General features: G+C 42.2%; 1 long non-coding RNA gene and 1 pseudogene across 2 annotated transcripts; both read right to left on the reverse strand.

The window, feature by feature from the left end:
* Positions 1 to 34,757: 34,757 nt before the first annotated feature.
* LOC308590400 (protein S100-A6 pseudogene) lies at positions 34,758 to 35,183 on the reverse strand (annotated as a pseudogene). The gene has a single exon. The product of its transcript is annotated as a protein S100-A6 pseudogene (transcript).
* Positions 35,184 to 57,442: 22,259 nt separating this feature from the next.
* LOC308583728 lies at positions 57,443 to 60,504 on the reverse strand. Its single transcript, XR_014006379.1, has 3 exons — positions 60,416 to 60,504; positions 60,141 to 60,297; positions 57,443 to 57,897 (listed from the first exon to the last, which is right to left on the reverse strand). It is a non-coding gene; the product is annotated as an uncharacterized lncRNA (long non-coding RNA).
* Between the last annotated feature and the right edge of the window lie 1,175 nt (positions 60,505 to 61,679).

Consider the following 61,679-nt stretch of genomic DNA (forward strand, 5'->3'; position numbering starts at 1 on the left):
GTATTGCCTGCGAGCTCTCCCTCCCTCTTGATGTTATGAATTGATTAAGTACTTGGGGAAAGGTACTCAGCGCTGTAAAGGATTCCGTTTGTAAGTTTGCAGCCCACAGGCAAGGCAGAGTTCCTTTCAGAGAAAGAATGGATATGCCATGCAGCTCTCCAATAAAATAAATTTTGTATCTGGCAGGCCGTAAAGTGCTCAGGCATCATGAAAGCTATTTCACAGGATTAAGAATTATTTCCTGAATAGCCTGAACAAACAACAGTAGTTCCAGTCTAAAGCACTTCATATGTTTCAGAGAGAGTTCTAAAGTATAAAAATGAGGCAGGGAAAACTGAAATCCCTGAGGTGTGATACTGGCTCTTTCAGCCAAAGGCAAAGCATCAAACTATCCCCACCCCCATGCCAAGCCTTCCCCTTTGCAAACTGTGAAGGGTTAATATGCTTCCTTCACAGTTAATATAGTCTCTGGCTTTGTGTTAGGTTGAAATAGGTATTTAAGTATTAGAACTGTTAATCGCTTTTCCACACACAAAAGCGTCTGGCAAAGCAATTGACAGTGTAAAAGACATTAAAGCCACATATAAAACAATAATAAAACACAATATTCCTCAACATGCTCACCCAAGGATATTTGTTAGAAGGCAAATCCCGCTCACCTCATTAGAAGATGAGCACTGAAATAGAAGTCCTCCCACCAAACGCATAATTCACTGCCCTCCAAATTAACAGTCAAAAACCCTGGGTGAATAGAACCCTGGTGCCTAAAAGCAGACAATGATGGAGCCAAGGTGTTTACCTTTCCATAAATGGGGAGCCACCACCAAAAAGGCCCATCCTGATGTCACCATCTTCCTCACTTTGCCCAGAGGAGACACAAGGGTCTCTGAAATAGGTTTTTACACCAGGCTCTTATGGCAACTTAGTCTACTTCCCACTTCATTTGCTTCATTGGCACAGTCCCTTAACATGTTGGAAACTGAAAACTAAAAGGTAAAGGGTAAAGGGACCCCTGACCATTAGGTCCAGTCGTGGCCGACTCTGGGGTTGTGGCACTCATCTCACTTTATTGGCCGAGGGAGCCGGCGTACAGCTTCCGGGTCATGTGGCCAGCATGACTAAGCCGCTTCTGGCGAACCAGAGCAGCGCACGGAAACGCCGTTTACCTTCCTGCCAGAGCGGTACCTATTTATCTACTTGTACTTTGACGTGCTTCTGAACTGCTAGGTTGACAGGAGCAGGGACCAAGCAACGGGAGCTCACTCCATCGCGGGGATTCGAACCGCCGACCTTCTGATCAGCAAGTCCTAGGCTGTTTGGTTTAGACCACACAGCGCCACCTGTGTCAGCTGAAAACTATTCGCTGGCAAAACTAAACACCATTCTATTTGGTTTTTAAATCAAATTTGGTGCCAGTACTGTTAACATGACCACACAGGGCTACATTTCTGTTAGGTCACCAGCTTTTCTATGCCCATCTATTATGCAGCATAGTGAATTGGGGACCTGGCTCCTTCTGGTTCAAACTGCATGTTCTATCCACTGCATACCCCACACAGGCTCTGTGTTGCACCAGGCAACTCTAATGTCAAATGTTAGTGTGTCAACAAGGAGCATAGCTGTCAACTTACAGATTTGAAAATAAGGGACCAGCAGCCTCAAAAATAAGGGATCAGCAGCCAAAATAAGGGACCAACAATTACTTTGATAAAATACATATTTTGTTGCGTGCAAATGGCTTTAGATACCTATTAGGTCCATAAATTACCATATAGCACATATTCAACACAAAAAAGTAACAATTTGTTATTGACAAAGGACAGCTGGACATAGAAAGGGCCCCATTACCTTCAGTAGCTTATTTAAGGGACATCATCAATAAGGGACAGCAGCGGGACATGGCGCTGGGATAAGGGACTGTCCCGCCAAATAAGGGACGCTTGACAGCTATGACAAGGAGCAGACCCAGGAGGACTGCCAAGTTAAGCAGTGAAACCAGAAACTTCTGAGGTTATATCTCCAAACATATATTTTTTCTTTAAATCAAACTGCTAAAAGTAGAACACTGAGGCATTTCTGCAGGCCACTGAGTGCAAAAAATATTTGTGAAAGACAGCATCATCCCTCTGTGGGCTGAAGTTTAGGTATAAAACAATACGCTATATCAGCTCCGTACCCCGTGTACGTTTTGGACTGCCACTCCCATCCGCCTAAGCAGTGTGACAGCTGGGGCTGATGGGAAGTGGAGTCCAAAACATTTGCAGGTTATCCAGTTGGCGGGGCTGCTGTACAGTTCTTTCCCAGCTTTTCAGTCCCGCTCCTGCCTGTGCTCGCTCCCATATGCTTAAACAGCTCAGGACTGCAACATCTCAAGGACTGCCTCTCTTCATATGAGCCTGCCTGGACCCTGAGATCATCTTCTGAGGCCCTTCTTCGTGTGCCTCCTGCTCATGAGGTCCAGAGGGTGGCAACACGAGAACGGGCCTTTTCTGCAGTGGCTCCCCGTCTGCGGAATGCTCTCCCCAGGGAGGTTCGGCTGGCGCCTTCATTATACACCTTTAGGAGCCAGGCAATAACTTTCCTCTTTAACCAGGCTGACTGACATCCAATGCCCTTTAAAATGTTTTAGGAGAGGGTGGGGGGATTATTGCGTTCTTCTTCTTTTTATGTCCGTTACGTATTTTGTGTTTTTATTTTGTGTTTTTAATCTTGTGAACCACCCTGAGACTTGCAGGCATAGGGTGTTATACAAAGTTTAATCATCATTATCTCGCTTTTGAAGGGAAGGCAAAATGATTATCAAAATTAACCCAAGTTCCCTGTTGCTATCATAGCGGTATTATTTATGGTGTCCATTTATGCAGCAAAGAATTTTATTTTTTTTAAAGGACAGGATACTCTCTGTCCCACTTAAACAGGTTTGATTCTCTCTTCTTGTGTGATTTACTGGCCTGGTAAAACCCCGGGTTCCGCTATTGTTTCCTCCTGCAGGCACTTCAGCAAACCCGACGAATAGCTCGCTGGAGGAAAGTTGTCACATCCGTCGATTCATCAACACTTTCCCCCTGCAACTGCGCTACCTGTGCCATCTGTGTTTAGCACTTACAAAGGAACCTCTTTGCAACTGCCATACAAATCAGGGGCACGCTGAAGGTCACGCTGAAGGGAATTTCAGGACACCAAGAAGATGTTCAGCTGCAGAGTGCTAAGCAATAACAGCATCCCTACACAAGTTCTCTAAACTCCCAAGCTGCTCCTCCCCAGCCTGGAGCTGCCGAGGGTCCACTGGGAAATGTGTATTATGCCTGGGTTAATTTACTGATTAATCTCTAGTCAGTGGTTTGTGCTTTCCCCAGATGGCCAATTAAAATTTACAACTGGCAGAACAGTGCCCTGTTGGCAGACTGCTGTGGGGGCCGAAGCTAGAGGCAGTGACAGAAGGCGTGGGCCTAATTTCTGCCTTAAAAGAGAGAGAGAGAGTGAGAGAGAGAGAGTGAGGAAACAAGCAGGCGACGGGCTTTAATCAGAAGTAGTATATAAGCCAGGTTTACGCAGGGAGTGTGGTATGCATGGTGCAGTTTACAACTCTGGTGCTATTTACTCTGCAACACTCCCAGGACTGCTCCAGTATTCCAGGCATCATCGGTTTTACCAACAGCAAATATAACTGACAAAATCAGCCAGGGGGCACAACTGATTTAACAGCTTTTGAAATGTAATAGCCTCCCCCACCCCCGCCCGCCCCATCCCCGATTTGCAGTCCCCATGGATTGATAGTCTAATATCATTCACTTCCTCACAAATATATAAAACATTCACAGTTGTTTGCGTAAATCAAAGACAAAGTGCTGCGTGTGAAGCTGATAATAAGTAATGCTCTGATACATATAAAAGATAACATACTTTTATAGCAACAGCAGTTGGGGGGGGGAGAGAAATCACCCTTTTGTGTCACTCTTCTCAAATTGCACCGGCACATGGATCGGAATAAAATATGGCAATGGACTATTTCAGATAAATTTCAGTAAAGACCGACAATTTTAATCTGATTTACGTATGTGTTTTTAAAGTATTTCTAAGAAATAAAACAAACAAACAAACATGCAAACCAAAAAAAGAAGCACGTGCTGATTATTTGGCACGGAGAATCCAGAGTAAAAAATAAATAAATCTTGCATTTAATACATTTATGTAATTTTAGGGTACTTGATAGATTACGGAGAAATAATGTATCAAACCAAAATAACCATACAAGTGTATAGACTCCCACCATATTGTGCAGTGAAGCCACAACGGTGTGTGTGTGTGTGTGTGTGTGTGTGTGTGTGTGTGTGTGTGTGTATAGTTGGCTTCATGAATATTGATGGTAAACTTAATAACAACAAACCCCAGGAGCATAGTCAACCATTGCTGCACAGTATGCATAATGCCCATTAATAATAGCAGGAATTAGATGCATGGGCCGGGGTGGGGGAGAGAGACCAGGCATGCCATAGAACTGATGCTGAAATCTCCTACTCCCAGTAACACGTCGGTCTCACAACAATAATCCTAGGGCTTTACTATAGTGTTTTAAAAAACAATGCAGACAGTACAGCTGGTAAAGACAAGGCGGCTCGCCAGAAAGTGAACTCATGGGGCCGTGGAAGCACCACTGAGCTTTTGGAGCATCCGCCGGCAGGCAGGCGGGTCCATGTCTCATTGGGCCAGTGAATAAACACTCTGAAAGAGCATCTCCACCCCCAGCATTCAGCCTTTCTTGCTGCCTAGAGCAGCCCTGCACTTCTGCCTGCGCCTCAGAGCTGGGCCTCTCCTCCTCCTCCTCCTCACCTGCTCTCCAGCAGCCACTATGAGTTGCCCAAAGGAGGAGGCTGGGAGCGATAGCCATGGAGAGGCAAAAAAGATGTTCCCTTGGTCCCACTGCCTCTTGGGACAATTGCTGGCTCATCCTCCTCTCTGAGCTCAGCAGCGGCAGCACCGGCAGGAGAAATAGGGACATTCTGGGATCAGATCAGAAGCCGGGATGGCTTTCGTAATTCTGAAGCTGTCCCTGGAAAATAGGGACACTTGGAGGGTATCAGGCAATGAAATCTTGGCTGTTCATGAACTTTTTATTTATTTATATTATACAGTGGCACCTCGGGTTAAGAACTTAATTCGTTCCGGAGGTCCGTTCTTAACCTGAAACTGTTCTTAACCTGGGGTACCACTTTAGCTAATGGGGCCTCCCGCTGCCGCCGTGCGATTTCTGTTCTCATCCTGAAGCAAAATTCTTAACTCAAGGTACTACTTCCGGGTTAGCGGAGTCTGTAACCTGAAGCGTCTGTAACCCAAGGTACCACTATATACCAAATCGGTTCCCAAGAGGTTTGCAACAATAGAACCAATTGATAATTAGCATACATAATAACATCAAAATTAAAATATACAATAAAATCAATTAAAATATACAATAAAGCAAGCCATTAAAAAGCATAACACTCAAGTACATAGAATCACAAGTTCAGTTCGGGGGAATGCTTCCCTAAACAGGGGTAGCTTCAGGAGCTGGCAGAATACAGATGCAGGGAGGGTACCCCACAACATTGGTGTCAGCAGTGAAAAAGCCAACTGTGTTACTACTGCCTGTTACTGCAAGCTGATAATCATCCGGCCATGGCAAAACAAAATGGGTTTCATTAGCTGATTGTAGCTGAAGAGAAAGATTTGGTTTTTTCCCCCCTCCCAAGAAATCTGGTCTAGAGTTAGTTAGGGCTTTGTATGTAATCAGCAGAACCTTAAGACCTTAAAACGAGAGGCGGTACCTGGACTTCTGATACAATCCCCATTGTTTTGAGTGGACAAGAAATAAACCCATTTCCATTTGCCATATTTCTGACTGGCAGGTGTCCTACTTGTCTCCTCTCAGAAGAACCAGCTGGGAGGCACCCTGCCTGTTATTTTCTCCCCAGTAGCCGCCACTTCCTGTCTTGCAGATACCACCCAAGTGGGGACGAGGAAGGAATCCAAACCATAGAGTGCTTGTGAAATCCAGATGGAGGGGGGCAGCACTCCTGGCAAACTCTCACCTCCTTCTAGGCAGCCAGGGATCAAGCTGTGATCTCCCCAGAACCACCCCTTACAAGAATTAAAGCATGGATGCGTGCTTAGGCAAGAGAGGACGAGAGTGTCTGAGGAACACCAAGCACTTCCAACAGCTTCAATTAAAGTATATTAATTAAAAGAGGGAAGAGCTAAAGAAATGAGACAGTGCTTTTGAAAGCAAAATATAGCACATATAATTGAACAGAGATCATAAAGCAGGGCATTGACTAATGCAGCAGAGCATCCTTTGCAGGCTAGGCTATCGTGGGAGAGCACAGAAAGAGTTCCCTTGGGTCATCAAGGACAGAAGCTATTCTGAAAATCACCCTGTTTTTATGGGGTGACTCCAGATAGGATTATGATTGTATCAGATTTTGCATATACAAGCTGACTGCAATACTTGGACCAAAGTTGAATTACTGGAAGTGATTTTAAAAGGTATAAGCTGAGATCATCTCTTCCTAGGCTCCCAGAAGCTTCCTTCTATATTGTGGCAAAGCACAACAAGGCTAAGGGCAGGGTGGAAACAGGGGGGAGACATTTTATTCAGTTCACATTTAAATACAAACCTAACTAATTTGCCCTTTCTAAAACAGTATGTGATCTGAAACACAGCCATCCTGCAAAATTGCCATTTCTCCAACTTTTGTTGTGCAGTTCTCCAATATATTCTGGGGGAAATTGTTCATAAAATGCATACGTTACTGGGGGGAAACATACAAAAAGGCATTACATTATGGGGAAATGCTTTATACAAATGGGTATGTTAGGTAAAATTGCATTCAAAAATGGGTATATTGGGAGAAATTTGCTCTAAAATGCAGATGAATTTTCACATAGACCTTTTTGATGCAAACAGATTGCCGGAAGAAATATCAAGAACCTCAGATATGCAGATGACACAACCTTGATGGCAGAAAGTGAGGAGGAATTAAAGTACCTTTTATTGAGGGTGAAAGAGGAGAGCGCAAAATATGGTCTGAAGCTCAACATCAAAAAAATGAAGATCATGGCCACTGGTCCTATCACCTCCTGGCAAATAGAAGGGGAAGAAATGGAGGCAGTGAGAGATTTTACTTTCTTGGGCTCCATGATCACTGCAGATGGTGACAGCAGTCACGAAATTAAAAGATGCCTGCTTCTTGGGAGAAAAGCAATGAAAAACCTAAATAGCATCTTAAAAAGCAGAGATATCACCTTGCCAACAAAGGTCCGTATAGTTAAAGCTATGGTTTTCCCAGTAGTGATGTATGGAAGCGAGAGCTGTACCATAAAGAAGGCTGATCGCCGAAGAATTGATGCTTTTGAATTATGGTGCTGGAGGAGACTCTTGAGAGTCCTATGGACTACAAGATCAAACGTATCCATTCTTAAGGAAATCAGCCCTGAGTGCTCACTGGAAGGACAGATCGTGAAGCTGAGGCTCCAATACTTTGGCCACCTCATGAGAAGAGAAGACTCCCTGGAAAAGACCCTGATGTAGGGAAAGATGGGGGGCACAAGGAGAAGGGGACGACAGAGGACGAGATGGTTGGATAGTGTTCTCGAAGCTACCAGCATGAGTTTGACCAAACTGCGGGAGGCAGTGGAAGACAGGAGTGCCTGCTGTGCTCTGGTCCATGGGGTCACGAAGAGTCGGACACAACTAAACGACTAAACAACAAACAACAACAACAAGATGTGGAAATGTGCAGAACTGAGCATCAGGTTGGAAAAATGAGAAACTGAGAAAATCCAAAATGCTTGGATTTACCCATCCCTACTCAGTGAGTAGGCATTGACTCGTTGGGGGTTTATGGCTGCAGAGTATCATGTGTGAGCCATCAGTAAGTCACATGAAGCAAGTGGAGTTCTAATAAAGTGAAGTTCTAATAAAGCAACTCTTTATTAGAAAAAAAAAACAGTATTGCCCAGGAGTGTCAAGCCTAATGAGGACAGCAAATCTTCTTCACTAGGACTTGCCCCTATGAGGCAGTTGCAGAGGCTGAAGGCCTTCTCATAGCTGCCTCAGTCAGTGCCCTCCTCTCCAGGGTTTCCCCCAAGCAATCTGAGACTGCACCTGCATAACTGTCTTTGCTCCTCCCGCTTCATGCCTCTCGTGGTTCTGAGAGACCAGGCCGGAGGAAAACTTGTTGCAGCAGGAGGGAGAGACGCCTGTGCCTCTTCACCAGACTGACTCATCTTTGCTTCTTGGCCTCCCACATCCCACTCTCCTGATGCAGTTTCTAGTTCTGATTCTGGATTTCTCTCTTCCCTAGACTCCCCCTGTCCCCGCTCACTAAGTCCTGTTACCTCTTCAGCTTTCAACACCTCCTCCCAGTCTTTTACTTCTTCTCCCTCTGACCACCAATCCCCTGGCTCTAACTGGGGGTTCCCCAGTTGGTTTCTCCCACTGTCCCTCTATGCCCAACCAGTCTGTGGCACAGAGGGTCTTTGGGTAGAGGTGTGGAATTGTGTGTGTGTGTGTGTGTAGAGGAGAAATTTGTATTTGCATCAGAGTTGCACTCTTGGCTAAAAACTGGTTGTGGGAGGCCTTCTTTCTCATTTCCATCCGTAGCCTGTTGTTCAAGGATAAATCCATTGGTGTTTCCTCTTCAGTAATAAAACCATTTATGTTGTCAAGAAAGTGTGCTGGCAAGAGGCTTGAGGGAAATGGTGAGATGCATTGGAAAATGCATTCATTATTATTATTCCCTCTCTTATGTCTCACAGACAGGTTATGGGAAGACACAAATGTGCAACATAACACCCAGGACCGTCTGACTAGAAACATAATGCCATGTTCCATTTATCATAGAGTTCTTGTGTGGGAAATCTTTCTCAGGCTGTGGAGTATTCTAATTCTTACCTTTCTCCAGAACATAACACACCTGACAAAGACAAAGTAGAAGAAAATGGTATGTATGAGACTTTCAGCCGAAAGGTCAGTCTGCATAATTTGAAGCCCTGCTGCATGCCTTTGCCACAACTTTCACTGTGGTTGCAAGAGTTAAAATAGTTAATCTGATTCCACCTCCTTCCCTCCCCCCCCCCCGCCTTTATTCCAGTGGTCGGTGAAAAATAAAAGTGTGAAATGCATACATTTTGATATGCTATAACCTGGGTGTTTTTAACATTTTTGCACTTGGCTCATGGTGTCAAGACGAAATATGGATACACAAAAGCAGTGCTTGATTTCAGTGCTTTGTGGCCCATGATACACCACAGACATGGGCAAGGATGAAACTTGCTCTTCATCTGATTTACACAGCTGAGCCCCCTCTCAAATGTACTGCTTCATGAGGAGGTGATGAATTAAGATGAGGGGTGCAGGGCATTTGGGGGGGTGCATGGCTCATCAGGAAAAGTGGTACATCTTTCTTTCTTTCTTTCTTTCTTTCTTTCTTTCTTTCTTTCTTTCTTTCTTTCTTTCTTTCTTTCTTTGTTATTAAATATATACCCAAGTCTTCCTCCCCAAGGAGCCCAAGGTGGCAAACACCCAAGTGAGAAAACGGTCTAAAAATAATTTCATTACAAATGCAGACTGGGAAAGATATCTACCGTATTTTTCCGTGTATAAGACGCCCCTATGTATAAGACAACCCCTATTTTTGAGCCCAAAATTAAGAAATAAATAATTGCAACATTCCGTGTATGAGACAACCCCAATTTTAAACTTAATTTTTTTCGGGGGGGGATATAGTTATACACGGAAAAATACAAAGGCTTGTTGAAAGAAGAAGGTGTTCAGTAGGTGCTGAAAAACTAATTGAGATGGCACCTATCTGGTCAATGAGTCACTGACTTGCGGTAGACACACTGATCAGATGGTTGGAAGCTGTGGCTGGATGGCTACGTGGGAGCCGGTTGAAGTTAAATCCTTCGAAGATAGAGGTCCTTTGGCTGGGTCGGGACGATATGGGGTTGGGGGGGCGCAATTAGTGCCAGCGCCTTCTGTCAAGAGCTTGGGTGTAATCTTTGATGCCTCCCTTTCTATGGAGGCTCAGGTTAAGGTGCTGGTTTTAACCTTCAAAGCCCTATGCGGCCTAGGACCCTCATACCTACAGGACCGCCTCTTCTGGTATGCCCCACGGAGGACCTTACGGTCTGCTAATAACACCTTGAAAATCCCAGGCCCCAGGGAAATTAGACTGGCCTCGACTAGAGCCAGGGCCTTTTTGGCTGTGGCCCCGGCCTGGTGGGACACTCTTCCACAAGAGACCAGGGCCCTGCGGGGTTTGACATCTTTCCGCAGGGCCTGCAAGATGGAGCTGTTCCGCCAGGCCTTTGGGCAGGATACAGTTTGACTTACTTTCCTTTGTATAAAACAAGCCCGAAGGAGGCCCCGAACCCACTCACAGGTCTTTGTATGATCACTGGAAACAGTTGGTCCTGGCAAGTATTAACCACTCTCAGTTCCAACCTGATAATTGCCACCTGCCCAGATTTTAACTTGTCTGAATTAATTTTAAGATGTATTTTAATTAATTGAAGTCTGTTTTTATGCATATTGTATTGTTTTTATGATGTTAGCCACTCTGAGCCTGGCCTCGGCCGGGGAGGGCAGGATACAAATAAAATTGATGATGATGATGATGTGATGGGAGGCAATTCCAAGGTGTAGGTGCCACCACACTAAAGGCCCCATTCCTGTATTGTGTGGAAGGGACTTCCTGATAAGTTGGTGCCTGCAGGAGGTATCCTCTTGCATAGTGCAGTGACTGATTGGGTATCAAATGGATGAGGTGATCTTTTAGGTATCTCTAATGTAGCATTTCTGCTGCCACAAGTAGTAGTGGAGCTCTTACTAGCAAGCAGTTTGTGTGTGGTTTCGTCTCTGGACACAAGAGTTTGTCTGGCCCAGAGGCAAAATCAGAGGGCTAGGAGGCATTACCTGGGGAGCCTTGCCTTCCCCACCCCAGAATATCCAGGCCATTGGATGTGGCCTTACTAAACTCCTCCAGCTTGCAGGACATCCTTACAGTCATTCCTCATTGTGACCGCGCCATAGGAGCTAGTGGTCACAGAATAGGGCAACTACATTCTGAGGGAGGTTAGAATGAGATAAAATTGGATTAAAACATTGTAAATGTTTCTAATGCTTTGGTTTTAAACCAGGCATAGGCAAACTCAGCCCTCCAGGTGTTTTGGGACTACAACTCCCATCATCCCTAGCTAACAGGACCAGTGTCAGGGATGATGGGAGTTGTAGTCCCAAAACATCTGGAGGGCCGAGTACTGGAGTATTTTAATTGGTGGGTTATTTTGCTGATGATTGTATAAACTGATTTCTATGGTGAAGAGCGCTCGATAAATATTGGAAATAAAATAAATATCAAGGTGAATCTACATGGAATCAAGCTGTGTTTTGGACAAAGGCTGATACAGACATGGCAAACTCAGGAACCTTGATCCAGTGCTGATATTTGGGCTATCCATCCTGTTAGTGGCAATAGGAGTATGGACAGAGCTGGAGAGTCCTCATTTCAGACAGCTGAAAGCAGAAAATTGTAGGGTGGTTGTGTATCCTGTTTTACAAAGAACAAACCTCTGTCTGAAGGCATCCTGTCTTTAAAAAACTGTCCAAGTTTCTTTTAAAGATATACAACCAGAAGGAGGGGGAGCAGGTGAGGCCTTGAAGTTGCCCATCAGACTGAATAGGGATACAGATCACCCAGTGAGCTGTACTATATTTCTATTTAAATTACAGCCATTAGTTTTAAATTCACATTGTACCCATATATATTATCACATGGACATTTTATATAAAACTGTGTCCTCTTTTGCTCTCTTTCTTTGGTCATTTGTTTCCTCTTTTTTTTGGTGATATAGATGTGGCCACCCTAGAAAATTCTCTTGGCACAAATAGAAAATGTTACCCAGCATTGTATTCTTTCCATGTCTAATTTTTGGATGTGTTACCTAGTTAGCAAAATACAAGAATCCCTCCCCCCCGGTAACTTGTCTTTCTCAAGTTAGTGGCCTCCTCTCTTTTACTGAGAGCAATATGCCCTCAATTAACATTTTTAATTTCATCACAGTGGGTCACAAGCTGACCTGCTACCGTTGAACCAGAAAGAACTTTTCACCCACATGGTTAATGAGAGAGAAATCTCAGAGCATAGCAGTCATCCACATATTCTCTCTCTCTCTCTCTCTCTCTGGACAGTGGGGTGGGTGGAAATCTCTCAGACACAGTATAACGAAACCACAAAACGATATTTTAAAATTAATAAACCCTCAATAGAGCATGACATGGATGCAAATCCCTAATGTTCGCAAATAATGGAAAAACATCACTATAAAGCCTTGAACATTGCATTTAATGAAAATGCTGCCTTTTCAACATGGCGGAGTTGTGTCTTTGTCCATAAACACTATTGTGCACATTGAAATCTGGAGTTATGTATCCATATGGGAAGATTAACTTGCCCTGAACTCTCCCATTCTACAGGGGAAGTGTGGCAAAAAAGGAGCCAGCAATGTCTATGATTTGTTGACATTACTATCTGACCTCTGGTTGTTAAGTCCGTAGGTGGAAGCTTTTACCTTATAGCCTGGAGATAAGCTCACTGGTTTCCCTTTTTCTGCTAACCATGTATGCTGACCCTCCTGGCCTTCAGCTTACCCTTTTATTTATTTATAAAAATATTTATATACAGCCACTCCCAATTCAAGTGTTATGGAGAAATAGACTTGTGTGTCATCAACGTACTGATGACATCCTTCTCCCAAACGCCTAATGATCGCTCGTAGTGACTTCATATAGATGTTAAATAGCATTGAGGACAAAATAGTGCTCTCTGGAACCTGCCAGATCAAGTGCCAGAGGGTTGAAAAACACTTCTCCAATGCTGGTCCCTGACCATGGAAGTAGGAACAGAACCACTGTAATACACGGCCTCTGATACTCATCCTACCCAATTGATCCAGGGTGATATCATGGTCAGTGGTATAAAAGGCCACTGAGAGAACTAGGACTCAGCTACATTAGTCAAAATACAGTGTTATAAATGTGTTATAACACTGTGACACCAGATGGTGATGTAGAGCGGAAACCGCAACTCAATAATATTTTCAGTTGTGAGCTTTACAGTGTTTTTTTGCAGAGCATTTCCAGAGCATTTTTTTTACAGCTGTGTAGATTTAGCCAGTGCTTTTTTTCAGGGGGGGGGCGCAGGGGTGCGCATACCCCTAAACATTTTGTGAATCTAAGTTTGGCCTCATTGAGGGGCAGTATTTCAATATGAGTAGGAAAATGAGAGTACCCCTAAACATTTTTTTTAAGAAAAAAAGCAATGGATTTAGCCCTTTGTAAGAATAACAGGGTCACACTTCCACTGTCCCTGTCTTGATGAAGGCCACCCGTCGAGGTGATCAAGACTGACTGAATCCTGAAACCAAGCCTGAACCCTAATTGAATTGCCAGTAGTCTACCTTATCTGTGTAAGACTAGGCATGGTCACTGGTAAAGGTAAAGGTAAAAGGTAAAGGAACCCTGAGTGTTTAAGTCCAGTCAAAGGCAACTATGGGGTTGTGACGCTCATCTCGCTTTCAGGCCTAGGGAACTGGCATTTATCCACAGACAGCTTTTCAGGTCATGTGGCCAGCAAGACTAAATGGCTTCTGGCGCAACAGGACACCGAGACGGAAGCCAGAGCAAAAGGAAACACCGTTTACCTTCCCGTCGCAGCAGTATCTATTTATCTACTTGCACTGGCATTCTTTCAAACGGCTAGGTTGGTGGGAGCTGGGGCAGAACAATGGGAGCTCACTCCGTCGCAGGGATTCGAACCACCGACCTTCTGATTGGCAAGCCCAAGAGGCTCAGTGGTTTAGACCACAGCACCACCCACTGTGTACTTTTGCATCCATATTACAAATGGGTCCCAGTTCAGGTGACATGGCCTGCTTGACTCTGCTATCGTTACCACCTGCACCAGCCTACCCACACTTTCAAACACCTGCCTGCTAACCATGTGCTTCTTAATTCTAATTCTCATGATTAGTTTAGTACTATGGAAAAAGTATAGCCTGTGTCAATTTCCAATTGTACCTACTGCTCCCTGAGCTAATTATGGGAACCACATGACTGGCTTGTCATGGTATCAGGCTGAATTCATGGGAACCTGTTGCCATTAAAAACAAGCACATTCTTTCCTGGGAGTGGCTCGAAGACAATATGGGTTATCTATTTTTTTGTAGATACCATGTTGAATATAAAAATCTGTTAGTTAGTGTTTAGAATAATGGTGATGTGGTGGACCACCAGGCATGAGGAAACACAGGCGAGGACGAAAACAAGCATTACTTGCGTGCATACTGAAAATTTGGGGTGGTATCCAGTGCTACTCAGAGAAGACCCATTGAAGTTAATAGACATGGCTAATTTCAATTGGGTCGACTTTGGGTAGGGCTTAGTTGGCTCCAACCCTAATCTTTCAAAATGATAATTGTTAGATAATCCCACGACAGCTTTCATTTCTATGGCTATGATTTAACTTGGTTTGAGCTTTCAGGCCTGTCAAGAGATATTGCTTTTTCGAGGCACTAAAGATCATTACTTCATTTCTTCTAATTACTTGGCTGTGTAATGCAGACTAGTTACACCTCAGAAATTATTAACCACAGTTTTACACCAGAATCAAGGTAGTTATTGACTGATAAAAGAATGCATTAGATTTATGGATAAAAATGGGATTCTAATCCACACTCAGACTCCAAGTGTGGAAACAAGGGAAGTAATTACTTTGGATTAACTAATCTGGAGTAAATGGTGGTGGTTGCAAATGACTGTAATGGATAAATTGATATATAGACTGTGAGTGGAATACTGATAGAGACTGATCATGGAAAGTAAGGATGGCCTATTGTATTGGCTGTATTTCAAGGGGAGCTGTCATCAGCTTTCTAGCTTTTCTGATTCCTTTGGACTTCACTGAGCATTCATTCTGATTTGTTTATGCAGTGATTATACAACAATGAGCAAGCGTCTTAAATTCATTCTGATCTGCCTGCACTGTGGTTCTAAGTCTTCCTGTTAATCGTTCCTCCATTCCATGTTTCCAATGTATTTATCCATCCCTTCCCTAAATGCAAAAAAACCACCTGTTTCTTTTTTTTAAAGTGGATCTGTTGTGCCAGGGTGATGGAGCACTTTGTGCAAACCTAAATTTCTGGTGGGGACTTGAATGCCTCCCGCACAATACTGACAGTGTGAAGGCGATCTGTTCCAGGTATGGGTGGAGGGCTGCAACCAAGGAAAATTGATGACTCCCCATCCTGCAGGGATGAGGGGTGGAGATTTTTTAGTCCAAGCCCTGCAGCTTTTGAAATGTGTAATAAGCGTGCACTGATGTAAAAGTAAACACTTTGCTTCCCCTCTTTTCTGTTTCCAAGAGAGTTTTTATCCAGTATGTTGTCTAGTGTATTATATGAATGAATAAATGCTTATTCAAGAGTAAAAAAAACAGCAACAAAACGTTAGACTGGCTACTCTAGGGATTTGGAGGGGAGCCCCATAACACACACACACAGTGCAAACTTGTTCCCTATCACTTCCAAGATATGTCACTTCTATCAGCTGTATGAAGCTGAAAGATAGCTTTGTACATCCATCAGAATGGGGAAATATCATAGGACACAGAAACTGCAGTGAAGATTTTTTTTTTAATGACCCCAGCCTGCAAACCATATTTATTCAATTAAAAAGAAATCTGGATTCAGTGCAGAAATATTGAAGGCGCTTGCCTCTTCCACCACTGAACCCAAATGTCTTTATCAGCCATGTAAATGCAATAAAAGGACACATGCGTAACATTTTAGGCTTTATAGGCAAGAAAGAGAGAAAGATATATAAAATAGCATTCCTGACTTTAAAAAAATTTCCTTTGCTCTCTGCGCAGGTTAGAAATGTGTGCATACATGTTAAAGGGGGAAGCAAAAAAGAGGGGGGGAGTATATCTGTCTTGTCTTTTCCTAACAAAGTATATCAGTGCATATTATGCTCGGCTTCCTGTGAGAACTGGACAATTTATAAATGCTATTCACGTTTAATTAGTAGTCATTTCTTCTCCATAAGCATATTTACTTGGGTCCTTTGTTCCTACGGCAACCCAGTGAGAACTCCTGCTACAAGAACAGTCTAGACTAATCTAAAAAAAAAAAAGGGAAAAGGAAGGAAAGGAAAGGAAAGGAAAAAGGAATGTAGATTAATGAGCAACCTTGATATTAAGATTATTTTGCACAGACCAAGTACTGAGACTGAGGAGAGAAGCATTATAAAGAACCCACAGCTAGGAATCTCTTGTATCAAGAAGCCTATTTATAGCAATTATGGATTTTATTTATTCAAGTACGCCTATAGTACACAGAAGTGTGAAAGCGTACTCATTTAGTACTAAGTTCTCTTTAATTGGCCATCAGCTCAGGTAGAGGCTTCTTAAGAAGGAGAGGGGGAAAAATAATTGCAATCCATTTTCAGCCTGGTTTAAAACATTTATCAGGGGAATAGCTGAACAATATTCTCTGCATTTTTGTATTTATGGATGCTCCCGTTACAGACATAGCTGTATTTTAAAACAGGAGGAGTATCTAAATTTACTTAGAGCATTAAAACTAGTCTTGTACAAGACAACATTGGAATTAAGAACTTATATTACACACACACACACAAATACAATTAACATTATCGGAGCCTTTGCCTCGGATGTGAAGGACAGCATGTTGTTTAAAAGCAATCTGAAGTAAATCACACTTGCAAATAAAGGAAACAATTAGATTTTTATTTTTATTTTTTGTCTCACAGGTACTCATCTGCTCAGATTAATTTGGATATCTTTGGGGGAAGTGCCCTACACTGCAAAATAAAATAAGTGTTGAGCCAATAAATGAATTCAAGGAAAAGTCTCCCATGCTGGAACCAAATCATTGTTTTATAGCAAACTAATTGCAGTGGAAGATATAGCTTGCCTTTGGCTTAATATATGCTTTAAATACAACATCATGTATAGAAACAAAATATTTGCATTTCCAAAATTTGCATTTGTGATCTTTGTTACATTTTGTTCTTCTTTAAGAAATTAAACACCCTTGCATCATTTAATTTGCACCATGTTAAAGTAGAAGTATGTCTATGTTGTGGTAGAGGCATTGTAAATGTAGCTCATAATAGTCTAAACAGCTTCACTTAACAGGAAAAATGTTTAAAATGTTTCAAATATTGTGGTCTAACATTATATTTTGTTCTCTGTGCTGCAAATCTCAAGTTCAAATTTGAAGACTATAGGCTTGAGTCTTTTATATCTTTAGCATTTAAAAAGCGCTCATTTTGTTTGTTTGTTTGTTTGCACATACTGAATACACCTGCTGAGCTGGTATTCTGGCATCAATACCAAACTTCAGTTTGCTCTCTTTAATCTTTATCAATATTTTTAGGCAATTTAACTAATCCTCAACCTCTTTAAGCCTCTTGCCAGCTCCATTTGTTTTTCATATCAGATCCATTATCTGAGCACGGTGAGCCACTCTGTCCAATTAGAACTGATCTTATCTTCAGAACATACTTCACCTGATAAAAGTAACGCTAACTAATCGACCATTACAAATATAATGCCTAAATCAAAACATTTATTCAAGCCAATTAGAGACTCTCTCTTTTAAGACTTGACCTTTATTTCAGGATATCTACTAACTTATATATAAAAAAGCGACAATCAAGCTTTCTTTTCCTTTAAAAAAATTAACCTAGAGTAAGGGCTAAGAGCCAGTGAATTGTTACAGGCCTGGAATCTTAGATCCATATGTATATTCCTTTTCCTCACTGTGTGGTGAATTTGCAGCCATTCTGGGTGTGTGTAGATTCATGTGGAATTGTGCTGTGTGTAGAGTTGCAACATAGGGCAGTTCCATAACCACTATTTTGTGTAGTTATTTTATCTTGCCGTGTTCATATTCCGCCTTTGTCCCATCATGAAACCCTAGGAGGCAAACGTGTGGTTTCCAGGCAGTAACCCATCCAACCACCAATCAGATCTAGAGATGCTTAGCTTTTTCAATATGATAGGCTTGTTGGTCTCCTGGCCGTACTTTATGGAGTCTGTTATGTAGGATAGAGACGTTTTGGTGTTTCATCTTATGGGGGAACTCACTAGATGTCTCATGTGTTACTTCCAGTGTTGTGGAGTGCTTCACACATTACATTTTTAGGTGTATAAAGTATGGACGTGATAAATAGTGCTGTACATGCATTATGTAGTGTGCTTTTCAAGCGAAGAAGAGTGGCGAAAATCTCCCTGTCAAAGGCACTGATTGAAAACCCAGGTTTGCCACTCAATAATGTGTGGAAACATCCTTCAGTCTATGATTCTTTGAAGGAATGGGGGAGGGGAGGGAGAGAAACCAGATCGATTGCAGGCTGCATACTTTCACATGACTGCAGAAGCCTGCCACACACCAAAGGGGGGGGGGGAATCAGTCCTTCAGATAAGCCCACTACCCTCCTTAATATAGAAAAGATGGGGAATTTTAAAAAGAAAAGATCACAGTGATTTTAATGTATAGTAGTCGTGTTTCCCTCCTAAAACCCAAGGACATTTTCAGCAACTGCACACAGGAGAAATTAATGAATTTCAGCCAACCTACCGCGGGGCGCTTCTTTCTGGTCTATCATTTGTGACCAGAGCCTATCAGTCCTGCATGTGCTTCTGGACTTGTATGAGGTGCATTTTAATACCAAAGAACACAACAACTTAAATGCCATCCCCCTGCTTTGATGAAAAAGCAATATAGGTGAGTAAATAGGGCAAATACCAACAAGTAAGAACACACAAGTTGAGTCAAACAATAAATTCAAATAATATCACTAAATCTACCAGAGGAGGCAGTGTTTGACTGAAGCTTCCCAAGAGGATGTTATTGTGAAAAGGAGGGGGGTGCTGAGAGAAGAAAAAGAACTCTCACAAATGTAGGAATCATTATTTTTATACAGTAAATTATCAGTAATAAATATGACCATGCCTGCTTTGATATGATTCCTGGTCTTTTTACATAGTTAATTTTACACCAGGAACGGGTTACATTGCCATTTTCCTGTTCTTTTTAAATAATAACAATTAAATTACCCCATCTATTAGTACTTTCTTCTGCTTTTTCTATCCAGATCTCCATATTAATGGATAGGAATCAATAAAGAAACATATGGGAGATGATCAGATGAAATTCCATCTCAAGATCAGAGAGATTTGTATCCTTTTTTTTAAGGTAACCCCACAGATAATTATTTGTTGTAATTTATGACCCTCCGACAATTAAGATCTAATTTGCCTACCCTTCTGAAAACCATCATAGTGGTGCATTCTGTAACCTTCATCACCGTGTAAATAACAATGCAAGTGATTTGCGTCGAGTCTGTTTAAACCTGATGCACACAGACTCTCTCTCACAAACTGCAGCCTCAAAGTGCTGAAACCAAGGCTCTGCTCTTAAAACAGAAGGCATGACATGAAAAAAAAGGAAAGGGGGAAAAAAGGAATTGAGATTTGCAGATCTGATAATGAGCCAGTTAATGACATAAATGATACCTCAAGAACCTCACTAAACCATCCAGGTCCTACAATTTAATCTGTAATAAATACTCCTGCAACATTGCGAGATGGCTGCTCATAATGGCAAATGAAATATGCTGGTATGATAGGTACAATAAATCTGGATTTTCCTATGGTTCCCTCAGGCTAGAACAATATGTAACCAGAGTGCGCACTGTCAGGATGAGCAGATCTCAAAGCCATCATAAAATCTAAATGGGGACTAATTAGGAGGCCCTTCCCTTCTAGAGTTACTATTTCTATTGACATTTTCCATGCATGAGCCCCTCCATAACATCATAAGTCACCAAGATAAGAACTCCCTAGATTATAGGGGAAAAGCTTTAATGGAGAAGTTGAACTCAAAGGCGATGCATAAATTTCCCTTTTGATACTACAGGAAGTCTGTGATCAGGACTTTCTTTACAAACTTTCATTCCCTGCACTGAATACTTCTTCATCTTTGGAGAGCTCTGGCCGACCGCATCTCCTCTTCCCCCCAGGTCTGCATTTTAGATACTAACTGCTGTGGGGAACTTTGGCAAGGTTCAGCTATTGTCTCTGAGGGGGAGCTGTTCATAATTTTTACTTCTTCTTCTTGTTTTATTTTGTTTTTGTAGAGGAAAAATTCCTGAGCCATGTGAGTAAATTTGGAGTTGGCCACGGCAGGATGAAAATTTAAAGCAACAGCAGCCCATTTGGCAATTATTTCATATGCACTGTAGCCCTTAGAATAACGTCAGATGCCAAATTATTTGTTTTTCATGAAGCTAGTCAAACAAATATGCTGAACTCCTCATATTTTTACACCAGAGCAAAAATCACAAGGCCCCAAAGGTTTTCCATTTTGGAGCAATTGATGTTCTGGCAGCCATCATCACCCATGTTAAGAGTTTTTCAGAGTTAAACCCTTTCAGTTTATCATGCCACAGATTTCATGAACAAATCTGTGGTGATGTTGGAACGGGATATTTGAGCATTTTGGTCATTTCTTGACAAACCATTGTCCCGAATTTAAAGACCTGTGGGCTGCCTCTTTTTCCACAGTCCCCGCAACAACTCCGAAAAGCTTGTGATATCAAATGGGCAATTTGCACTCCACCCCTGATTCATACCTCCTAATCTTAAAAATGGGACTGCCATAATACTTCACTAGAGGTAATATTTACCCAGCATTTGCTGGAACGCTGAGATCACTTGATTTTCCCCAGGCACAAAAATGGGTCCCTCTTCCCTTCCACACAGATAGGAGGCTTCAGTGCTTCATGCTACAGAAGTAGGGATGTCAGAGAATTCCAACAAAAAATGGAAACAGAAGTGGGAATTGTTGGTGTTATTTATCCCATGTCCAGAATCAAAATTAATCCGGCAAATACCTATCAGTATTCACTGTGGGTGGTTTTCCTGCCCCTGCCCTCAGTCCTCAAGCGATATCTTTTTGATGACTCCCTCTGCCCTGTAAATTGCATTTCCTTTGTATTGAAATGAATAGTGTGGAAATCATTACATCATTAAGTATGTTGGATTAAAATAAAAAAATTCCTTCCAGGAAGAAGGAAGAAGTGTGCATGCACACGAAAGCTCATACCAAGAACTAACTTAGTTGGTCTTTAAGGTGCTACTGGAAGGAATTTTTTTATTTTGACTATGGCAGACCAACACGGCTACCTATCTATATGTTGGATTAGTAAACTAATATAAATTATGTAAATCATTACGTTAAATAGGGGACAGTGAGACAGATAGCATTGTATTTGGCAGCATCTGAACTGCAGCAGAAGAGAAACAGTGCTGATTGAGGTGAAAACAGGATGGAATGGAAATCACTGCCTTCTTCCATCCCTCTATAGCCATGATGTATAGTTTCTGCTACACCGTCAGCTTCCATTAAAAGGGATAATAAAAATAAAAATAAACTGGCTGCATTACAGATAAGTCTATGCTAACAACCAAGAGATGGAAGAGCAACTTCATGATTCATTCATTCCCTTCCCAGCCCACTTTCTCCTTCACACGAATGCAGCATTTCCTAATACAGCCCTTTCCTCGGAGCTATCCTAATTCATTTTAGGCTGTTTAGATTTGAGAGACACAAAGTGATGGGGAAATGGGAGCAATTAATCAAACGGAACAATAATTGACAAAGCAAAAACTGTTATGATGTATGATAAATTGTAAATTGAATGCACAATAAATAATGAGAAGTGAACGGAGTCACCTCCCCACTTTATAAACGAGAAGAACGTGCAATTTGTGTTTGGGGTGGGGGAAAGAGCAGGCAATGTAAGATTTGGCAGCCACCACCGAACATGGAGTTTTAGTATTTGCTTTCTGGTGTTGCTTCTAGTGATCCAGAGGAGAGGGCAGCAACCTGAAGGCATGGTCTGTCTGAACAGCGTTTTCAGAGATGCCTTTCTGACAGCTCTTCAAAAGGCATATAAAACAAATAGAAAATTAAGAAACTAGAGCGTGTGACATCTCAAGAAGAATGGATTCCGGGGAGAATGGCTTCTTGGGGCAACGTTGCTGAGCTCATGTCTTGCTAGTGGGCTTCCCAGAGGCATTTGGAGGACCACTGGGAGAACAGGATGCTGGACTAGATGGGCTTTTGGCCCAATCCTGCAGGGCTCTCTTTATGTTCTGTTCTTATGAATTCCAGAAGAACCAGGACCTGACTAAATTTAAAAAAATAAGCTGTCAGTTTCCAATGCAGTAGTAGAAGTAATAATAACAACAATAATAACAACAACTATGGTGATGTTGGTTATCATTTTAAAATGCACATTATATTCTTGAAAACTACTGACTTGGGTAAACAAGCATTTTCTGAAAAGCAGCATTCCTGGAGGATGAGTCTAAATACCCTTCTCTCAACTTTGTGTTTACATAGAGTTATACAGGGGAAATAAGCCTTCTGAGTATTATTAGAGGGCAAACCAGAAGCAGCTGAGTTTATGAAAAAATATCACAAAAATGACTGAGAGGATAGAGATCTATATCCTAAGTCAACTTCAGCTCCATTTCATATTTTTTTTAAAGGAAAAAAATCATTGGCAGGTGCAATTTACCTTTATTTTGCTGAAGACAGAAAGCTGTTCTTTTGATGCCCGAGAAATAAAAATAAAAGAAAATGCAATCCTCTCAAAGCAGATGCCTTGAATGGCTGGCTGGGTGGGGAGATTCACTAGATTGGGACATAGGACTTTTGGAAATATATGGAATATATGTGCCTTTAAATGTAAAACACCTATCAGCATATTCTGTCTCTGTCTGTCTCTGTATAAGTGTGAGTGATTTTTCTTTCATGCTTGCATTTTAGGGGGACAGGAAGGGTACAAATTCTCTTCTTGAAGTCCTGATAAAGTTTCCCATGATGTCTATGAAAGATGTTTATTCTGCAGAACACGGCTGCAAAGTTCAACTACACTGAATGGAACACCCCCTCGGTACTGAATGTGCTCAGAACCACAGCTCCAAAGAAAGTTACGTTTCTGTGGGAACAATCAGGATTATAACTAGACTGGGTTGGCAAACCTATGGCCCACAGATCACATCTGGCCCCTGAAATTCTTACACAATCATAAGTAAGTTGCGATTTGAAAACAAGAAGCTTGCCCACCATTTTGCATGTAAAAGAAAACAGTTTCCAATTGCACAACCTCGAGGTATTTTGCCATTGAATGTTAAATCTCATTGTTAGGTTCTCCCTGCAGTTGCTCCAGCTATACAGGGTTGCATGTCCTCCATAGGTGTGGTTGTGCCCATGTCTCACCCATTTCCCCCCTCATCTGTTCCATAGTAGTGCATCGAAAAACGCAAACCCAATTGGCCAAATCAACCAAAGCAGGGTAGAAGATGTATTTGTTTACTGCGTGTATATCCCACTTTTTTATCCAAGGTGTGTAAGGCCATAGACATGGTTCTCTCTCTTCCTATTTAATCTCCACAACAATCCTGTGAGGTTGTTTGGCTGAGTGGCAGGGACCGACCCAAGATCACACAGTGAGCTTCATGCAAACTGGAGGTGATAGTCCTGCACCCTGACCACAATATCACATTGGCTGTGCTATGCTAGCTTCTTAGTAGGTGGGTCCCTGTTGCTTTCTGGGAGTGGTCAGCGTGGTGTAAACGCACCAGCAGAGCCAATCTGGCACTTCTGCTGGCACATTTGCACTGCCCCAACCGCCCCACTGCCTCCACTGCCATTTCCCTGTACAGTGGTACCTCTGGTTAAGAACTTAATTCGTTCTGGAGGTCCATTCTGAACCTGAAACTGTTCTTAACCTGAGGTACCACTTTAGCTAATGGGGCCCCCCGCTGCCGCCACGCAATTTCTGTTCTCACCCTGAAGCAAAGTTCTTAACCCAAGGTACTATTTCTGGGTTAGCAGAGTCTGTAACCTGAAGCGTCTGTAACCTGAAGCATCTGTAACCCGAGGTACCACTGTCCGCAACAGCAACCCATGTGCCAGGGAACCTATGTGCCATCCCCACTCCACCTGCCAAGCAGGTTCTGAATGTGCAACCTAGACAGTGATGGCTGTAATGTATCTCCCACTCTATGAAAGCTATTTGTACAAATGACATCTTGCACTTCAACCTCAACTAGTTTTGAGCTGCTTTGGCTGTCACGTGGAAGTAGGAACAAGCTATGGAGGGTAGGACCCGAATCAATGGCTTTGTGTGACAAGAAAGGAGATTCCAACTAAACACCAGGAAGAACTTTGTGACAGTAAGAGCTCTTTGACAGTGGAGCAGGAGTCCCTCGGAAAGTGGTGGACTCCCCTTCCTGGGAAATTTTTGGATGGCCACCTGTCATGGATGCTTGAATTCAGATTCCTGCATTGCAGGGGGTTAGACTAGATGACCCTCGGGACCCTTCCAACTCTAAAAATCTCTGATTTTACTACATTCGGGACTCTGTTGAAGCATGAACTTCACATGCTGAAGCCTTCCAAACATGAAACATGCACATTCCCCAAATTCTGTGGTACGATATGGAAGAGTCCAAAATTCTACCACTTCTGCCTGTTATTTCATTATAAAGGTGCAGAATAACTCTATAAATCATTGAGTTCTGGATGTGAGGACATGGCAGTTAAGCCATCTGAAGTGGTAGGTAAACATGACCCCAGTCTAATAGGAGTTCCCTCTCACAGATTTCAGCTGTGCTGTACATAGAACTTTTCCTTGATATTGAATGCCCTCAGGGGCATGGCTTATATGGAAAATGATGTCTTGATCTAATAGCCAGTCTGCATCCAATTATTACTGTTATTATCTGCACATTCTGCCAGAATTGTTGATGTTACCAAATATATTTCTCTTTTTCACTGGCCAGTTGTTATAACTTCCGCATACAGCAAAAGTCGACGTGTTTTTTCATTATCAAATTGTCTTGGAGTTAGGTAATTAACAACTTCATACTCATTCCATATGATGCTCTCTTTAATAGAGTATTATTTTTTACAGTTCATCTCATTTTACACACAGGATTATAGTTAGCAGATTAGTTTAATTAATGTGAGGCAGTCATATTAGTGCTTATCACTTCAACTGTTGTCCAATAGATCTGTCATTGGCTGAGGATTTATAGGGGATCTAACCACCTGCAACAATTTGGGTACAGGTGTGTGTGTGTATTTATGTCTTCTTTGTGCCAATAAATGATAAATTGGACATAGAGGCAAGTTTCTCTTAATAGTGCAATCTCCCTTATTCTAGAGGTTGAGACTGAAACCCCATTGACCCTGGCAGGATTGTAGAAACTTGGAGCTAATTGTGTTGTATGTGTTTTTTTAATGCATAAAGTAAAAGATGGTAAGATGACGCTGCATATGATGACAAATGGAAGCAGATGAATTAAAAAATACACCAAATATCAACGTAGAATTTTAGCTGTATATCCCAAAATGAAGCTACACTTTCACATTTCATGCCATGTGCATTTCATTGTTGCACAGTGTTTGCTGTGCAAAAAAGTAAGTTCAGTACCCAGTATCTCCAGTTAAAAGAATCTGGTAGCAGGTGATAGGAGATTTAGAGCAGAAGGCCTGGGTGATGGCTTGCATCTCCTTGTGGTGCTCTTTTAACCAAGTGGAGAGCCTAAATCTCACTCAGCCATTAGTTCTATGGCATACATTTCTTGATTCTTTGGATGGATTCATATTCTTCACAATGATGTGTTGCTCCTGTCAAAAAATTCCTTTGCATAGTTCAGGTTCTACACAGTTGTGGAAGCTACTAGGCATGCTACCAGTCAGTTGGAATTTCCAGGTACTTAGGATGTTCATTTAAATGTCTACAGAAACCCTCTTGTGTTCCATTTTGCTTACTCCCTAGTAAGTGTGTTTAGGATTGCAGCCTAAATAATGGACTTCACAAAAATGTTAATAGTGTAGCATTCATGTAGAAGTTAATCGTATTTTCCATTCTTTCCCTATCATTTTCTTTCGGGGGAAAAAAAAGTTATTTGGCAAAAAACTATAAATTAACAACTTTCTGATTTTCCTTTCTTTCTAAATCTATCCTCTTGTTGTATGACTCCCCAAGTTTGTCAATTTAATATTTTTTTTAAATAAACGATGTGAATTGGAAGTGGGTTTCCGATGCATATCCAAATGGTGCCATCCACAGGGAGCTGGCTGAAGTCCTCTCCTTCTCCTTTCTCCACCACAGGAAGTAGATGGAGCAGCAGGGAACCCATTGCAACGTCTGCCGCCTAAGCCAGCTCAATAAAGGAGCTCATGGCAGTGGAGAATTAGGCACCAGTCTTGGTTCCCTCTGGAAACAAATGCTGTTGAGGTTTTGCAACATGAGAGGATGCAAAATGTCTTAAGCAGACTCTGTCTCTCTCGAGTCCCAAGAAGAATTTAGCTATTCTTAAGGATTCACCTTAGAGGGATACGGGTGGCGCTGTGGGTTAAACCACAGAGCCTAGGACTTGCCGATCAGAAGGTCGGTGGTTTGAATCCCCGCGATGGGGTGAGCTCCCATTGCTCGGTCCCTGCTCCTGCCAACCTAGCAGTTTGAAAGCACGTCAAAGTGCACGTAGATAAATAGGTACCGCTCCGGCGGGAAGGTAAACAGCATTTCTGTGCACTGCTCTGGTTCGCCAGAAGCAGCTTAGTCATGCTGGCCACATGACTCGGAAGCTGTATGCCGGCTCCCTCGGCCAATAAAGCGAGATGAGCACTGCAACCCCAGAGTCGGTCATGACTGGACCTAATGGTCAGGGGTCCCTTTACCTTTATCTTTAAGGATTCACCTTAGGTTGTGAAACCAGACTTGTATTGAGTAAGTGCCACTTTTCACCTTTCCATTTTGGGATCCTAAATGTAGGGTGGGTGATTGGGAATGTGTGTGTTTCTCCACCCACAGATTTCATGAATAGGCTGTATGGCATGTGCACATAGGGCATCCACAATGTACAGTACCCTGTTTATGCATGTGCCTGCCTCACAGCTGCATGTGAACAAATCTTAGCCAGTAAGTGGTGGAGAGGTGGCTAACCTTCGCATAGCCACATGTTTCTGGACTCCAGCCCCCACCTCCTGAGAGTTCCTGAGACTATGGGCCACGCTGGCTGTGGCTGATGGCAGATGAGAGTATATCATCTATACAGAAATATGTATCATATACATACGCAGAGCACATGGTTGGGATGTGTAGTGTGTGTGTGTGTGTGTGTGTGAGAGAGAGAGAGAGAGAGAGAGAGAGAGAGACAGACAGACAGACAGACAGACAGACAGGGTCTGACCTCAGCTGATAGCAATTATTGCTTCTTCCAAGTTGCAGCACCAAAAAAAGTTATTTGTGGCTGGCAAATCAGCTGCCATTTTGTTGAATACTCCAGGGTAAATCATGAGAAAGAAGCGCTCACAGTGACTGGCATCATTGTTGCCTTGTTATTGGGTTCAGCATGAAATTTAGTAGTAAATAGCAATGCAAAATTCATAAAATTCAGTGGTAATGCAGTCAGCATTACCTGACTACACAATATTTTCCACTCAATGGAACACCAAATCCTTTATGGAATAATGAGCTAGGAACTGTGCCAGCCTCCAACTAGTAATTCTCTTATGCTCATTTCCCCTGGTGCGTGCAAGCTATAGAAATATCCAAAATACCATAAGGTGGGGTGGGGGTGGAGACTTTAATCAGATATTTTTTTTAAATAAAAAAAGCAGGGGGGAGCCAGTGTCACCTTGCAAGTTGATGAATCCAATAAGATTGTTAATGGTACCTGGTCTGCAGTAATGGGTCAGCTCCAAAAATGCATCTAGAACTTTGCAAGCAAATAAAATAAACTTTAGGTCTTTTGAGGATTGCCATTTAAATAATGAACGTGTGGCAAAACATAGCAACAGGCAGCGACAAAAAAAGCGACATAGTGAGGCAGTGGGGGGGGGAATGTATCTTGTGCATGTGGAGGAAGGAATGACCCATTCAGAAGCATCTGCCCATGGGAATGACCTCCACAGCCTTAAGTGGCTTGGGATCTGCCAATGCATGCAAAGTCTGTTAGAGAAGTCTATTGTTTGCTGCTGATAATGATATCACGGAGCCATGTGTTTCCAACGTTCTGGATGGCAGCTGGAAAAGTCTGGTGTATGCTTATTTCTTGCAAAATAACCTACTTGTCCTTACTGTAACTAAAAAGGCCTAAACGCTGCAACTTCTCCTCAGAAGGGAGTTGTGCCAGCCCTGTGGTAACTTTTGTTTCTTTCTGTGTCTTTTCCAGCTGTATAATACTGTACCCCTTTCTGAGATGAGACAACCAGAATTATACACAGTATTCCAAGTGCAGTTGCTCCATTGATTTGTATAAAGATGTTTTGATACTGGCAGTTTTATTTTTGATTATTTTCCTAATGGGCTTCAGCACAGAATTCACTTTTTCCCCACAGCAGCCGTCCATAGTGTCAGTCTTTTAATTGGGCTAGCTACCAATCACTATATGAGGAGATATGTATGAGGAGATGATAGAGATAGAGATAGAGATAGAGATAGAGAGAGAGAGAGAGAGAGAGAGAGAGAGAGAGAGAGAGAGAGAGAGAGAGATGGGACGCGGGTGGCACTGTGGGTTCAACCGCAGAGCCTAGGACTTGCTGATCAGAAGGTTGGCGGTTCGAATCCCCGCAACGGGGTGAGCTCCCGTTGCTCGGTCCCTGCTCCTGCCAACCTAGCAGTTCAAAAGCACGTCAAGTGCAAGTAGATAAATAGGTACCGCTCCGGCGGGAAGGTAAACGGCGTTTCCGTGCGCTGCTCTGGTTCGCCAGAAGCGGCTTAGTCATGCTGGCCACATGATGCTGGCTCCCTCGGCCAATAAAGCGAGATGAGTGCCGCAACCCCAGAGTCGGTCATGACTGGACCTAATGGTCAGGGGTCCCTTTACCTTTACCTTTATAGATATTTTGCCTTGTGTCACTCTGCACTTGCTTATGTTGAACTACACTTGCCATTTAAATGCAGAATTTCCCTGCTTGGAGATATCCTTTTGAAGCTCTTGCCTATCCCTTCTCATTTTCACCACCCTAAATAAGTTGGATGTCATATGCAAACCTGGCCACTTCGTTACCTCCCCTTAATTCCAGATCATCTATGACAAGTTTAAAAGCAACAGGGCTTTGTAAATCCTTGGAAGAACACCACTGTTTGTATCCCTCCATTTCAAAAAGCTATTAATCTATTCCTGTGCTCTGCTTTCTGTCCATTAACCAGTTACCAATCCATAAGAAGACCTCTCCTCATATCTTATGACTGCAAAGTTTGCTCAGGAGTCCTTGGTGACCGACTTTGTCAAAAGCCTTTGAAAGTCAAGGTAAACATGTCAATTGGATCATCCCATCCACATGCTTGTTGACACTCTCAAAGAACTCTAAAAGGTTAGTGAGACAGGATTTATCTTTGGAGAAGCCATGCTGATTTATTTATGTATGCCTCTCAATGTGGCTGGGGAAGTATATCTTAAAATATACACAATAAAATACAATAACATTTAAAACACCAGTTTCCTTCAAAACACGATTAAAAACCCTCATAAACCTAATAATAATAATAATAACAATAAGCTAGCATAATAATATTTCAGAGCCAGACTATAATACAATTTCCACAGCCCAAGTCATACTTGGCCATGGTAAAAAGACAGGTATTTACAGCTTGTTCAAGAATATTCTTCTTCTGAATGACTTGCTCTCCTTTAAGCTTGATAATTTTAAAACTTTCCACCAATTTACCTGGAACAGACATTAAGCTAATTGGCCTGTGATTTTCTGGACTACCCTCTCCATTCCTTTTTAAAAATTGCCATTCGATTAACAATTTTCCAGACCTCTGGTACAGAGATCAATCTTAGGGAAATATTACATAATTTTGTTAGAAGATCAGCAATCTGATGCTCTGCCCGTTTTCTATTGGTCCATATGCTCTAGAACTTCATCTGTTGTCAGCGCTACTTGCCTCAGTTCCTCATACTTGCTTCCTTAAAATGGCGGTTCAGACACAGTTATATGCCCTGTGTTTCCTGTGCTTGTGAAGAGGGTCTGTCTCTCTAAATACAGTGTTAGCCATCTGTAGTTTTTTGTAAGATGAAAGAATTTGTATCTGTTGAGCTTAAGGGAGGCTGGTCTGGGTGGTTACACAACAGAGCAGCGGCCAATGTAAAGATTGCTTTCAAATAAGGATGGATTTTTTTGGAAATCTTAATGTCAAGTGGTTTTTTTTAAAAAAAGAATGCATGAATAGCTTGGGCATAGCAGGCACTGTATGCAAGAGAGGTTCAATGTGCAGAAAGTTCTCTTGAGGGAGAACCATCAAAGCCCATGTATAAGCCCATGGAGCCCTGTGTAGCTGCACCTAGGACCCACCCAGGTATCAGATTTTTCAAAACCAAACTTTAACAACCCTACTTGGAAGTGAAGATAACAGGAAGTGAGGCAGCACCTTACTGAGAGCCATTCCATTTTATTTACTGCTTTGCCATGCTTTCATCAAGCCAAAACAGAAAACCTGTATATCTAGGTGTGTGTTCGGTGTGGTGGTCGTTCTCCTCCTTTGCCAGTCACTTAATTGAAGCCTTCTGCTGTTACTATGGGACGTGGGTGGCGTTGCGGTCTAAACCACTGAGCCTAGGGCTTGCCAATAGGAAGGTCAGCGGTTCGAACCCCCGCGACGGGGTGAGCTCCCATCTTTCGGTCCCAGCTCCTGCCAACCTAGTAGTTCGAAAGCACGTCGAAGTACAAGTAGATAAATAGGTACCACTCCAGTGAGAAGGTAAACAGTGTTTCCATGTGCTGCTATAGTTTCGCCAGAAGCGGCTTAGTCATGCTGGCCACACAACCCAGAAAAACTGTCTGAGGACAAGAGTTGGCTCCCTAGGCCAGTAAAGCGAGATGAGCGCCACAACCCCAGAGTCGTTCGCGACGGAACTTAACTGTCAGGGGTCCTTTAGCTTTACCTTTTACTGTTACTATAGTAGTAAATCTGGTGATCCTTCTAATTAACTGAGCGTGTACTTTGGAAGCTCCTATATGATGCCCATACACAGTTATTGTCACATGATCTGCCGAACCTCCCTTCTGTTGTTGTTGTTTTTACAATCAATTGGCCCTGTTCATTCTATCATGGGATACCTGGGATCAGCTTTTTTTAAAAGAAATGAGCATGCTTCTTGTAGCTCTTTACAATACAAAGATGATAACTGGGCAGCACTAACTCCTAGCTGTGTAATGGATTGGAAAATATCATATATTTCAATGATTTCTCTAGTTCACCTTGATCAACAGAGAGTACAACAGAGAGTCTTTTAAAGAGAACAGTGGATGCAATTTACAGATCACTGTATCGGCACAAGGAAGGATGGGCTTCATGGTGTTTTAGTTTTATACAGATGTAGAAAAGTTGCAGTAGCAAGCTAATTGTTTCATGTGTCTCTTGTAGCCCAGATATGCTATACTGAGATTGTGGGGGTGGAGGGTTTGCAGCTGAGTTCTATGGCATCTTAAAGCTGTGCAGGTTTATTGGATGCAATCTCTCCCCCCACCCCCTTGCTTTTCTGCCTTTCGCAAGGAAGGACTGTAGATCAAGGGTAAAGCATCTGCTTTGCATTCAAAAGGTCCTAGGTTTAATCTCTGGTACAGTATCTTCAGACAGAGCTCAGAAATACTTCCTGCCCAAGAACCTGGAGAGCTGCTACCAGTCAGTGTTGACAGTATAGAGTTAGATGGATCAATAATAGCCTGCCTTGGTATATGAGGCACTTGGTATATGAGACGTGATGTGATGAGACAGCATACTCCACTTGGAGCTCTCTGCAGAAACCCACCGCTGCTACCTGAAAGTACTGTTTCCCTCTTTCTTGATAGCTCAGTCAGTACAGCATGGGACACTTAATCTCAGAGTTTTGAGTTCAAGCCCCGCGTTGGGCAAAAGATCCCTGCATTGCAGGGGATTGGCGTAGATGGCCTTTGTGGTCCCTTCCATCTCTACAATTCTACGATTCTTTGACTTCATATTAGAAGATAGGACCAGGACAAGATAAAGGCCTACCTTGCAGAAAAATGAGATCTGGAGTGGTCTTCCCAGGTACTGAAAACAAATACAGGAAATGATCGTTTTGTTCATGTTAAAAGCACGCACTTGCCGTTTTCGCACCCAGAAGAGGGTGGAATAGGGGCAGAACAGGGCTGGAACAGGTCAGGAAGAGTGAAACGGGCTTTTGTATACTCTGCTGACCCACGCAATGTCCCAGAATGCAACCCCCCCAGCCCCTACCTTTAAGGTTTTGAGTTGAATATACCTCCCCCACCCAAAATAGAAATGATTCTGCCTACATCCCAATGGCACTTAAAAAAACTATATTTATAAAGAATGGCTTTTTATAATATTGTAGGACTATTACACAGCGAGAAGACTGAGCAATATTGGAGATTCGCTGGTAAGTGTGCGTTAATAGGGTACGTGTTCCACAAATGCAGTATTTAGGAGCCCATATCTGCACCTTTTATTCTAATTCTGCTGAAATGCTGCTCCAGAGGAAATAATTTAGCATACGTGTGATTGATGGTTATATGATGAAATATTTTAAATGAGCAATAAAATAGTCAATAAGAAGTAATGTCCAAATTAGAAACTGGCTGAATTATTAGCAATAAATAATTTCTTTCATGGAATTCATATTTCCCCCTTCTGCAGGATGCTTGCATAGGTTATCACTCAGCTTATTGATTAATACTGGGGGTGGGGGTGGGTCTGGCCTTTCAACCCAAACCCCCACCCAACACGTTTCCCTCTGATATCTGTGCACATACCAGCTGTACCACCTTGTACCGGCAGCCTTCTGCCCATGGTAGGCTCCATTTTTATGGGCTGAGCCTTGAAGAACAAATAAATTTCTGACACCTTTGCTGTTGCTTGAAGGTAGGCGGTTCTGGGCATGCTTATTTGTGGTACGACAAGGTAAAAGTTCATAAGGCTTTCAAGAACCATATTGTCAGGAAAGCAATATTTAATGTCTGGATAAAATACAAAGACTTACTAGAAAACAAGACCCCAAGGTGGCTGTCACCAATGGAAGCTAAGGCTCGGAAAAGACTCAATATGGAGGCCAAATGGCCGAAATATTGGGAAATATTAGAAAAAGTTGGAGATACTTGGAGGTTGCAGAGTTTTGAGAAATTAAAGGACAAAGTGCGAGATTGGTTACATTATGCTCAGATTAGGGAGATTTTTAATTTGGATAAAAAAACAGGTTTCCAGGTGGAAAAATCGAAACTAGAAACAGAATTGTTAGAACCTAAGACTAAGGTACTTTCCAAAATGTACAACTTGCTGTTGAAATGGAATACTGAAGATGAAACAGTTAAATCAGCCATGATAAAATGGGCACAGGACATTGGGAACAACATTATGTTTGCTGACTGGGAAAGGTTATGGACCACCGGTGTGAGGTTCACGGCATGTAATGCCTTGAACGAAAATATTATGAAAATGATATATAGGTGGTACATGACTCCAGTCAAGCTTGCAAAAATATATCATTTGCATGACAATAAGTGTTGGAAATGTAAAGAGACTGAAGGAACATTCTTTCACCTCTGGTGGACGTGCCCAAGGGTTAAGGCCTTCTGGGAAATGATCTATAATGAGTTAAAAAAGGGATTTAAGTATACCTTCCCTAAGAAACCAGAGGCCTTCCTTTTGGGCATTGTTGACCAGAGGGTGTTAAAGAAGGATCGAACTTTTTTTATGTATGCAACAACAGCAGCAAGAATACTCATCGCAAAACATTGGAAGATCCAAGATTTGCCCACGCTGGAAGAATGGCAGACGCAACTGATAGACTACATGGAGTTGGCTGAAATGACTGGCAGAATTCGAGACCTGGGAGAAGAGACAGTGGAAGAGGACTGGAAAAAAGTTTAAGGACTACTTACAAAAACATTATAAGCTGTATGAATGTTAAGAAAATGCACGATAGGAAACAACATGGCATCAGCAAATTTAGTTGAAAGATACTATGAGAATAAGTGATGTTTAAGAAAAAGATGAAATTTGAAGCAATATTATGTTTAAATTAAGCAGTTAAGTATTTGATAAAAATATTTAAAGTCTGAGACATAATATTTGAGATTTACAAAATAAGAACCGAAACAAGGCAATAAATTGTTGTCTATAACTTTATTATTGAGAACGCAGGAAAGGGAGATGTGAGGAAGTCCAAAAGTTATGGAATTATGATTTATGGATAGTTGTTTTTGTTGTATTTTCCCTACTCTATGTCTATTCTTTTGTTTTCTGTTTTCTTCTGATTGTTATTTCTTGGTGATGGTATTGTATATGTTTGGTGATTTTTTGTTTAAAATTTGCAATAAATATTTTTTTAAAAAAAAGAAGTTAGGCGGTTCTGCTGGAAGTGAAGGGGTAATTGTTATGCTCTCCACTCCCTCTCTCCAGAGGTTCTCCATGAGCAGGAGGATTTCTTGATCATTTAGGATTATGTGGAGAATCTCTACATGAAACCAATGCAAGAGGTTATCTGGAGATGTACACTGAGGTGGTCCCAATATTTGGCTGACACACAGCTCCAGCTCTCCTCATCAAATCTTTTAAAACTTAAATTTTATTGGACATGAAACTGCCTACAGAGGTATAATCCCGAACCACAAAACCTCAAACCACCGGGGTGTACATTTACGAACTCAAAGCTTCGTTGTAAATCATTTCCAGGGCACCCAGGAAAGTGACATATTCCTGGAAGTTCACCACTTGGTCCCTATTGTGGTCCAGATCTTTTATTAATGCCTGTATCTCTGAGTCCTGCAGTTTCGGTCCAATGGTGAGCTCCTTCTGGATCAGCTCCTTCAATTCCTTCTTACTTAGGGTGTTCTTATCGCTATCCTTGCCGGCGTATTTGTGGAAGGTGACAACCAGCAGGCCAATAGCTTGGTCAAGAGATGCTGCCATGGTGAGAGATCAGAAGCGAGATGGTCCAGTACTGAGTGGCAGGAAACGATGGGGAAAATGGTCTCTCATCAAATCTAAGTGAGGCACTTGGTGCTCTGAATCAGTGCCTGGCCACACAAATGGACTGGGTGAACGCCAATAAGCTGAGGTTCAGTCCAGACAGGTGGTTGGTTGCCTGTTCAGCTGAATGGGGGTTGACCTGTCATTGCGGAAGTTGCACTCCTCCTAAAGCATTGGGCTAGTACGCTGTGTGTTTTGGATCCAGGCACGGATGCCTCAGTGGATCAGACCTCCTTCTACCAACTTATATCACCCAATACCATATATGGACAGAGATAGCCGAGCTACAATTATCTACACTCTGCTAACTTCTGTTTGCTTTACTGTGGGACTGTCTTTGAAAATGGTCCAAAACAGGGGTAGCAGAAGTTACAGGTAGGTAGCCGTGTAAGGTGCTTTCAGTAGCACCTAAGAGACCAACTAAGTTTGTTCTTGGTATGAGCTTTCGTGTGCATGCACACTTCTTCAGATACACTGAAACAGAAGTCACCAAACCCTTATATATAGTGAGAGGGTGGGGAGGGGCATTACTCAGAAGGGTGGTGGGAATGGGTGATTGGCTGATAGGTGTAGTAAACCTGTTGACAACTGTTAATGACTGCAATTGGTCTTACAAGGGGTGATATGGCTAAAAATAGCTTTATCATGTATAATGAGATAAGAATCCAATGTCTCTATTCAGACCAGGGCTCTTCGTGGTTTTAAGTTTGGTAGTAAGTTGCAATTCAGCAACTTCTCTTTTCAGTCTATTTCTGAAATTCTTTCGTAATAAGACCGCTACTTTGAGATCTTGTATAGAATGTCCTGGGAGATTGAAGTGTTCTCCTACTGGTTTCTCTCTCTTGTGATTCCTGATGTCAGATTTATGTCCTTTGGTGTAGGGTTTGGCCTGTTTGTAGCAGAAGTTTGCTGTGAGGTACTGGCTGGATCAATCATATCATGCAACTGCTTTGCCATCTGTGCTTTGCAAGGTCAAATTTAAGTCCCGGTATTAACCTTTAAAGTCCTAAACAGTTTGTGGCCAGGTTTTCTGAAGGACTGTTTCCTCTTGGGTATTCCTCCAAATATCCCTGTTAAATAATGTTCATCAGGTGGCTACCTTTTCAGTGTTGGCCCCTTTATTATGGAACCTACTCCCTAGGGCTCATCTAGTGATCATTTCACCAACAGCTGATTCCCAGGCTTTTCCCTTTCAATTATTATTATTGGTAGTATATTTTAGATTTGTTGTATTGATCTCAATCCCTACTGCATTTCTCTGGATTTGTTTTTGTTTTTATCCCGTTCTTGATTTCATTCTGTTTTAGATCTTATGTCAGGCCTAGGCAAACTTGGCCCTCCAGATGTTTTTTGGGACTACAACTCCCATCATCCCTAGCTAACAGGACCAGTGGTCAGGGATGATGGGAGTTGTAGTCCCAAAACATCTGGAGGGTTGAGTTTGCCTATGCCAGTGTTCCCCAACCTTGGGCCTCCAGCTGTTTTTGGACTACAATTCCCATCATCCTTGACCACTGGTCTTGCTAGCGAGGGATGATGGGAGTTGTAGTCCAAAAACAGCTGGAGGCCCAAGGTTGGGGAACACTGGCCTATGCCTATCATATGTGCATGTTGTATCTTCAGGTCTTAATTTTGATGTGTGTGTGTTCCTAAAATATCCAGATTTTTTGGGAAAATGCACGAATTCAGGGGAAATGCAGCTGTGTAGACTTGATATCTCATGCAAGTTCCTCTCAGCTGTTTGGCAGAGGATCAGCAAGTGACACAACCAAATGTCTGGATCAGAAAAGCAATGATCTTGTGACAGGCCTTGTGCCCCAAGAATACAATAAATTGTGTGTTTGTGTATGAATGCAATTTGGGCTGTTCTACATCATTTGCCCAAGCTATATGCTCCACACATACAACTGAGTCTCTGAGGGCATCCTGCATTATGCTCTCTTGTGAGGAAAAGTCATTTTTCATGTGCAGAAACAGACCTTTGGAATCCAGCCATGGATGTTAAAGTTAACAGAAGAGAAAAGTGTGAGGTGAAAGGATCGGGATTAAATTAATAAGCTTTATGTATTTAAGAAGTAGAATTCTTGGTTTTGCTTTGTTTTGAATAGGCGCGTGTGTGTACTGCAAGCACTAGGGAAATATTAAAAAGAAGAAAAAGTCTGGACTTCCCCCTTTTCTTAAAATAGATAAATGGAAGCCTTAAAAGGGAAATGCTTTTCCTGCAGAATGCACTGCAAAGCTGACAGGGGCTTATAAGCCAGGCCTACCCTGCTGCTTGGGGGAGCTTTATAACTGATTGTTTTAAAACCAAAGTGACACCGGAAAGGGTCAAGTAAATAAATATGCATGCCTCACCAGTTCAAAATAATAAAATTCCAATGTGTGCAAGCCTGCTTGTTGAACATATGTTTGAAGCACGGCTAAGCCATCTGGCTCAATGTCAAGCATTTACACCAACTGCAGTCTTACACTACCTGACAGCAGAAAAGCTTTATTCCCTGGGTGTTTGGGCACAAATGGAGAAATATTATTGAAATGATTATCTGCATCAAGACTCAGATTTGGTTTGACATTTAGCTGGCTCTGTTTAATCCAAAGGGTTGTCTGAATGAATAAAGAGAAGGGTTCCTCCAGAAGATGCTGCAAGGGGTGGGGTGGGGGTGGGAGCGGTGGTGAAAAGGGGGGGTGTAGAGAGAGGGAGAGCGCCAAATGATTAATGAGACTGAAGTATGGGTGGACCCAACCCACCTCTGCCCAGACCTCAGTGCCAAGAACTGCATATAAAATTAGTCGGATGCTTTCTGTGCCTTGTCAGGGAGAGTCTCACAGCCACCTCGGGGGCCTCTTTTATTGGGCCTTGAGGAAACAAAGAGAAAGGAAGCCCCGAGTTCTTCAACACATAAAAAGAGCTTATAAATGGGAACAGATATATCGTCCTTACTATATCATAATTCTGCTGTCATTTGCATCACACAGCAAGCTGCAAAGAGACGTAATAACCACCCAGGATTGCTGCAGATCAGAGCTTGGGCTGCCTGGCTCTTTTAAATTCCTAACTGGGCTGAACAGATGCCAATGACGTCTAAATAAGGGTGCACATAAAGGAGAGAGGGGAGAAACTGGGTACAAACTGGTGGGAAATGAATTCCCACAAGTAATTGGAGTTGGACAGATTTGCACCACTCGGCAACACAGCAGTACAAAGCTTACTTGTGGCATTTGCTGGCAGAAGAGGTGGGGACAACAAACATTTTAGATGCCTTGGCCAAGAGATGGGGACAGCCACCATTTTAGATGTCTTTAAAAGAGAATTAGATTGATTCATGGTGGATATGGCTACCAGGCATAACGGCTCTATACAACCTCCTAGGAGTAGAGGCAGTTTATCAGTTTGGGGGAAGCAACAGGAGGAAAGGGCTTTCTCCCTCTTGTAGGGATGGGGGATAAATTCAATTCACGTTGTGTTTAAAGGTTAAGCTCGCCCACTTGCACTTTTTGAAACAATGCGTGAACCAAAGCGCAGCCATCTTTCGAAAGTTGCACTTCTCCAAATTTTGTTGGTTTTTTAAAAAATATTTTTATTACAAATTTTTAACAAAAGAAAATCATCAGACATATAAAACACCATCACCAAAAAGTAACAAACAAAGAAGACATAAGAAAACAGAAACAGAAACATAGGATAAAAAAGATCACAACCGTTCATACATTTGTTTTTTCATGACTATCTGGACTTCCTCACATCTCCCTTTCCTGCGTTCTCCATAAAAAAGTTGTAAACAGCAATTTATTACCTTATTTCAATTCTTATTTTCTGATTCTCATATATTATGCCTCAAATTTTAAGTATTTTTATCAAATGCTTAACTGCTTAATTTAGATATAACATTACTTCAAATTTCATCTTTATCATTCCTCTTATTCTCATATATTTCTCGTCCAAATTACTGATGCCATGTTATTTCCTTTCATGCACTTTCTTAACACTCATACAACTTATAATATTTTTGTAAATAGTCTTTAAACTTTTTCCAGTCCTCTTCCGCCGCCTCTTCTCCCAGGTCTCGGATTCTGCCAGTCATCTCAGCCAACTCCATGTAATCTATCAGTTGCGTCTGCCATTCTTCCAGTGTGGGCAAATCTTGTGTCTTCCAATGTTTTGCGATGAGTATTCTTGCTGCTGTTGTTGCATACATAAAAAAGGTTCTGTCCTTCTCCAAATTTTGCAGTGCAGTTCTCCAGCTGCGTAATATGTTCAAAAATGCATCTATGGGGATAAAGTGTGCATAGAAATGGAGAGAGAGAGAGAGAGAGAGAGAGAGAGAGAGAGAGAGAGAGTTGTTTTAAAAAAATGCATACACAAATTGCATGCCAAATACGTCTATCAAGAGAAATTCACACGAAAATGCTGGTGAATTTTCACGGGGCATTTAAAATAATAACAATAACAATAATCCATACTGACGTGGAAATATAAAGAAATATGGGGAGGGGAACAAAGAAACTGGGTGAAACCAAAATGGTCCGATTCGCCCAGCCGTACCCATTTCTCCTGCTTATGGGCTTCCTATAGGAATCTGCCTGGCCACTATGGGAAAGAAGGATGCCAAAGTAGATAGGCCTTTGGGTCTGGGCCAGGGCTCATCTTATGTTCTTGACATATTGGCTTGTGCTTAGTATTCTACTATGTTTGTATCTATTTTCTTTGAAAGTCTGCAAGTATGAAGCCCCCACCAAGTCCCCATTCTCTCTGCTTTAAGGCATTTTTATTTCTCAAGACTTTTTAATTATCAAATTATTTTCTGCTAACTCTTGCATTTGTCATTATGCTGCTGTGTTTTTATATGTTTAGTCCCATACTGAATTGTGGGCTGTTGTTGTTTTACAAAAAATGTTCATTTTTTAATGAGATAAGGCTCCTGGGGGGATTATTTTAAAGGACAGAGTATATATGTCTAAATAAGTACATGCCAGTTGGACAGAAGCAAGCAGCAGAGTGATCTGTAGTAGTCTCACAGCGTAATTCGTTAGTCAACTCGTTAAAGGACGTCTAAATTTCTGTGTGCACATTTGCTTAAAAATTCAAGCATGGAGATCCCTGAGCACAAGAACATTCACACAGAGTAGCTTTACAAATGCATAGATATGTTACCTCCACTACGGTGAATGGAAATGGAATTATAGCATGAGTAAAGGGAGAACACGTCAGATCCTGGATAAGAAACTGATAGTGCAATCCCAATTCTACATAGAAGGAAGTCCCATTGAACTCCTAAGTACATGTGTATATATAGGATTGCAGCCCAAATGTGCTGTGGAGGTTTGTGGGCAATAGAAACGTGTGTTAGGACAGTATTCATACTTGCTGCCTGAAAAAAGCAGGGTTTTAATACAACAAAGACTACCCAGAAAAGCAAATTTCAGACAACCATTTACAAAGCAAACATATTGGATTAACATGTTTTCCCCCCTCTTTTTTTTTTTTTAAATGGCAACCCTGATTGTTGATTTGGATTTGAAATAAATTTGGTGATTTGGATTTAATATGAATGTTAGACATGATTTCCTCTTCACTCTTACTTTTAATTAACTTTTTAATTGAGATTTAAATGAGTTCTAATGAACACAATTGGTAGCCTAATTGATTTGCTGCCACAGCATAGTGAGTGATCAGTATGCAGCCAGCATTTTAATATACTATTCTTGCATGTCAAACAGTCTACAGGTTAATATTTTGGTAGAGGTTGGCTAAAGTGTGCTAAAAACCATGATTTACTCTTGGATAGCAAGTAAATTTTCGGCATATTCACTGTGATTTTAAAATTCGGCAATTGCGTTATTGGCCTTTTAACACCTGTAGCATGATGCCTCTTTGTCTGGATAAAGACTGTTTTAAACCTGTAAACATGGATGCATGCACACATTTTTAAAAGGGTAGTGTTCACACGCTAAAATGTACAACACATAAAAACTAAAATAATTAGATATTTATAAATATCTAATTGTTTTAATGCTTAAATTATAGCTACCCATTGAATGTTCTCTTTAAAGGAGGGTGATTAAACGAATATCTGGAAAATTGTATTCTTTTATCATGTTAAGAACAATGAACGGGTGAGAAAATATATTATGACATAGTTAAACACAAGGCTATAATTTCTAAACTGCATAAATTACATGTTTTCCCCTATTATGATCCAGACAGACAAAATGAACGTTTTTTGAAAGAAAATGACCAACGCATGATTAATTGCAAAGCTCGCAGATTTTGCAGCTTCAAGAGTAAATCAACTGCTAAGAAGTGCTAACTTGCTAAAATATAAACTAATTTTAGTCTCTGGATATTAAAATATAATCCATCTTCTTCCTCCATTGGGAAAGCTAATTAGAAATTGTGACTGGCACAAGGAGAAGGTGAGAACACTGGGATTAAGTTCACTTGCTTGAAATCTGAACTCAAGAAAATCTGAACTCAAGAAAAACTGGTCATCTCTTTCTACATTTCACTACATACATACATACATACATACATACTATACACATACTCTATCTATCTATCTATCTATCTATCTATCTATCTATCTATCTGCCTATTGTGTGTGTATGTAGAGCCCTGGTGCTAATACGATGCCCAAATCATACAAAAGATACAAAAATCAGTTCATAATTACAACAGTGTTGTTATATACAGAGTGGGAAGGGGTTTCAACAGACAGCATAAAAACTAACATCCTAGGGTCACTGGCCTGAAATCCAGCTCTAGTTGTGCATCACAAACTAACTGCCTTGAATGGGAATGTTGTTCTTCTATCTGCATCAAAAGATTTATCAAGCCAATTCAGTGGAATACATATGAGCATTGTGATGTGGATGCATTGCACATCCAAATGCAGATTGCATTGATATTAGCTATGCACGTGGAAGACAGCTTCCACATAAGTGTTTCTCTTACAAAACCAGGGTAAATTGATTTAAAGGACCACATCTTGATGAATGGCTCCCAGAATTCAACGACCCATTTCACACAAAAAAATTTCTAGTGTCAATTTCTATGGGACTGCTTTTGGCATCACTTTTTGTCATCAGGACATCCACGTCTCAGGCAGAACAGCCCACCCATTTAACCTTCGGTTACCCTCACGTAGATTGCATCAACACATGCTTGGAGCACAACAAAATTTCTCGAATTGATTGTCACTTAGAAGAGTTGGCCATAGAAGCAACCAGAGAGGAGGTGACCCTGGACTCAATCCTATGTAGCACCAAGGAACAGATGAGAGATGTGAAGTGTTGTCAAACTGATTAGAAGCACTGTCCATAATGCTATCAGATTCAACATATATGCAAAAGCCCAGCAGAGTCACAGTTGATGTCAATGGAAAAGAACTTTTTTAAAAAACGAGAAGTCGTTTTAGAAAAGTATAAAGGGAGAGTCAAAAGGATCAATTCTCTCCAAAATTCTTGGAAATTATTTTAAATGACAACAATGGAAGCTCAGCTAGGATGTAGCCCACAGATTAGGAGCCTGAGGTGCTCATTGATCCTGTGGTTTGAACCCTTTTGTAGATTTCTGCCACCATCCTGTGTATAAGCACATGGGTGGGCGGATTGTGGGGAAATGTGCTTGAAGGCCTGCCCTAGCCCAGTCTGACCTTGGGTGTCCTTGGGCCAGTCTCTGTCTCTTAGCCTAACCTACCTCACAGGGTTGTTGTGAAGATAAAATGGAGAGAGGGGAACCATGCATTCCACCACGAGCTCATCGGATGAAAAGGTGGCATGTAAAGGTAACGAAAGGGACACGGGTGGCGCTGTGGGTTAAACCACAGAGCCTAGGACTTGCTGATCAGAAGGTCGGCGGTTCGAATCCCCGTGACAGGGTGAGCTCCCGTTGCTCAGTCCCTGCTCCTGCCAACCTAGCAGTTCTAAAGCACAACAAAGTGCAAGTAGATAAATAAGTACTGCTCTGGCGGGAAGGTAAACGGTGTTTCCGTACGCTGCTCTGGTTCTCCAGAAGTGGCTTAGTCATGCTGGCCACATGACCCGGAAGCTGTATGCCGGCTCCCTCGGCCAACAAAGTGAGATGAGCGCCGCAACCCCAGAGTCGGTCACGACTGGACCTAATGGTCAGGGGTCCCTTTACCTTTACCTTTAAAGGTAACAAAGAAATAAGTAAAGATCAAATAACTGTCCATCAACAGTTATTTGTTTTATTTTTATTTATTCGATTTATATATCGACTTTCATCAAAAGATATTCAGCGCAGTGCACAAGATAAAAATACAAGATAGAAGCACAAATATATAATTATAACAGAACCAACAAAACAACCCCCCCCTACCACAAACACATTTAAAAGGCTGTATAATATTAATCAGCCAACAACCTGGTTCAAGATTGATGTTTTTGCCTGGTGCCTAAAAATTTATGAGGAAGTTAGCACTTGGGAAGCAAATGCAGCAGGCACACAGACCACCTACTGACAGTCTTCCCCACGATGGTCAGCAGTGATGTATATTTTATTTAAATGACAGAAAATATTCCTGTGCTTCTAAGCTACATGCATAGACAGTGTTGTGCAAAGTTGTGTCCTCTACTGTCCTCTTTTTTGGGGCGATGTGTGAATGAGTTAGCCTACCAAGAGAATGCCAGCCTGGTGGATGAGCTCCCTCACTGAGGGAGACAGTGCTCCTGAAGGTAGGAGTCTATCAATTGATGAAGATGATCATCCAAATGTCATAGACCAAATGGAGCAAACAGCACGCAGACCTAGTGGTGGGAGGAAAAAATCCTTAAATAAGAGACACAGGGGAACGATTAATGGACTTCAATGTCTGTACACTAATGCGCAAAGCATGGGAAATAAACAAGATGAACTTGAGCTCTTGGTACAGCAAACTAAATATGACATAATAGGCATCACTGAAACCTGGTGGGATAAGTCCCACGATTGGAATGTAATAATGGAGGGATACAATCTATTTCAGAGAAACAGGTCAGACAAGAAAGGAGGAGGAGTGGCGTTATATGTCAGGGATGTGTATACCTGTGAAGAGATCCAAGATTTAGAACCTCAAAGCCAAAGTGAGAGCATTTGGGTCAAAATTAAGGGAGAGAAGAATAACAGAGACCTCATTGTGGGAGTTTACTATAGATCCCCAAGCCAAACGGAGGACATAGATGATGCCTCCCTAGAACAGATGGCCAAGCATGCAAAAGGAAGGGAGATAGTAGTAATGGGGGACTTCAATTACCTGGATATTTGTTGGATGTCAAACTCAGCCAAGAGCATAAGGTCAAACAGATTCCTCACTGGCCTTGCAGACAACTTCATTGTCCAGAAAGTGGAAGAAGCAAACAAGAGGAACAGCCATTTTAGATCTGGCCCTAACCAATGTTGATGACCTGGTTAGTGGGGTAGAAGTGGAAGGATCATTAGGTGCGAGTGATCATGCTCTTCTGAAGTTTACTATACAGCGGAAAGGAGCAGCCAAGCATACTAGGACTCAATTTCTTGACTTTAAGAAAGCCGACTTCATAAAACTTAGGGAAGTGCTGGGTGAGATCCCATGGACAGTAATACTAAAAGGAAAGGGAGTTCATGATGGCTGGGAGTTTGTTAAGAGGGAGATAGTAAAAGCACAACTTCAGGCAATACCAATGAGACGGAAACATGGAAGGTGCCTAAAGAAGCCAGGGTGGCTATCTAAAGAACTTTTAACTGAGTTAAGATTAAAAAAGGATGTGTACAAAAAATGGAAAAGGTGGGAAACCACCAAAGAGGAATTCAAACAAATAGCCAGCACATGTAGACACAAAGTCAGAAAAGCTAAAGCACAGAATGAACTCAGGCTTGCTAGAGAGGTTAAAAGCAACAAAAAAGGCTTTTATGGGTATGTCCGTAGCAAAAGGAAGAACAAAGAAACAGTGGGGTCACTCAGAGGAGAAGATAGTGAAATGCAAACAGGGGACACAGAAAGGGCTGAACTCCTCAATGCCTTCTTTGCCTCAGTCTTCTCCGATAAAGAAAACAATGCCCGACCTGAAGAATTTGGAGCAAATGATTCAGCAGAGGAAACACAGCCCAGAATAACTAAGGAGATAGTACAAGAATACTTGGCTAGTTTAGATGTATTCAAGTCTCCAGGGCCAGATGAACTGCATCCAAGAGTATTAAAAGAACTGGCAGATGTGATCTCAGAACCACTGGCAGTCATCTTTGAGAATTCCTGGAGAACAGGCGAAGTCCCGGCAGACTGGAGGAGGGCAAATGTTGTCCCTATTTTCACAAAGGGGGAAAGAGAGGACCCAAATAATTATCGCCCAGTCAGTCTGACATCAATACCAGGGAAGATTCTGGAGCAGATCATTAAGCAAACAGTCTGTGAGCACCTAGAAAGGAATGCTGTGATCACCAATAGTCAGCATGGATTTCTGAAAAATAAGTCATGTCAGACTAACCTGATCTTGTTTTTTGACAGAATTACAAGCCTGGTAGATGAAGGGAACGCAGTGGATGTAGCCTACAAGGCATTTGACAAGGTGCCCCATGATATTCTTGTAAAGAAGCTGGTAAAATGCGGTCTTGACTATGCTACCACTCAGTGGATTTGTAACTGGCTGACTGACCGAACCCAAAGGGTGCTCATCAATGGTTCCTCTTCATCCTGGAGAAGAGTGACTAGTGGGGTGCCACAGGGTTCTGTCTTGGGCCCGGTCTTATTCAACATCTTTATCAATGACTTGGATGATGGACTCAAGGGCATCCTGAACAAATTTGCAGATGACACCAAACTGGGAGGGGTGGCTAACACCCCAGAGGACAGGATCACACTTCAAAATGACCTTGACAGATTAGAGAACTGGGCCAAAACAAACAAGATGAACTTTAACAGGGAGAAATGTAAAGTATTGCACTTGGGCCAAAAAAATGAGAGGCACAAATACAAGATGGGGGACACCTGGCTTGAGAGCAGTACATGTGAAAAGGATCTAGGAGTCTTGGTTGACCACAAACTTGATATGAGCCAACAGTGTGACGCGGCAGCTAAAAAAGCCAATGCAATTCTGGGCTGCATCAATAGGAGTATAGCATCTAGATCAAGAAAAGTAATAGTGCCACTGTATTCTGCTCTGGTCAGACCTCACCTGGAGTACTGTGTCCAGTTCTGGGCACCACAATTCAAGAAGGACACTGACAAACTGGAACGTGTCCAGAGGAGGGCAACCAAAATGGTCAAAGGCCTGGAAACGATGCCTTATGAGGAACGGCTAAGGGAGCTGGGCATGTTTAGCCTGGAGAAGAGGAGGTTAAGGGGTGATATGATAGCCATGTTCAAATATATAAAAGGATGTCATATAGAGGAGGGAGAAAGGTTGTTTTCTGCTGCTCCAGTGAAGCGGACACGGAGCAATGGATCCAAACTACAAGAAAGAAGATTCCACCTAAACATTAGGAAGAACTTCCTGACAGTAAGAGCTGTTCGACAGTGGAATTTGCTTCCAAGGAGTGTGGTGGAGTCTCCTACTTTGGAGGTCTTTAAGCAGAGGCTTGACAACCATCTGTCAGGAGTGCTCTGATGGTGTTTCCTGCTTGGCAGGGGGTTGGACTCGATGGCCCTTGTGGTCTCTTCCAACTCTATGATTCTATGATATGGTTTTAAAAAAACCTAAGAAGTTTTGCCCAAAGGATAACAAAATCTGGCAAAGCAAATGTCAGTTTAGGAGCATATTGCTAGAACATTAAAGCTCAACAATAAAAAAACTTAAATATTATCTTAAATATGGTCCCAAATACTGTGTTTCCAATAGCTGATGAAATGAAAGCTGCGATAAAAGGAGGAAATGGAGCTTTCAGAGGTGCTGAATGATTTGTGTTTGTATGGCTGTCCTCACTGAGAAAGATGCAGGAGAGATATCCACGCCTGAACCAACTTTTCAAAGGAGCAAGTGTGAAGAACTCAGTCAAGTGGAGGTGACATGAGAAGAAGTTCTAGGATGAAAAGCATCATTAAACTCTAAAATGATCAAGCATGAGGAGCCTTACTCAAGAAGAATCAGCACAGCTTTGACAAAGGAAAGCTCTGTTTCACTAACCTTCTTTGAGAGTGTCAACAAGGATGTCAACAACGGACAGGGGTGTTCTGGTAGAAACTGTATACTTGGACTTTCAAAAAGCTTGTGTCTTTCACCTAAGACACTTGAGTAAGCTTCGCAGGAGCGGGCAACAAAATGGCAACTACTGTTCAGCATAAATAAATGTAACATGATACACATTTGAGCAAAAAACCCCCACCCTTAAGTTCAAAACTATACTGATGGCATCAGAGCTGGTCAGAATCAGACCAAGGGTCCATTTAGCCTAGTAGTGTCTGCTCAGTTGCAGTAGTAATATTTTATAGCACTGCTGCCTGAGGGTCAAAGTTCACATAACGTGGTATATCTTCTTACTATATTTTAATTAAAAGCAGTGCAGAGGAATTCTTCAAATTTGATCACTCATGACTCTCAGGTAAGGGAGCTGTAGCCCTCTCAATTCTGACTTCCCTGACTCCCTGAAGCTGCTACAGCACCTCCTCTGTAGCTAATAGCAGTGGCAACGGGGAGGGAAGTTGGAGAATTGGTTTGAGGTGGGGATTAAACATTCCTCTCCCAGTTCTGTTGCACTGATCCAGACAGGGGCCCTGTGGATGCTTTTAGTGAAAGTAACTGTCAGGGAACTGCCATCAGAGGGACAGGTGGTGGAAGGGCTCACGAAGGTTGGGAGAGACCCAGCAGCGGAAGCAGGAACCAGCAGGGGGAGAGGTGGGTCTCTGAGGGAAAGCGAGCAAGAGGGAGGGCTCAGGGACACGTCCAGCGAGAACAGTGGGGAGGTTTCTGGACCTCCCATAGGGAGACCCACTCCTCGCCGGAAACTGTCACGCCGTGAGTCCAGAAGACGTGTTTCCGTTAAGGAGCTTTTATGTTGGAAGCGATTCCGAAAGCAGCCACTGTCGGAATCTGCGAGTGACTAGAGGAGCCATGTCTGAGGGGCTCTGTCACAGACAGAGGTTTGTGGACTTGAGCAAACTCTGAGGGACTACGATTTTACGCACAAGCAGCTCATCATCCCATCACAGTAACAAATGCATAAAGTGCAATTTCACCATCAGATCCCCTTTTTAGCTAGATGCCTGGGGGACTGAATCAAAGACCATCTTGAACAATAACAACAGAAGACTGAAATTTTTGTTAATATGATTGTAAGTGACAGGGACGTGGGTGGCGCTGTGGTCTAAACCACAGAGCCTAGGGCTTGCCGATAGGAAGGTTGGCGGTTCGAATCCCCGCGGCGGGGTGAGCTCCCGTTGCTCGGTCCCTGCTCCTGCCAATCTAGCAGTTCAAAAGCATGTCAAAGTGCAAGTAGATAAATAGGTACCACTCCGGCTGGAAGATAAACGGCATTTCTGTGCGCTGTTCTGGTTTCACCAGAAGTGGCTTAGTCATGCTTCTGTCTGCGGACAAACGTCGGCTCTCTCGGCAAGTAAAGCGAGATGAGCGCTGCAACCCCAGAGTCGTCCGCGACTGGACCTAACGGTCAGGGGTCCTATACCTTTTTCCTTTTTAAGTGACAGTATCATATAAGTAATTCTGTCCAGATTCGAAAGATTCTCCCCAATGGAATTGATGTTAGATGGGCCATTGATTTTAACAGAACCCATGTTGGACTTGTATCTAATCCCTTCTTCCAGCCCCAGTGCTAAAAATGAAAGAGCACCCTTTTACTATTAAAATTTACTACTAGTATTATTTATTACTACTAAATTTCATTTCCTAGCTAAAAAGTGAATGCCAATCAAATCTCTTCCCAACTGAAAAAAAATAGCAGTATTTAGAGATGACATCTTGGTTCAAAGTGAACACTAAAGCCTTTTCTAGAAGTTAAGAGTTGGATCCGCTTGCAAGTAAATGTCTTCAAGACTTGGGGCAATGGGGTCACCACGTTCCTAGAATGTTGCAATGAACAGAACGGTGCCAAATTGGAATTTTGCTCCGATCTTTATGAAGAAAAAAGTATACCCCCTTTACTTTTTCAAGAGCAAGAAAAGCCTTTCAATTAACTGTATTCATCACACGAACAAAGTACAAAGTATATAAAAAAGGAGTCACAGAACCCTTGAGGATCCCTAAATACACTTACGGTAGATCCAAGAGAAGTATCACTATTGTGGGTCTTTGAAGTGTGCTTTGCCTCTCAGGCTTTTCTCACTCCTTTGCCAGTGAATGGGCTTCGCCTTGCTGGCCCTGGGCAAGGTAGGGCCTAGCAGTGTAGGGGCAAACATCACTGTTTATTAGGGTTTTCAAATCCTTGATAGGATTGGGAAAGGGTGTACAATTTAATGCAGATTTTAGCCAAATGCATTCACGTGGCACTGTCATTGTAATCATCAGACACCCACCCACCCCTGGCTTACATTTCATGTTATCCTAGAACAATATATTAGGAATTTCAGTGAAAGGGAAAATGGTCATTCTGCCTTTTTCATTTCTTCTCTTCAAAGAGCACTGTTTGCAATATAAAACACCAGGTTGAAGTTCACAATTTGTTTAAATTTGTTCCACTTATCTTTCTTTATACACTATTTACGCAAGGTTAAGAGAATGTGACTTTCTAGCTTAAAACATTGTTAACGTGCGCTTGATCATTAGAAATATAAATGACACTTAAAGCTTCATCGGTATAACCGGATTTAAATATAAACCAAGTATGCATTATACAAAGAACTGTCATGATTTTGTCACAGTAGCCCCCTATCAAACCTGTCTTCTCTACCCCAGTGCAAAGAATAGCTGGTTTTTTGTTTCAGGCTGATGAACATTTTCTGTGAAGCCTTTGGCATACATAACCTCTTAGCTCCCTGCACCTCACTGTAACTAAGGATGCAATCTTGAATACTCCAGTTAAATAATAAGTCCTACTTAACTGTGACGCAGTTCTGAGTAAAAATGTTTAAGCCATGTGCTGTAAGCCAAAGCTCCTGTAACAACAATGAATACATATTCTTCTTCTGTTGATCCCTGCTTCCTATGTTGTCACTCTCATGTTGAATGCCTCACTGTAAGCTCCTCAGGGCAGGGACTTCTCTTCTTGTGCTTTGTAAAGCGCCATGCACATTGTAGGTACTATGTAAATACCCTAATAGTTTTTCATAACTCTTACCAGTGATGTAACAATGATCTAACAAAACCAAAGAATCTGGTAAGTCAAACATAGTTTATCACCAGTCTGGCTGCCCATGTCCAGCTTTTGCTGGTCAGGTGGGAATAAATACACATTTTAGAAGGTACCAAGTTGTGCAGAATACTCAATATTTGAAGGCAGGTTGAGGAACCTCAGCCACAAATCCTTATCCTGACCTGACCAAACTCTACCTCGTCGAATTTTTGTGCATGTGCAATATCAATTCCGGCTTGGGAACATGGTGAGTAACATGACATTGTATTCCAACCCCTGTACATTACAGTCATGCAGCGACTGGCTATTTTCACAAGTGCTTTGATTGCTACAGTCAAGTGACGTCGAGGCAGTGCAGGCAGAGGCAGCAGCTGAGGTGCAAGCAGAAGAACAGGAGATGCAGATCAAAGCATTTTTAAATGACTGGTCCCTTTGGCAAAGAGCAATGAAAGGGTTACAGTAAAATCATTCCACGCATGGGCACTGCAGATGGGAAAGTTAAGGGTTACAGAAAGCAGCACCTGAGGATGTGCAAAAAATGTTGCTTTTTAGCAATGCAAGACTTGCACAGCTGCAAAAAAAAACCAAAAAACCAAACAACAACCCTAAATTAAATTGTGAAAATATTAAAGATTCACTGGATCAAAGTTAGGGTTTGTTATACGTTAGAGAACTACAAAACTATTTGATCTAACTTATGAACAGGCTAATTTTGAGTTGGGGTGTCATTACTAACTTTGAGAAGTTCTGCCGTCTTCCCAAGCAGGCTATGGTGCATTGCGCACTTCAGAATGTAGAGGTACGTGACTCACTCAAATGCTGCCTGAGTTAGTTTATGCTTGGTCAACTAGGCTTCCCTGAAATCTGAGTCTGTCTCCAAGTTCAGTACCTAATGTTTTCGATCGGATAGGGCAGGAAGTCAGAGCAGAGCCCTCTGGGCTGAGAGATTTACCTGCGTTCCCTACCTCCCTATACAGCAGTGCCAAATAATAAATGTTATCATACCTGGGGATCCAGTCAGGTTGGTATTCCAAGACTAAATCATTGCAGCGATGGTGAGGGTGATTAAAATTAAATCCCCACTCAGCTATGCCCAGCAGTCCACACTTAAACTGAAATGTGCTTAAGGCATGGGGTTTTAAAATGCATGAAAGTGCTTTCCTTCCCAAACTGGACTTCCCATCTCTCCTCAACATAGACGTTTAACTGAGTATATCAGCTTGTCTGTTCCCTTATGCCTGTTCCTCTCCTCTCCTAACTCCTAGAATACCTGTACTGAAAAGTGTCTTACACTGACAGGATGGGGAACCGGAAGCTTGGGTGAATAGTTTAAGATCTTACTGTGATTCATCTGGAAATGGTTCAATTTGGTTGTGTACGTTTTGATGCATTTTATTTAATGTTTTGTTACATTTGTAATGATGTAAATCTTTTCATGTTGCAAGCTGCCTTGAGCATGGTTTGAACCATGGAAAGATGGCACACAAATATGATGATGGTGATGATGATGATGATGATGAAGAAGAAGACGAAGAAGAAGATGAAGAAGAAGAAGCAACAGTGTCAACAGGCTCATCAACTCATTTTAGCATTGGGGGGCTGGCTAGTTAAATTCATCACCATCAAACCTTTTATTGGCATCACATACAAACATCAAAAACAAATCAAGGGGAGATCCCAAGATGGCGTCACTAGAGGAAGCATCAGTTTGAGCTCCGTGTCAGTTGTGCGGTTTTTATTAGTTTTTATTAGTATTATCAGCTTTTTATTAGCTTTTACCAGTTCTAGTATTTTTTCACTCGGTATCTTTTCTTAATTATTATAATCACAAAAGTTTAAGCTAAAAGTTTTAGAGAAAGCCCTGGAAAGTCTCGGAGAAAGCCTTAATTAGCTCCAGCTTGACTCAAACTACCAACTACTTATCAGCAGGAGAAGAGATCAAATGCCCTAATCTTGGAAGGACACCGAGTTTCCTGATTTACAGCTAGTTAAATTGTGTCAGGATGTGGCCACCTCTGTGCGCATCAGATGGGAGAGGCCCAACCCACCCCTCTTCCCCATAGGCCTCCAGAAGTGAGTGCTGGCCATGGCTTTGGGTAATTTGCAGTAGATTGACAAGGATTTCTGACTCCTGAATGCAAGGTTCAGTGGGAGGTTGGCCACAGATGCCTGACCTGATTTTTACTTACCCGTTTCAACTCTGCAGTTGGGCTTATTTGATGTTTGTCACATGGTTGCCACTCCTCCATCATTCCTGGCTTTCATTTTGCATTGGTAACGCCTGGAATTCCAAATGCACCAATGTATGTAATGAATTCCATTGTGCCTTGTGCTCATTGGAGGAAAGACATGGTATAAGTGAAATGAAATACCGTACCTTGATAAATTCTGGTACATCTGGTGCACTCCCTACACAAGCTTCCCTGCTCCTTGCCAATTCCCCCTTTTCCTCTTGTGTTAGTAACATGGTGGGAACTACATGTGGTGGAAAGGACTGGAAGAACTGATGTCAGAGATCCGGAAATGGCCTCTAACTTATTTTATTTCAGCTTACATTTCTGTCATAAAGAAATGAGTGGAGGTGTTTAAACTTATATTCAAAGAGGATTTGTCCATTTTGCCAGTGTAATGTTTTTGAGTGTGCAAATGTAGTATCTTTTCAAATAAGCTCTGTTAAATTGTTATGTTTTGTTGTTGTTTAGTCGTTTAGTCGTGTCCGACTCTTCGTGACCCCATGGACCAGAGCACGCCAGGCACTTCTGTCCTCCACTGCCTGCCGCAGTTTGATCAAACTCATGCTGGTAGCTTCAAGAACACCATCCAACCATCTCATTCTCTGTCGTCCCCTTCTCCTTGTGCCCTCCATCTTTCCCACAAGGAGAAGGGGACGACAGAGAATGAGATGGTTGGATGGTGTTCTTGTTATGTTTTACAATACAGCATAAAAGATAATAGACTACCTGAAGAGGAAGAGGAAATGGGAAGTTAGGAAGATTATTATTATTATTATTATTATTATTATTATTATTATTATTATTTTATGCCACCCATCTGACTGGGTTCCCCCAGCCACTCTGTGTGTTTTCCAACAAACTGAAACATAATACAACATCAAGCATTAAAAACTTCCCTGAACATCTTCAGATGTCTTCTGAAAGTCAGATAGCCTACTACTGTACTGTCAAGCAGGAGTTCTTTCCAGCCCTGCCTGGAGATATCAGGATTTGATCCTGGGACCTTTTGCACACGAAGAAGGTGCTTTCCCACAGAGCTACAGCCCTTTCCCTTAGTTTGAGGATCCTTTCCCATTCCAGACCTGTCACTCCCACCCCTTTCCTCCAAATCCTCCTGCATTTTTCTGTACCTTTACCTTTTCTGTACGCATTGGTGGCAAAACAAACCTTTCAAGACGTTCCGTAGCAAGAAAATGGAACCTTTTTGTTTTTTGTTCTAATCAGGATCTCCCACTAAAGATGCAAAGATGCGGGTAAGGCCTAGCTAATTGCTGAAAAGTAACAATATGGTTTCTACTGCTTTTCAGTATCTAATACACTTTTAGGAAGGAATGGTAATCAAGGGCTTAGGAAGCACAGTTGGGACCAGATCTGGTGTGTTTAAATGCATAATTACTGTAATGCTTCATTAAAAATGGCTTTTAAAAAATCATTGCAGACTAAGGTGATTTGCATAGTTACTTAGAGGCACCTGACTTTCTCCAACCATCCCATATTGCCGCCTGAAGCATTGAGCTGGATGCTGTTCCCCTCTCTCTCCTTTGCTACAACTTTCTCTCACCCGGTCACCAGCCCCACTTTTCCTTTGCTGCCCAGAAGCCACCTTTGTGGCCTACCACAACCCTTCTTCTAATCTCAGTATCTTCCTCCTGTGAAATACAAGCTCATATTCTCTCTTCATAGAAGAATCATAGAATTATAGAGTTGGAAGGGTCCCCAAGGGTCATCTAGTCCAACCCCCTGGCAATGCAGGAATCTCAACGCAAGCATCCATGACAGATGGCCATCCAACCTCTGCTTTAAAGCTTTCAAGGAAGGAGAGCCCACCGCCCTCAGAGGGAATCCATTCCGCTGTTAATCAGCTCTTACCATCAGAAAATTCTTCCTAATGTTTAGTCAGAATCTTCTTCCTTGTAACTTGAAACCTTTGGTTTGGGTCCCAGACTCTGGAGTAGGAGAAAACAAGCTTGCTCCATCTTCTGTGTGACAGCTCTTTAGATATTTGATGATGGCTATCATATCTCCTCTCAATCTTCTCTTCATCATGCTAAACATATCCAACTCCCCCAACCATTCCTCATAAGGCTGGTTTCCAGACCTTTGGTTGCCTTCCTCTGCGCATTCCAGCTTGTCAATATCCTTCTTAAATTGTGGCACCCAGAACGTGACACAGTTTTCCAGGTGTAGTCTGACCAAGGCAGAGCAGAGCAGTACAATGACTTCCCTCCATCTGAACACTATAGTTCTGTTGATGCAGCCTAGAATAGCATTCACTTTTTTTTACTGCTGCATCACACTGTTGACTCGTGTTAAGCTTGTGGTCTACTAAGACTCCTAGATACTTTTCACATGTACTACTGGCAAGTCAGGCATGCCGCATATTTGTCCCTCCTGAAATTCATTTCCTTCGTTTTGGCCCTGCTCTCCAATCTGTTAAGGTCATCTTGAATCCTGATTTTGTCTTTTGTGGCATTAGCTACCCCTTCCAGTTTGGTGTCATCTGCAAATTGGATGAACATCCCCTCAATTCCTTCATCCAAGTCATTTATGAAGATGTTGAACAACAACAGGCCCAAGACAATCCTGCAACACCCCACTTTGCTAGTTTTTTTTCAGGATGACAAGGAACCATTAGTAAGCACTCTTTGGATTCAATCAGATAACCAGCTACAAAGCCACCTAACAGTTACCTCATCCAGGCCACATTTTACCAGCTTCTCTACAAGAATATTATGGGAGAATTTGTCAAAAGCCTTACTGAAATGAAGATATACCACATCCATAACATTCTCCTGATTCTTCCCACATTTCCCCACTCATGTGCTGTTTCGCTGTATCCAATAAGTTTGGGGGAGGGTTTGGGGATTTACAGAACAAAGGGGAAACAGAGCTGGCCCAAGACATTTTGCTGCTTGAGGCAAAAAAGCAAATGCCGTTCTCCCTTGACCTTGAGTCACAGCGCCTAACATCCAAGACCAGCCAAGCTATTTCCTCCCCGCCCCCCACTTAGTCATAGCTTTAATGATAAGATTAAAGGTCCAAGTGTTTGAACCAAGTATTTCACAGCTGAGGCTGAAAATCCCAGAACCATCTTTCCCGATCCCTGGCAAAACAAATTAAATAGCTATTTAAAAAAAACATGGCTGCCTTTTCCTGAAACCCCAACTGAACTGCTTGAGGCAGCTGCCTCATTTTGCCTAATGAAAGGGCCGGCACAGAGGGAGAGCACGATCCTCAAAAAAGAGCATTTTGTCCTAGAGTTGTGTCACTTCTGTAGGAGAAAATAAAGTGAGAGTGAAGGAAAGGAAAGGAAAGGAAATTGAGTAGAGACCCCACCCCTACCCAATCTCCAAAGTCTGACTACAGAAGAAGTAAGGTTTGGCGAGATTTAGATGGGGGTGGAATATGGGAAGTTATTCTGCTCCAATGGAGTAATGGAACGAGAGGTGGATCCCATTTCCCCCCAGATAAATTCATAAACAAGCTCTGCTTCAGCCACTGACAAGAAGCTGAAGCAAGTCAAAAATGGGGGGGGGTGGAGGATGAAAAGGGGGCACACCCATATCCCATTTTTACATTGTTAGAGATAAAAAAATCAAATCAGCTGGGATGTGAGAGTGTAGGCAAGTCAATGGTGTGAGGGTAAAAGAAAGAGAGGAAAGGAATGTGAGCCAAGCACTCAGAGCCCTGATTTTTCCCCCTTCTACGCCATCAGGGAGATAAATTGATGCCATGGTATTTATTTCAGATGTCCTTGATGTTATGAGCGTTCCTGTGTGGGGGTTTCCCCCCTGCTCTCGTATCTCTTTAAAAAGATCCTCAGTTACTATGTACATGATATCATCTGCCAGGGTCTTTGAAACCTCTGCTTTGCATTAAAGACAAAGAATTCCGTCTCAATTAACACTCTTGGAGAGTTTCCTGGCACAGGAACATAATTAACTCTTTGCTGGCCTGGCTAATTTCTGCGTTTTTAAAAAAGTAGTCCGATAATAACAAAATTGGAGCACTCAATCCACAGGGTAGCCATTAAGCCCACTCCGTTATTGTGCAGCCTGCATTCAGACCACAATTACCGTCAGAGAATTGCCCGGGAAGCGGCTCCTTGTACGCAAACAAGAATACCATTCATTAAAGACCTCCTCTTCAATAAAATACAATCTATACTTTTTTTAATGAATATTTGAGAAAGAGAAATATAATTTTGGCTTCAGGAACCTGCAATATGATTATTATTCTTTTAATAACATAGCCATCGCGCGCGCGCGCCCCCCCATACATTTGCAGACAGATGTTAGAGAAGGGAGCAGCAGAAATGAGATGGATGGTTGGAGAGCCAAGGCTTGTGGAGGGAGGGAGGGGGGGAGAGAAAAGCAGAGATGATGGCAAATGAAGTCAGAGTTAAATAAGGTTTCCCCAGTTTTGCATTTTAAAAGGAAGCCCCCCCCCCCTTTAAAATAACCCTGTGAGTTTTAAGGGTATTCCTATTCCAGTAGATTCTATTTAAGCCGGACTAGTTAAACATTGGAACAGGGAATGCTAAAAACACTGCCATATCGGCCTTAAAACACACTACTTTTAAATCCATGGGTCTTTTATCCACTGCAGAGATGCATTTCGAATCAGGGTACAATGCAGCAGAGTATCTAGCAATGTTCCAAGTGGTACACTTTACTTCTGTCTATTTCTATATATTGTTTTCATCTTTTTAAAAAGACAATATAGCTGGTTATTGTTTTAACCCTTTTGCAAGAAGTGGGGGGGGGGAATTAAGTAACCCCCTAACCCACCTGGTTTTAAAAAAATAAAAATAGAAATCGATACTATTTTCTGTGAACTCTGAACATCGCCTCAAGGCTTGGAGGTCAAAGTTAAAAATGTGATAGTGTATATATCTCGTTTTCAGCACATATCTGTAGCAGATATATTCGTTCAATACGACATGGGCTTATATTTATGGCCCTGTGGGTAACACTGAAAATTGCAATTCTGGTAAACATGGTGTGGCTGTATCACCACCTCCATCCCAGTCCCATCTAGTCATATAGAAGTCAGCAGTTTTCTTTTGATAAATTGTGATGCATGTATAGTACAGATGATGATACAGTCTTTGGGCTCTGCAGGCTTTCTGCTTACTTTTAAGGAATACAGTGACAGGGGCTCTGTCCCTCGCAACACACTCTGATGGCTCCAAAGCAAGACTTCTAAGATCTACCTCCTAACCTTCTTCTTGGCAGGTCACACTGATGGTGATGGAGAGACAGATGGCTTCGTTAACACTGAAAATGAAGGTGACAAGAAGTGTGATCAGCACCAATATTTGGCTACAGTTATGATACACCCCCATTCCACCCCCCACTGTTCAGTTTCTTATGCAAAATGCAGTCTACAGGTCTGATGAAGGAAGGGGAAAGAGTGGAGAGTCTAACTGTTAGATTAATACAGTTCATAAATTCTCACAAAACCTGGAGCCCCATTAGGGTCAGATTGCAACTGGCAAGCCACATGTTGAATATTATTCAGTAGAGAAATGCCGTAAGTGCCACCTGTTACTTGTGCAGCCAGATGTAGTGGTTTCTGCTGCATAAAGAGCTGATGAGTTGCCCTGTACTGTTATCAGATAAGGCTCTTGCTTATAAGGTGGGATTGCAAAGGAACAGAGCAGGAAATTTTTCAGTGGGAAAGAGGCACAAGAATAACTGGGCAACAGTGTTTAATTCTTAGTTTTGCATCTCAGACAAAGTTGTTTTATTTTTACTTTAAAAATAGTTCTATGCCTCCTTCTGTTTGGAGGATTTCAAGGCAGTTTACAGCAAGACTATAAAACAACCACAAAAAACAACATTAAAATATCAGTACAGTGCTTTTTTGCTTTTTTTAAAAAAAATGTTTAGGGGTAATTTCATTTTGACTCAAGAAAATCATCATTTTATAGTTCAAATCCAGAAAAATAAAGACAGTAAATGGACAAAAGTACAAAGAACATGCATTACTCATATTGAAATACTGCCCCTCAATGAGGCCAAAATGTCATCTGTAAAACTCCACACATTCACATTCCACACTGCTTCACACATTAAACGCTCGCTTCCGTCTGAGACTCAAGAAACACTGGGAAAGGAAAGGGGTAGCAACGGAACTGACGATTCACCATGCTAGAGAAGAAACTAAAAAAATTAAAATTTTTAGTTTCTTCTCCCCTTAGATTCACAAAATGTTTAGGGGTATGCGTACCCCTGCGTCCCCCCAGAAAAAAAGCACTGTATCAGTATAATAACAACCAGAGTAGTCAATGGAAACAATCGACATGTTGTCAATGTTGAGAAAGTGCTCGGGCAAACAAATCCTTTTAACATATACTGGAAACCTACTATAGTTGGATCTCACCTCACCTCATTAGGGAGACTATTCCACATGGTAGGAGCCACCACAAAGAAGCCACTGCCCCCTTCTTGGTTGCTATGAGACAGATTATTGCACTCTGTGCCACAACCAGGAGGGTCTCGTCTGAATATCTTAGTGAACAGGCTGGTCTGGTTGGAAGAAGGTGTTCCCACAAGTAGCCCAGTCATAAGTTGTTTACAGCTTTGTAAGTCAATATTAAAAATTTCGGTCAGTAGCTAATTGCCAGCCAGTGCAGTTCCTTTAACAAGGATGTCAACAAGGTAAATTGCTCCAGTCAGGAACCTCATCGCGTTTTGCATCAGCTGCAGCTTCTGAACCAGCCTTAAGGGCAGCCCCACGAAGAACACAATACAGTAATCCATGCTGAGTGCAAATTATTTAGAGAAATAATAATGCTTCGTAAATTAAGTAGGGGAGGGATTATGAAATAAGAATAATAACACAATAATAATGTTATTAATTTTACTTCTGCCATTTTTCTCTTTGCACCATCTGGCTCTTATTAATATGCATCCTTCTTCCCATCCCAACATCTTTTGCCCTGCAGGCAACAGCAACAGAGAAAGGGTTCTGACACACTACCAAACCCCATCCATCCTGATGCACAGAAAACAAAAGTCTGAGCTGTATAATCGAGCTGGTTTTGCAACCTGCCTTCCTTCACGGCAGACAGTGCAAATTCTCAAACCTGCGTTAGGCCACGATTTGGCCAAACTTTGCAAAGACTAGCCTCCGCGTGCACTTTAAATTTACAAGGAACATCATCGTTTAAAAGAAAAGCGGGTGTGTTATTATTTTCTAACTGTGCCGAAATGATTTGCTAACTGAGCATGGCTGGAAGCGGATGCAGCCTGAGGTTCCTGCGACCATTTTCAACATGCAAGCCTTTCCCTCACCTGCCTTCTGCTTTCAGGAAGAAAAATCTTCCCGAGCCAGCAATCCCTGCTTATGTGTGCCACTCATGCATGGAGTGAAATGTGTTAACCTTTAAACAATTTAGAAGTTGGTGCAGTTAATAGGCAGGACAGATAGTTACAAAGTCCTGATTAACTACAGAATACAGAGACATGTGAAAACTTGTACATAGCAAAAGAAAGAGACAGCAGCTATTACTTACCAGCCCGACACACACAGGTATGGCTCTTGCTGGAGTGGGATTCAGAACAGCAACATTGCCCTCTTTTGGCAAATCAGGGCACCATGTGTTTACTCCTTCCAGGAATTCAGGGGGCCTTTTCCCCTCGCAAGCAGGCTGGTGCGACAACGGGAAGCAGCTGAGAAGAATAGGAAATTGAGGTGGTTTGCAAAGGGGATATATATATATATATATATATATATATATATATATATATATATATATAAAAAACACCCTCCACGGAATATTCTGCTTACCAATAAGGACAGCCAGCAGAAAGTTCAGAATGCACAGAAACAGCTGAAAGATGGAGCAATGCACTGCTCTGAATCACTGCAGCCCACTCTCGCTGCCTTTGCTACAGTGAGTCACACTGAATGTCTTAGTCTGTTGCTCAGAAGTTGACTTCTTTTGCAAATCTCATATGAAGAAGAAAATTCTACGGCAGGCGTTGGCGATACCTTATTGCCCACATGATTCCGGAGGTGGGGAACCCGTGGCCCTCCACATGTTGCCAGTCCACAACGCCCATCACTCCTGGATGTTTCCCATGCCAGCTGGGGCTTTTTGGGACAGGGGCATTTGTGTAGGAATGCCACCATAGAAGCTTGAGTAGAAGCTTAGAATGGTGAAAGAGCAGCAGCAAAAAAAAAAAAAAATATCCACATCTCTGTTTCATCCAGTACTGCAACTTTTGAAACTTGTCTAATATGAGATATTTTTCACATGCCAGCTCAGCAGGCCACTGGATCTCTACAGTGGCCTCCCACAGACCTTCCAAGTGTCCCTATTCTCCAGGGATAGTCCAGGATTTACAGAAGCCGTCCCGGTTTCAGATTTGATCCTGGAATGTCCCACTTTCCCTTACGTTTTCTTCAGAGAAATGTTGGAGTGTATGGAGTTATCCGACCGCCGAGCCATCTGAAGTCAGTTCTGTATAGGGAAGTTTTTTAATATCAAATGTTTTATTATGTTTTTATATATGTTGGAATCCTCCCAGAGTGGCTGGGGCAACCCAGTCAGATGGGTGGAGTATAAATAGTAAAAATATTATTGTTGTTGTTTAGTTGTTCAGTCGTGTCCAGCTCTTTGTGACCCCATGGACCAGAGCACACCAGGCCCTCCTGTCTTTCACTGCCTCCCGCAGTTTGGTCAAACTCATGTTCGTAGCTTCAATCATCTCATCCTCTGTTGTCCCCTTCTCCTTGTGCCCTCCATCTTTCCCAACATCAGGGTCTTTTCCAGGGAGTTTTCTCTTCTCATGAGGTGGCCAAAGTACTGGAGTCTCAGCTTCAGGATCTGTCCTTCCAGTGAGCACTCAGGGCTGATTTCCTTCAGAATGGATAGGTTTGATCTTCTTGCAGTCCGTGGGACTCTCAAGAGTCTCCTCCAGCACCATAATTCAAAAGCATCAATTCTTCAGCGATCAACCTTCTTCTCCTTCTCCTTCTCCTTCTCCTCCTTCTCCTTCTTCATCTATAGGATGTCCCTATTTTCATCAGAGAAATGTTGGAGGGTATG

The sequence above is a fragment of the Podarcis bocagei genome (genome assembly GCF_964188305.1).
Source record: "Podarcis bocagei genome assembly, chromosome: 1".
In the NCBI taxonomy this organism is placed as follows: Eukaryota; Metazoa; Chordata; class Lepidosauria; order Squamata; family Lacertidae; genus Podarcis; species Podarcis bocagei.